At 42.8% G+C, this 70,517-nt stretch overlaps 5 protein-coding genes and 1 long non-coding RNA gene across 15 annotated transcripts in view; 4 read left to right on the plus strand and 2 right to left on the minus strand.

Moving 5' to 3' along the window:
- The first annotated feature begins 9,477 nt into the window (after positions 1-9,477).
- Positions 9,478-12,440, plus strand: cd74b (CD74 molecule, major histocompatibility complex, class II invariant chain b). The gene is given in 7 exon segments (NM_001124441.1): positions 9,478-9,582; positions 10,138-10,307; positions 10,500-10,570; positions 10,669-10,696; positions 10,822-11,031; positions 11,971-12,012; positions 12,162-12,440. Coding segments are annotated over 7 exon segments (606 nt in total). The 5' UTR covers positions 9,478-9,505; the 3' UTR covers positions 12,170-12,440.
- A 6-nt stretch (positions 12,441-12,446) lies between these two features.
- Positions 12,447-18,305, minus strand: LOC110510193 (SLC35A4 upstream open reading frame protein). Of its 9 annotated transcripts, none has more exons than XM_021591566.2 (4): positions 18,281-18,305; positions 16,352-16,429; positions 14,243-14,341; positions 12,447-14,019 (listed from the first exon to the last, which is right to left on the minus strand). In XM_021591566.2, the coding sequence occupies exons 2-4, from the start codon at positions 16,364-16,366 to the stop codon at positions 13,822-13,824; spliced, it is 312 nt and encodes a 103-aa protein (XP_021447241.1). In that variant the 5' UTR covers positions 16,367-16,429; positions 18,281-18,305; the 3' UTR covers positions 12,447-13,821. The 9 variants fall into 9 exon arrangements, with proteins under 9 accessions (XP_021447241.1, XP_036823090.1, XP_021447239.1 ...); XM_036967195.1 differs by lacking the exon at positions 18,281-18,305 and adding an exon at positions 18,189-18,231; XM_021591564.2 differs by lacking the exon at positions 18,281-18,305 and adding an exon at positions 16,864-16,999.
- Positions 18,306-20,215: 1,910 nt separating this feature from the next.
- LOC110510192 (amyloid-beta A4 precursor protein-binding family B member 3) lies at positions 20,216-41,616 on the plus strand. Of its 2 annotated transcripts, XM_036967189.1 has the most exons (13): positions 20,216-20,820; positions 30,859-31,046; positions 31,157-31,230; positions 34,096-34,147; positions 35,694-35,843; positions 36,572-36,699; positions 37,533-37,538; positions 39,310-39,424; positions 39,531-39,618; positions 39,755-39,838; positions 40,586-40,701; positions 40,911-41,090; positions 41,355-41,616. In XM_036967189.1, exons 1-13 carry the CDS (start codon positions 20,772-20,774, stop codon positions 41,580-41,582), a joined length of 1,458 nt encoding a protein of 485 aa, XP_036823084.1. In that variant the 5' UTR covers positions 20,216-20,771; the 3' UTR covers positions 41,583-41,616. The 2 variants fall into 2 exon arrangements, with proteins under 2 accessions (XP_036823084.1, XP_036823085.1); XM_036967190.1 differs by lacking the exon at positions 37,533-37,538 and having other exon boundaries at positions 20,223-20,820.
- Positions 41,617-41,900: 284 nt separating this feature from the next.
- LOC118945320 lies at positions 41,901-44,163 on the plus strand. The gene is made up of 2 exons (XR_005040474.1): positions 41,901-43,650; positions 43,684-44,163. It is a non-coding gene; the product is annotated as an uncharacterized LOC118945320 (long non-coding RNA).
- Positions 44,164-47,691: 3,528 nt separating this feature from the next.
- Positions 47,692-53,514, plus strand: LOC110510189 (steroid receptor RNA activator 1). Its single transcript, XM_021591561.2, has 5 exons — positions 47,692-47,952; positions 48,391-48,519; positions 50,683-50,960; positions 51,198-51,306; positions 51,457-53,514. Exons 1-5 carry the CDS (start codon positions 47,922-47,924, stop codon positions 51,651-51,653), a joined length of 744 nt encoding a protein of 247 aa, XP_021447236.2. The 5' UTR covers positions 47,692-47,921; the 3' UTR covers positions 51,654-53,514.
- A 7,995-nt stretch (positions 53,515-61,509) lies between these two features.
- The window catches only part of LOC110510188 (vascular endothelial growth factor C), a 12,174-nt gene continuing 3,166 nt past the window's right edge, over positions 61,510-70,517 (minus strand). The window contains exons 2-7 of the mRNA XM_036967496.1: positions 68,295-68,511; positions 66,802-66,992; positions 66,447-66,577; positions 65,487-65,590; positions 64,957-65,293; positions 61,510-62,791 (exon numbers count right to left, since the gene is read on the minus strand). Coding sequence (XP_036823391.1) covers positions 62,677-62,791; positions 64,957-65,293; positions 65,487-65,590; positions 66,447-66,577; positions 66,802-66,992; positions 68,295-68,511 — 1,095 coding nt within the window. The 3' untranslated portion in view covers positions 61,510-62,676. The remainder of the gene's footprint in view (positions 62,792-64,956; positions 65,294-65,486; positions 65,591-66,446; positions 66,578-66,801; positions 66,993-68,294; positions 68,512-70,517) is intronic.

Raw genomic sequence — 70,517 nt, forward strand, 5'->3', positions numbered from 1 at the left:
GCGAGCAGGCCTTTCTAATCGACCTGGCCCGGGTATCCTGGAAGGATATTAACCAAATTCCGTCAGTAGAAGATGCCTGGTTATTCTTTAAAAGTGCTTTCCTCACCATCTTAAATAAGCATGTCCCATTCAAAAAAATGTAGAACCAGGAACAGGTATAGCCTGTGGTTCACTCCAGACCTGACTGCCCTTGACCAGCACAAAAACATCCTGGGCGTACTGCATTAGAGTCGAATATCCCCCGTGATATGCAACTTTTCAGGGAAGTTAGGAACCAATATACACAGGCAGTTACGAAAGCAAAGGCTAGCTTTTTCAAACAGAAATTTGCATCCTCCAGCACAAACTCCAAAAGGTTCTGGGACACTGTAAAGTCCATGGAGAATAAGAGCACCTCCTCCCAGCTGCCCACTGCACTGAGGCTAGGAAACACTGTCACCACCGATAAATCCACGATAATTGAGAATTAAGCATTTCAAAAAGCATTTCTCGACAGCTGGCCATGCTTTCCACCCCTACCCTGGTCAACAGCCCTGCACCCCCCACAGCAACTTGCCCGAGCCTCCCCAATTTCTCCTTAACCTAAATCCAGATAGCTGATGTTCTGAAAGATCTGCGATATCATAACCTCCATTGATAAGAGACAATACTGTGCAGCTGTATTCATAGACCTTGCCAAGGCTTTCAACTCTGTCAATCACCACATTCTCATCAGCAGACTCAACAGCCTTGGTTTCTCAAATGACTGCCTCGCCTGGTTTACCAACTACTTCTCAGACAGAGTTCAATGTGTTAAATCGGAGGGCCTGTTGTCCGGACCTCTGGCAGTCTCTATGGGGGTGCCACAGGGTTCAATTCTCGGGCCGACTCTTTTCTCTGTATACATAAATGATGTCGCTCTTGCTGCTGGTGATTCTCTGATCCACCTCTACGCAGACGATACCATTCTGTATACTTCTGGCCCTTCTTTGGACACTGTGTTATCTAACCTCCAGACGAGCTTCAATGCCATGCAACTCTCCTTCTGTGGCCTCCAACTGCGCTTAAATGCAAGTAAAACTAAATGCATGCTCTTCAACCGATCGCTACCAGCACCTGCCCGCCCATCCAGCGTCACTACTCTGGATGGTTCTGACTTAGTATATGTGGACATCTACAAATTCCTAGGTGTCTGGTTACACTGTAAACTCTCCTTCCAGACTCACATTAAGCATCTCCAATCCAAAAACGAAATCTAGAATCGGCTTCCTGTTTCGCAACAAAGCATCCTTCACTCATGCTGCTAAACATACCCTCGTAAAACTGACTATCCTACCGATCCTTGACTCCAACACTCTACTCAGCAAATTGGATGCAGTCTATCACAGTGCCATCCGTTTTGTCACCAAAGCCCCATATACTACCCACCACTGCGACCTGTATGCTCTCGTTGGCTGGCCCTCGCTTCATATTCGTCGCCAAACCCACTGGCTCCAGGTCATCTACAAGTCTTTGCTAAGTAAAGCCCCGCCTTATCTCAGCTCACTGGTCACGATAGCAGCACCCAAAGGTAGAACGCGCTCCAGCAGGTATATTTCACTGGTCACCCCCAAAGCCAGTTCCCCCTTTGGCCGCCTTTCCTTCCAGTTCTCTGCTGCCAATGACTGGAACGAATTGCAAAAATCACTGAAGCTGGAGACTCATATCTCCCTCACTAATGTTAAGCACCAGCTGTCAGAGCAGCTCACAGATCACTGCACCTGTACATAGCCCATCTGTAAATATCCTATCCAACTACTGCATCCCCATACTGTTCTTTTTTTTCTTCTCCTTTGCACCCCAGTATCTCTACTTGCACATTCATCTTCTGCACATCTATCACTCCAGTGTTTAATTGCTAAATTGTAATTATTTTGCCACTATGGCTTATTTATTGCTTTACCTCCCTTATCTTACCTCATTTGCACACACTGTATATATACTTTTTTCTATTGTGTTATTGACTGTATGTTTTGATAATTCCATGTGTAACTTTGTGTTGTTGTCTGTGTCGCACTGCTTTATCTTGACCAGGTCGCAGTTGTAAATGAGAACTTGTTCTCCACTAGCCTACCTGGTTAAATAAAGGTGAAATACAAAAAATCTCAGAGTCCACTGACACACTGTCCTTTTTAATGATTTGTCCAAGGAATTTCACTGTTCTTTGTAGGAAGTGGCATTTATTGGGTGCTAGTTTGAGGTTGTTGGTACTTAGATGGCTAAACACAACTTCAAGTCGCTGCAGAGCCAGTTCCTCGGTGGGTGCAAAGATCACAAGTCATCCAGGTAACAAAGGAGATTTGAGAAATGTAGGACCCCAAATATACTTACCATCATTCTCATGAAAGAGGCCGGGCTGTTACACAGACCTTGTGGCATGTGATTGTACTCATAAAGTCCCTTCGGTGTGGTAAAGGCTGTGTACTTCTAAAAGATTGTTGCATCCTCATCAGCCAAGCATGTAGACACATCGTTCAGCTTCATGTTACATCTTAGAGTGAGATGTTTATTGGAACAGTTTACTACCTTTAAAGGGGCCCAGCCATGTCCTCACATGGGCATAATAACTCTACAAGTATGTTTCTGGGCATGACCTTTGACCTGGTAGGCTCAACTTTTACAGTGCTGCCTGGAGACAATGCCACATTTTTTAGGAAGTTTACCCCAAACTAAGTGTTCAGTCTTGAGAAAAAGAGTCACAGCTTGAGTAAGCTTCATGGTCCCAATCTTGCCATCAAATTCCTGTCCCTTCCATCTTGTGACACTTGTCATCATCTATAGAAACTGCCCACACACTGTTGAGTGAGTCTGGCCATCCATGTTGTTGACTAGCTTCCAGGATCCATCAAGGCCCCTCATGCAATAGATGCTTAATGACATTCGATCCCAGGATAAGATCATCATGCTGTCTAGGAACAACTAGGGTGGGCACTTTACCATCTATCCCATAGATTTTAATCTCCAAATCATAGAAACACTTTGATGAGCCCCCCCCCCCCCCCCCCCCCCCCCCCATAGATCCAGTGTCAAGCATGCCCTTAAGCTGCACTTTCCCATGTACAGACACAGACAGAGCTGTAAAACAAATCTGAAAAAGCCTCAGCCTCTTGTGAACCTAACATAACAATTGTCTCTCCTTCTTTCACATCAGAGCACAACATCTCATTTGTTTTCTCGAGATCATCAAATTCTTTCTTGGGGGCAGACAGTTGAACACCCACATTTCCCCCCTTCACCTGTGGGCGTGTCAGTTGAACAGTTGCTGCTGTGGTGGGTTTCTCTGCTGCTGTATTGGGCGTCTCTCACCGGCAGAATTGGCATAGCGTTACCCCTGTTTTAGACAATTTGACTTCCAATGATCAGGGGAAAAGCACCAGAGGCACAAGTTATCATGTCTAGAGTAAATCACAGTGGAGTGATCTGTTGATCCACAAACCCTGAATTTCCTAAGCCTGAAGGGCATGTGTGAAACCATAACAGGTGGTATGCTCTTCTCTGAGGTATGTTCAAGCAGGTGAATGAGCCTCTTGATTCTTGCACTCTGCACATCTTGTTTGGCGGTGAGAGAAGTGTCACTGCACGCACCCGCATTGGCCCCGCCTTCACATGGAGTTGCCTGGGGTTCATAGATTATCTCCTGTACTTCACTTGCAATCCATTTCTCAGCAGACTTGTATTGGAATACCTCTGCCAGTTTGGGGTCAAGGCAGTGTTACAAACATCATGAAGACATCTGAGTTGGTGCTGTCAGTCTTCTTACCCTGTCTCTTAAGGCCCTCGTCAGCGACATCTACAGCCTTGTTCAATAGAATCCAACACTTCATAACAGCCTCTCCGGGTACAGGTTTAGTATTGTACAACTCAGCTAAAGGCATGCTTGAGTAGGCCAAATTGCTGAAAGTCTGTTTCAGAATGTCAAATACAATCTCTAGCTTCTCTGTAGGATCAACAGTTGTCTGATTGCGTAAATGTATCTTTACCATGTCTCTTTCTTTGCCAGATAATCAACAAATCATCTCATACGATTATTCCCCAACATGACACCCCTTCCTCCTCAAGTATATTCTCATCGGCTCCTCCCATTTATGAATGGAACGTTTGTCTGTACCATCTCCTCTATATGTAGGTTCCTTCACGTCTGATTGCATGATGAACTTCATTTTTACTGAGGTCTACATATCCTGCTGACTCCGAGTGATGATCCCTTATCTTCTCTGTACTTATTGGTGGCTCATGAGTGCTGAACCTACCACTGTATTTTTTTCCCTAATGGAGCTCCATATTTCCCAGGCTGAGTGACCAGCTCAGCTAGACCATCTACAGGGGCATTTTGATTAACACTAGATGAAGGGCTTTCATCAGAACTTTTTTTGGAGCAAAACATGGGGGAACCTACTGCACCTACACGCTCTACAGTGGTTTAATCAGGGTATGATAAAAAAACCTCCACCTCTCGGCAGTGAATTTGGGTTCATCATCACCATTATAAGATGCCATGTCACTAAACCACTGTTATGTTAAAATGTATGTTGGTGAAAACACCTATGTTAGTTAACCATAAACAGCACTCTCAATACATTGTTTTCAGGAAAATGAATAAACAGGAAAGAAAATAGACTGCAGTTCTGCTCTTTGCCACAAGGCGACAGGAGTACCTCAATGATGTAAAGAGTCTCTAGAGCAGCAGCGCCTGGTAATTGAGCTAACGTCGATCAACGATGAATCCAGGTCGCGGCACCAGTGTAACTGCACTGCTGTAACTGCACAGCTGTAGCTCTACGTTGTGTGTGATTGATTGAGATTATAGACGTGGACTTTGGAGATCAGGTTGTTTCAATGAATCAGAATTCTCTCTCTGCATCCAAAATAAAAGACAAAACATTTGTAGAGCATAAAAAATGTTCTACCAATTGTCGCCTCTTTCTACAACATGGACGCACAATACAAAGGACTGGAAACAGTCGAGGAGCAAGGCATCGTTCACACATACAATACCTTAGCTAGCTAGTAACCACATGTTGAATTGAGAATGTTAATATCATCCTACAAAGTACAATTAAAGTCTAAGTCACAAAGTCTAAATATACAACATTATTCATGAACAAAAAAACTGTGTATGACTTTGTGCTTAAAGGAACCTTACTTTTCTGAAGATAACTGAAAAGAAGTGCCTACCTCTCATAGTGCATAAAAATTATTTGAGCACAAGCATGCAGGGCAAAAAGCCACTAAGTTATCACTTTTGCCTTATGGCAAGGTGCGCCATCATGCTGGAAAAGGCATTGTTCGTCACCAAACTGTTCCTGGATGGTTGGGAGATGTGGCAGGGTAGCCTAGTGGTTAGAGCATTGGATTAGTAACCGAAAGGTTGCAAGTTTGAATCCCTGACAAGGTACAAATCTGTCGTTCTGCCCCTGAACAGGCAGTTAACCCACTGTTCCTAGGCCGTTATTGAAAATAAGAATTTGTTCTTAACTGACTTGCCTAGTAAAATTTTAAAAAATCTCAAGAGGATGTGTTGTTAACATTTTTTATTCAGTGCTGTGTTCTTAGGCAAAAGTGTGAGTGAGCCCACTCCCTTGGCTGAGAAGCATGGTATCAGGATGGTTTACTGTTGGGATGACACAGGACTAATGGTAGCACTCACCTTGTCTTCTCCGGACAAGCTTTTTTCCGATGCCCCAAACAATCAGCAGCAGAGGTAACTCTGGGTCTTCCATTCCTGTGGCGGTCCTCGTGAGAGCCTGTTTCGTCATAGCGCTTGATGGTTTTTGTGACTGCACTTAAAGAAACTTTCAAAGTTCTTGAAATGTTCTATATTGACTGACCTTCATGTCCCCCCCTACCTTGTCACAACACAACTGATTGACTCAAATGCATTAAGAAGGAAAGAAATTCCACAAATTAAGTTTTAAGAAGGCACACAATAAAATATTTTGATTTGTTTAACACTTTTTTGGTTACTACATGATTACATATGTGTTATTTCATAGTTTCGATGTCTTCACTATTATTCTACAATGTAGAAAATAGTAAAAGATAAAGAAAAACCCTTGAATGAGTAGGTGTTCTAAAACTTTTGACCGATAGTGTATATATTTTTATTTCCACATAGGTTGGAATAATATTGTGGAAATTATGGTAATCCCCTTTTAGTGTATGAGCTTTTTTTTTTTTTAAAGACTGCCTAAAATCTCATCCTGTTTTGGTGTGATGGGGTTTTGGCCTGACTGGGGACATCACTAGGCGATACATTGGTTAATAGAGCAATGAGTTCCAAACCTCTCTGGCACTAAAGGCTAGTTTTCAGTTTTCCCCTCCCCATCCGGACCACTCCCAGACAGTCCTAGCAAGATTCTTGCTTGAGAAATTGCTCTTTGCTAAGAAGCAAAATAAAGTCAATTGTTGGGGGAAACAGTAAGGTACTTCGTTTTTACCGAGGATGGTTTGATATTGAAATAAAAAACGTCTGGACTGGTCCATTAAGTCTCGCTGAGCCACTGCGTTGTTTTGCCAATGCTTTGTTTTATTCCTGTTCATCCACACTGCCGGAAGTAGATTTTTGTTGGACCACTCAAAACGGGCTTCAATACCACAATCCAACCCTTTTAAATTAAACTAAAAAATGATTTTATAGATAATTATTTGAATGAGAGCAAAATGGAATATTATTAGCTGATAAAGTAGTCAACATTTTGTAGTGACAAATATTTCTGCTTGTACTTCATGCACGTAATCAGTCTGGTAGAACCTGGATGTCTATCGGGAAAGGGGGATACCTAGTCATTTTTGTACAACTGAATGCATTTAACCAAAATGTCTTCTGCATTTAACCCAACCCCTTAACCCCCCCAATGCTCTTAAACACTGTCCTGATGCGCGCAACCCCCCCCCCCCCCCCCCCCCCCCCCATACACATTAGCAGATGTTACTGGAGGTGTTACTAGCTCAGTAGTATCTAACAATTCAAAACAATACACCACATCTAAAAGTAAAAGGATGGAATTAAGAAATATATAAATATTAGGACGAGCAATGTCTGAGTGGCATTGACTAAAATACAGTAGAATACAATACAGTATATACATATGAGATGAGTAAAACAGAATGGAAACATTATTAAAGTGACCAGTGATTTCATGTCTATGTATATAGCGCAGCAGCCTCTAAGGTGCAGGGTTGAGTAACCAGGTGGTAGCTGGCTAGTGATGGCAGTCTGAAGGCCTTGAGCTAGAAGCTGATTTTCAGTCTCTCGGTCCCAGCTTTGATGCGCCTGTACTGACCTTGCCTTCTAGATGGTAGCTGGTGACTAAATAGTGAACAGGCCGTGGCCCGGGTGGTTGATGTCCTTGATGATCTTTTTGGCCTTCCTGTGACATCGGGTGCCTTAGGTGTCCTGGAGGGCAGGCAGTGTGCCCCCTGTGATGCATTGGGCAGACCGGACCACCCTCTGGAGATCCCTGAGGTTGTGGGTGGTGCAGTTGACGTACCAGGCGGTGATACAGTCTGACAGGATGCTCTCAATTGCGCATCTGTAAAAGTTTGTGAGAGTCTTAGGGGCCAAGCCAAATTTCTTCAGCCTCCTGAGGTCGAAGAGGCGCTCTTGCACCTTCTTTACCACACTGTCTGTGTGGGTGGACCATTTCAAATTGTCAGTGATGTGTACGCCAACGAACTTCAAGTATGCACCTTCTCCACTGCGGTCCCGTTGATGTGAATGGGTGCGTGCTCACTCTGCTGTGTCCTGAGGTCCACAATCAGCTCCTTTGTTTTGTTGACTTTGAGGGAGAGGTTATTTTCCTGACACCACTCTGCCAGGGCCCTCACCTCCTCCCTTTAGGCGGTCTCGTCATTGTTGGTAATTAGGCCTACTACTGTCGTGAATCAGCTGTGTAGTGCTAGTGCAAAAAAACTAAACGTGCACCCAGTGGGAGCCCCAGGACAGAGTTTGGGAAACTCTGCGCTAGACTACCTGCCGCCCCTGAGTTTACACAGGCAACCCAATTCTGACTTTTTTCAACAAATGTGTCTTTTGACCAATCACAGATCTTTTACACGTTCCTCTGCCCAGGCATTGCTGATTCATGCCAGATCTTACAACCCCTGGATTTGGTATTTTACATACCGGCTAACAACATCTTATAGCAATCTGTCAGTCGATGAGGCACGCAATCATTAGTTGATGCATGCAACATCTGAGCAGGGGAACGCGACCTTTGTAACTGCTTTGTAATGTAAACTCATTTGGGCTATTACCCTTCATTGGCCACCTTTTTGACCTTTCGTCCAATGTACTAATCATTGGTTCCAAATAATTAAGTGTGGTTCATGTTTTAAAGTAAAATTACTGTAAATTATCTTTGGGAGATTTCTAAACGTGACACTACTAAGGGGAATACCATTGTCAGACAGGTAAATGCCCATTTCTCTGACAAATTCCCCTTATTAGAGAAGAGTCTATTATCCCTGAGGTGCAATTCATTTTGCAGTACATAGTAAAAACAATAGACACATTAAATACAGCAATATGTGCACAACAAATATACCTCTAAACCAGACAAGAATAGTAAATCCATACCCAAACAGTACACATTGAGGGATTGTATTATACTCAAATGTTGGGTCCCATAAACACAAAACCTACTTCACTTTTCTAGGGGCTGGTTTCCAGGACACAGATTAAGGCTAATCCTTAAAAAGCATAGTCAATGGAGATTCTTAATTTAAATCGTTTTTTAGGCCAGCATTAATCTCTCTAGGAATCCTGCCCCAGAAGTTCCAACTAACCATATGATCTCTTTAACAAGAAAAATTGTTTACGGTTTAGTCACAGGTTATCCATTATATTGACCAGATACTTAAGTGGCAGCTCTAACAATGAATTATAGTTAATGAGAGGGAAAATATGCGTGTGGACAGGCACAACTCGGATATAAAGTGTTTTTCTCAACGTGGCTGGGATGTCACGTGTCCTATTTATATCAGTACACTAGTGACAACCTGAACATTACAAAATGTACGTTCGATCAAATAAGGCATACGTAGCAAATAAGCAATTACTTTTTCGTTAATCAAATTCTAAACTCCTATTGGCCTCCAGCAAAAACGACTCGCTTGGTGCGCGAATAAAACAAAAAAAAATGCCACCTGCTGGAGAAGACAGATTTAGGGCCCAGTTATGCTTCGCTTCGGCTCTTCCTCTCTGGTTGAATTGCTGCAGACACCTAAAATATTGTAGTTCCTCTTTGTGTTAAATAAAATACTCCACCAACAACTGCTGATGCTGATCAAGTCAGCCAATCAGAAATCATTTAATGAAACCAAACTGTCCAACCTGAGTTTATTTTATGAGTCAGGGACTTTCCTTGAATTTGACCAACCTCAATTTCCCTTCTCCTCGGACAGGTTATAAACGGTGTCTGTTTTGGGTGAGCCATTTCAGATTGAAACCCCCTTTAAAAGGTTGTAACAGAGAGACTACTATAGGATGTCGGACCCACAGAAACAGCCCCTCATCGGAGCTTCCAGCGAGCAGACCGCAATTAATGTAGGAACTACAGCAGAGTAAGGAATATTACATACATTTTATCTTGTCAATGTCTTTATTATAATTTTCTAACATTTACAGGGTAATTTCAAATAAGTTGTGTTATGTCAAAAAAAATATTCCCAGGGGAAAGGAAACAATGATCAAACTGACAAAAATGTACTTTTTTTTTGCCAAACTAAAAAGCATGATCATCACTACTACGCTGGCCAAACACCTATCTAGATATACAAATTGTTGAGCAGTATTAGTTTTAATCTGTGATTACATAAATTGTGTATATATAAACTGATAGATGTTATCTTTGTTTTAATGTGATTTAGAATCTAGATAAATTCCTGTGTCTGCCCAGCAACGTCATTATTTTTGTTGTGAAAATAATATTACCGTCATAAAGAAGGCATGATTTAGTATGGTCTAGTAATTGATTCAAATCTTTTTTTTTGCCACATACACATTTATATTGATTACTGTAATAGCGGAATTATACGAAAAGTCCCATCCATCAGACTTATAACAAAGCAATAAAGTATCCATCATGTTCTCAATTTCTATATTCTGTCTCCTCACAGAGGGTCCAACAAGAGGGCCTTCAAGATAGCTGGTTTCACCCTCTTGGCCTGCCTGCTCATTGCTGGTCAGGCTCTGACGGCCTACTTCGTCCTGGGCCAGAAGAACGACATTAAAGACCTGCAGGAAGAGAGCAAATCCCTGAAGAACGAGCTGAGTCAAGGGCGCGCTGGTGAGACAATATGCTCTCCTCAGGACCTGGTCCTGTAAAGTTCCAGTGTTAGCTAATGGCTATCAGAGCTACACCCTCTATTTGGAGCCTTTTGAACAGGAAATGAGTGAACTACCACTAAAAAAGATACTGTATCTTATGTAGGCTAAACTTTGTAAATGTATATGAAAGTTTCTCTCTTTCTGTCTACAGCTGCTGTCCCCATGAAGCTGCATGTGCCCATGAACACCAAGCCATTACTGATCGATGAGTCTGTTGATGAGGTCAGTCTTCAGCTATAGAAATGACATGTTAAACCATGATTAGCAGTCTCTTGAATTTGCCTTTATTCTCAGTTCTGTCTTTCGGCTTCCTTTTTCAGGGGACATCTACCCAAGGGCCAAAGGAAGGTATGAAATGTTATTCATTGACATTTCAACTGTCATGCCAGTAAACCCCCCTTTCAAAGCTCCCCCGCCCCCTCTTTATCTCACTTCCTCTCTCATCACGTAACAGGTGTTCTTCATCCACACAGGATCAGGTTCTCCCACGCAGTGTCAGCTGGAGTCAACAGGGTTGAAGCCAGTGAGTATTGAATCCTTCCGACCCCAGTGTGATGAGCAGGGCAACTACCTGCTCCAGCAGTGCTTGAACGACAAACCCCTTTGCTGGTGTGTGGATGCCAGTGGGAAGCAGCTCTCTGGCACCGTAACCAGCGGGCCTGCTAGGTGCGGCGCCACATCCGGTAAGATCCTGTTTGAAGTTGATTATTCATTTTGAAGTTGAATATAGATGGATATTCTTTTTATTTTTTAATTGTATTATTATATTCAGATGTTGGGTCCCATAAACACTAGACCCACTTCACTCATTTCTACTTTAGGGACTAGTTTCCCAGACAAAGATTAAGCCTTATCCTTAAAAACATGCTCAATAGAGAATCTCCATAGGAATAGTTTTTTAAGTCCAGGTGTTATCTTAATCTGTTTCTAAACAAACTGACCCTAGACGTTCCAACTAACCATTTGATTTCTTGAACAAGTGCACTATTTTCGGTTTAGTTGCATCAGAGACAATATATTTTAGTTCCCCTTTGTGTTCAAGAAAATATTCCACTAACAACTGATGATGCTGATCAAGTCAGCCAATCAGAAATACTCAAATGAAACCAAACAATTCCAACCTGAAGTTTCCTTATGAATCAGGAATTTTCCTTGGACCTGACTAGTCTCAGTTTCCCTTTCTTCAGAGAAGATAGATATTGATTTTTTTTGTGAATTAATCCATTGTGGTTAATGCTCTTAGATTATGTATTATTATTATGTATTCATACTATTCATACTAATCCGTTAACTGAAATGTATGTTTGTCATTTTAGGGCACTATTTATTTTATGCAATAATTCGCAGTCTGAAAGCATTCAAAATAGACTGAAAACATCCAAAATACATAATTTATTCAGCTAAAAACAACAGTGCGATGTCAAAACAAGTTTACATTGAGGTTAGATTTTGTTTACCATTACTTAGAACAAAATCAAGATGTCAATATTCTTGTAATGCTTTTTGTATAAAAATGTAATTAGTTACATTTAAGCAAATTATTAATCACAGCAAATACAGCAATTAACTCTCATAATAGTTTGACAGCCCTAATTCACATCCATTTTTACTACCTTTTGCAGCACTCAATCATGTGATGGCCATTCCTGATGTGATGCCGAGTAGTAAGTACCCTTGTGGCATGTAATTTTCCAATAAAATAGGAAGCAATTAATCGTTGACCTTTCTTCAAAGTATCGCCTGACTACATGTGTATGCTGTAAGGAACTATCTGGCTATTCTGTTGGTAATGTACATTTCTCTTTATTTACAGATGAGTAAAAACCAGTGAGCTGTGAGGACCAGTAAAACTGTCCCACTAGACATATCTACATTTAAGCACTTCCTTTCAGATTGCCCCGATTCTGTGGACATTCTAAATAATCCAGCACATGGATTTGGAAACTAACAAGTTCTCGTTTGTTGTATTTTCTTTATTTTGATACAACAAGGCCAGGTGTACTAACTGCTGCTCACTGCTAACCATAAAACTGAGATTAGGCCAACCAAGGTGTAACTGTCATTCTAGCTAATAAAATTAAGTCAAAATAAACGCCACTGAAATGAAACACTTTATTAAAAGGGCTGCCGTATAAATGAAATGTCATACCATTTCAAGTGTACATACCAAAGCAAAAGAAAATGTGCAGCTACATTTTTGTCACAACAAGAACAGACATCACTGACATAGCATACCTCATGTATGGAAAACCAATTATAAATGCTCTGCTATTGGTGATTTCTCATGTCACTGTGAGATGAAACCGATATAGATTTCATGTTAGGGCTGAGAACATTAATAACTGTGAGCATCTCATTCTATTAGGCTCTCCAACATCTGTCAGTCTGGTGACAACGGCAGTGGTTTTCAAATCTCTCCTCTAGCATTTTTTAAAGTTTAGTTTTAGCTCTGAAATGGCACCTATTCAATGGTTTGATGATTAGTTGAACCAGGTGTGCTAGCTGTGGAATATTTAAAATACATGGAACGGCTGGGGGTCCTAGAAGCTAGGAGACTACAACCCACTCTGAGGACAATATCATTAACCTAATAGTGCATGGCTCAAGATTGGGCCTAGTAAACAAGTATTGTGGTAAATCAGAAACTTCTCCCATGTTGTTCGTTCTGGCTGAGAAGGCAGTACTGAACAATAATAGAATTGCAATGCTTGAGCCATATGTCCAGGGTTATATCAGTTGGTATATGGATTTACTTTGCTAAATCACAGGAACTCCTGGCAGGACCACCTGACCGATATGGATGCAAACTGCAGGTCGATAGTTCCCCTGTAGAGGTCACTGTGCACCATTATATAGACTGCATTGTGATGTACTCAGTGTACAGAACTATCAACCAGACACAAAAAAACACTGGTCTACTAGGAACAGGTCAATACAGGATTACAGTGACCTAAAAGTCAGAACATAGGCAGAGAACTTGCTAGGGACAGATCTGTAGATATTAACATAATATTCTCATGGTCATGTTTAACATATGGGTACTACAGTATGTTGTAAATATACTTTGGGTATAACAAGGTTGGATGGTTAATCTACAAGCAAGACCAAATTGAAAGCTGTCCTGAGGCAAAGAAAATCCCCCCCATATAAAAGCACCCACTTCCATCAGTAAAATCCCCATTGCATAAAATAAGAACATTATCTTTCCAGTTAATATATATAAAAAAAAATACATAAGCCCCTGAGTATTGCACACATTGCAAGAGATGATTGTAAAGACGTGATGCATAATTCAAGCAACCATATTGTTTTTTCCTAAATTTCTCCACACAAACAAAACATTATTTTTCTGAATTCAGTACCATTGTGCAATCTAAAACTGAAGGCTGTGGAGTGGAGTAGTTCAATGGATATTTTTTAGGGGGCAGGTTTTTTGGTTCAGTGATCCATCTTCTCCCCCAGAACCAGGGCTGCTATTTGCCGGGTCCTTTTAGAGTGTTGAAAAAGTCTTTCAGGGTTTGCTCGATGTTGGGCACACCAAAATTTTGAGCTGCAAAGATGCCTGTGCAAGTCCCAAGGATCACACCCAAAACCGCAGAGGATCGCAGCCTAGACACAATATATCCTGCCAAGAAGCCCTTAAGGAAAGGAGAGGCCAGCACACTGCCACCCTGGAACAACAAAAAGTCACCCTTGTGTTTGAAACACACAACAAACGGGTATGATGTTCATCTAAGGCCCATCTGACAGTTTGACAAGATGTATGGAAAACGTGTACTCTTGTCTGCACATCTACAGACCTGATCAATAACAACTACAGAAAAGTGAGGGATTGTATGAGGTCATGTTTGCGTGAAAGCAGCCAGAGGCCTGTGTGTGTGTCAGACATCTGACCTGTGGGATCCCAGCCTGTACTTCCTTCTCCACACGCCGCTGAATGTCCTCTAGCTGGTCCTTGAGCTCTGCCAGGTCCTTCAGTGGTCTCAAGGGGTCCCGTTGTAGTACATGTCAAAGGTCAATTACATACATATCAAACAGGATTTCAGTTAATATATGAATCTTCTATAATTAGGCGTGGTTGGTCATATCCTGGGTGGCTACTGATAACTGGGAGAAAAAAAAAATCTACAATGACAATATTAAGAGAAAACAGAATGCAGTAATTCTTAGGACCAAAATGTGAGCCTCAAAACAAGAAAGTAGGGCCAGCCCGCCCGCTCATTAGGCCGCATCGCTGCGGCGCTCCACGAACGTTCCATATATATTTTTTTTTTACATAAATCATGTAGCATATACAGTCTATGGTAGAAATAATGTAGCCTTTTCTGTAGCATACAGGATGGAGATTACATGTATGACAATGTAATGCGACAGACTTTTTTCATCATGCAGGTTTCTCCGATCAAATAGCCTAACCTAAATGGCGACCAATCAAATAAACAAATGCACTGCCATGTTAAACAATGTATCCTAAACATGGGCCTGGTCAAAGTAAAATGGACAATCAGGATACTCACAACTGCTCTCCAGGAGTTACACCCCGTGGGCTAAATTGTCATGATCAGTGGTTTAAAGTTAGTATCCGTATATTTCTGATAAACTGAACATTGAGAATTTGAGAATCTGAATTTCCGCTGTGTAAAAGCATTGATTATTTTTGCAAATAGGCTCAGTTTAACTCCTGATAAAGTTAGCTGGGTTGCTGATATTCCGAATTTAAATAGCAAAATTGATTAGTCACAGAAATCAGGACTAATAAAGCCAATGCAACTGCCTGTTTAACAAACCGTAAGCCTACCACATGGATGGGCATTCATAAAATTCCATTGTAGCCTACACCCGAGTAAGCACCGCCCAACGCCAGAGTCTTTCTTTGGTGCATTCCGGACCGGCCTTGACGTTTATGTTTGGTTCAAATTTTGTTCGGTCTGGACCAATCTTAATTTAGCCGAAACGTAGACTGCACATACAGTTGGTAGCACCTTAATTGTGGTAATGGCTGGAGCAGAGTCGGGAATTGTTTCAAATACATGGTTTCCAGGTGTTTGATGCCATTCCATTTGCTCCATTACAGCCATTATTAGGAGCCGTCCCTCACCTCTGCAGCCTCTTGTGATGGACGTCTATGTTTGGTTCAGATTTGGTCTGGTCTGAATTTGGTCCAAACATAGACGTCTATACAACTTTCATTCAGAACTGAAAATGAATTCACGTCTGTAAAATAACTATTTCAACGTCCAGAAAATACGTATTTTTGCCATTCATTCAAAACCTACATTTAACCTAACTTCGGCGTCTGGAAACCACGTATTGTAATGAAACAGGCAGGGAGCAGGTCTCGAACCCTCGACCTTCTAGCCCGAAGTCAAGCGCGCAGTCGACTATGCCCCAAAAGCATGCTCGAGCGGCAGAGTCGATATCCGCGTTTACAAACCCTGCGTCGTTTCAACGTCATTTTGCTTATTGGGACTAATCTAGTTTGTCTCACCTAGTGCAGCAGAACGGCCAAAATATATTCCATCCAAATCTTCTAATGGTTACTGTCACATTACCTACATTGTAAACTAAATCCATTATTCGGCGATACTAATGCTTGTTAATGTAGTTTACTGTTTTACTTTCTTGATCGACTTTTGATTACTCTAGACTAGTGTACACAGCACAACTTTGACAGCTCATGGGAAATCTACAGGCCATAAATATGGCTTATGAGTATCGTGTTTCTATTCTACATTCTTACAGACATCATACCCAGTATAATAACGGCTGCAGTCGCCCAATGGACTAGTAAATCAGGTTGTTGATACGAATGTAATGTTTAGTTAGCTAACATTAGCTAGCTAGTAGGCTAGCGTGAAAGCTCTTCCGCAAAAGCATAAAGCTAGAAACACCACGGTCACGTTATCTACATTGAACAGACCTGAAGGTAAATAACGTTAATAAACAAATACTACAACTGCGAATAAAAGCTCAGATTTTAACTCCCCAATTTATGGCACTAACCTTGTCGTTCGCCATGTCTTCAAATCAATGCTCCGTCAGTCTGTACCACTGACTTATGACTGGGCTCGATTTTCTTTCCTGCTCGAAGACATTTAGTTATTTATTTTAATTTAACCATTATTTTATCCGTCATAGAGTCCAATGTATATTTTATAAATGAGCCATGAATGACAGAAATTACAAAATGCAAGCAGAAAGAAAACAAGGGCATAAAAAACAAACACATTCATCAAGGTATTCAATAAGCTTTCTGAATTGCCATAGGTCACTAAAACATTCTCTCAGAATGCCGTATTCTGGAAGACGGTAACTCAAATCAGCGCCGACTGTTTTTACTCTGCTTACTTGCTACATCGGTGTTTCATTATCTTTACAATGTGTCAATGTTTTATATTTTGCTAGCTTTATGACATTGAGGCCAGTCCTGTAGCCTATGCACAGGTAACAGGACATATCAGGCGTAAAGTCAGCGTGTTTCATTATTAGTAAAAATCAACCGGTTTGAAACATACTTTTTTTAAACTAGGGCGAATTTGCCTGGCTACCCAACTCCTTGCTCTGGCCTAACGCTAAGCCACGTTCACGGACGTAAATTTCTTCTCAGCAATGAAGTATGTAGCGAACCAGAGATATTAGAGAAAGGAGGAGATAGTAATCCTACAGGCAATGAATGGAGGAACGTGTAACGCCCCACCCAGCAGACCGTTGACCAGTCGCGTTCACGTAGTCATGTTGCGTCACGCAGTTGCTAAACTAATCGTCACGCAATCCGTTCTCAAATGATGCGTTCAAAACAACTGGGAACTCATAAATCTCAGATTTCTGTAATATCTGACTTCAGTGCTTTCAAGACAACTAGGAACGGGGAAAAAAACGAGCTCCAACTTCGAAAAATCTTTTGAACAGTCATCCAACTCGGAATTCCAACCCGGGAACTCAAGCCTCTTTCTCGAGCTCAGACTTTTCAACCCAACCTCATATTTTTCAGAGTTTCCAGTTGTCTTGAAAGCACCAAAAGTCAGGGTATTGGTGCTTTCAAGACAAATGGAAACTGAAAAAAAACAAGGTCAAATCATGACACTGATGATCTTCAGGTTGGAAAGTCAGAGCTCTAGAATGATAAGAGTTTCCGACTTGGAATTCCGAGTTGGATGACCATTCAAAAAGATTTCAGTCAGAGCTAGTTTTTTTTAATAAGTTCCCAGTTGTCTTGAATGCATTGAAGTCGGAAGTATGAGATTTCCAGAGTTCTCAGTTGTTTTGAACGCAGCATATGAGTCTAGAAAACTGCCCTTTTCCCTTGAAATAATGTGTAATGGCACGATTCCAAAGATATGATATTACAGAGAACAAGTTAATTATCTCACATCACGAAATAGAGCCCCACAGTGGAGGTGTCATAGTACCCATAAAACCTAGCAGTCAAACAGGGAAATGGTTCCAATATTTTTTTTTCCATTCAGTTTTCCCATAGGGGATTTTAGAAACACTTAAAATAAGGTCTGTGTTTCATGTAGGCTTACCTCTGCAATTACGTTTTGATAATCATGCAAATCTCTATTGGACAAGGTGACTTATCAATATATTAGTCTCTGTCTGATTCGAAAATGACAATTAGCATCAAAGTAGACATGCAAAACTACAAATCTCACAAGCTCCTGCATGTCACCTCTAGCTGATGCCTTTGCTAACCAGTATTGTGTTAATTGTACAGAATTGCCAATTTATCTAACATCAGATTGTATTTTTTTAATACTAGGCAAGTCTGTGAAGAACACATTCATATTTACAATGACGACCTACTGCCTTGTTCAGGGGCAGAACAACAGATTTTTACCTTGTCAGCTCCGGGATTCGATCCAGCAACCTTTCAGTTACTGGCCCAACACTCTAACCACCCTGCTGCCTGTTTAATCCAGAGATTCTTACCTTTGCCTTGATTTGGCAGTCTTGTTCAGATCATCATGGCATTTGCAGCTATTTATGATTAGCAGCTAATTAGCAATTCATTTGTTGGGGGTAAATAGAGGCAAATATATTGATAAAAGTTACCTTGTCCGGAAGAGATTTACAAGGTTATCAAAATGTCACGCCAGGGTAAGTTTACATGAAATACAGCCCTTATTTTAAGTGTTTCTAAAATCCCCTATTTATTTTACCTTTATTTAACTAGTCAAGTCAGTTAATTAAGAACTTGTGGGAAAATGTTTGGAACCATTTTCCTGTTAGACCGCTAGGTTTTGTGTATTATGACTCATACTGTGGTGCTCTATTCGTGCTAATGTTGGGTTTTTCAGCTAGCGCCCAATAGACTCCAATTGAAGGAGTGCGCTCCTTGTCTAAGAAACGTCCAGAATGCACCGCGCTACCCATTGACGACGCATGGGCAGCGTTCACAATGGAGTTTTCCATCTCCTCAAAAGTATCTCTGAGCGAACATAGAGCAGAGGAAGACTTCAGTTTGTCGTCAGGCAAACTTTGTATCGTCTGCATAGAACGATCGCGCAGCGCGCACTCTCCCCTCATCATGTGCTATTAAGGGGTGCATGCTACGCGCGAGCTGGGAGGTGGTTGCCACGGCAACTCAAGTGGAGGTGAGATTCGGATGACGCAAGCAGACTGGACGATGACGGGCAGTGTGAGCCTTCAAGACGTGGATGCTGATTAAGGTGGACCATAGAAATAATGTAGGATGGAACTGTAGACCATGTGTAGCCAATGGCAGTCAAATGTTTTTCACTTTCCGTATAAGCATGCTCAGTACAATTTAGTTGGCTATATGCAGCTAGGCAGTCTTTTTTGTTGTTGATAATTCATCATTCATCAAATTGTACTGGCCATAGAATGACATCTCTCTGCCTTACGTTGCCCTGCCGAGCCAACCAGCAATTTCTGCTCAGTTGATTTGTGGAGACTGGGATAAGGATCACTTTACTGTCAGATTGATGGCCATCAATTTAATTACACTAAAACATTGCATCTAGGGAAATGAGACGTTTTAGAAAAGCTACAGTAATTCCCTTTAAGGGATGCTGCTTGTAGAACACCTCTGCTCCCAGATTTACATGAGCTATTCCTGTATTCTGTAAAATGTAAATGTTGCTGGCATTGCTATAAAAAAGCGCTCTTAATATTGCCCTCCCAAATATATATTTTTTAAAACAGTAGACCATGACAGATGCGGGTTCTTTGTGTGGGATAGATTTATGTCACTAATCTTCCTGAGACATCCCATTTACACAGAGAGGTGTGTGTATCCCATCTCAAATTGAATTCAATCCTATTACAGCTCCCTCACTACACAGACACTTGATATAGGCTACACCAATCGTATTAACTGTTTGAGAAAGTGTGTTTGTTTTGGTTTCTGTATTGCCCTTTTATTGGTCTCCATATTCCTATAGTATGTATTCTATATTCTAGAAAAGTACGATTTTGTGTCTGTTTGCTGGTGTGCACTTCACCCTTGTCCCTAAAGTACATTTTCTCTGCCTCCTGCCCAGCCGTCCTTAAGGCACAGAGAGAGAGAGAGAGAGAGAGAGCAGAGCCAAGGGACAATCAGAGAGGGAGGGAGAGAGAGAAAAAGCTAGTGTGTGTGAGAGAGGTAAGGGGTGGGGGGAAAGAGGAGGGGGAGTGGCCGAAGCTGCAGGCACCACTGAGCACAATACAGAAAGAGAGAGAGAAACGATAGCACAATACAGAAAGAGAGAGAGAGAAACGATAGGCGGCAGCAGTATAACAAACAGCATCCCTCAAGCACAGATACAGAGATAGAGAGAGATCATCAAGACAGAGAGAGATCATCAAGACAGAGAGAGAGATCATCAAGACAGAGAGAGAGATCATCAAGACAGACAGAGAGAGAGAGAGAGAGAGATCATCAAGACAGACAGAGATAGAAATCATCAAGACAGACACAGAGATCATCAAGACAGAGAGAGAGTTCATCATTACAGAGAGAGATCATAAAGACAGAGAGAGAGAGAGAGAGAGAGAGAGAGATCATCAAAACAGAGAGGGAGATTTTCAAGACAGAGAGATCATCAAGACAGAGAGAAAGAGAGAGATTATCAATACAGACAGGGGGATCTTCAAGACAGAGATAAAGCTCTTCAAGACAGAGAGGGAGAACTTCAAGCCAGAGAGGGAGAACTTCAAGACAGAGAGGGAGATCTTCAAGACAGAGATAAAGCTCTTCAAGACAGAGATCATCAAGACAGAGAGGGAGAAGGGATTATATTTTCATAGCTTTTACTCAGAGTGCTGGCCAGGGCTTGCACATAGAGAGGAGAGAGTGACACAGACGGAGATAGAGAGTGGAGTGAAGATTTTAATCCTCTTGGCATGCGAGTGTGTCCCTGGCTGCTTGGAATGTGTTGCAGCTAACCCGGGGGCCAGGACGGAAGGAACAACTCTCACCATGCTGGGGAAGGATTACATGCTCGCCATCATCATAGTCAATTATGACGGTGAGTAGGCTACACACACACACACACACATACACACACACACACACACACACACACACACACACACTGTCCTGGGCTCCTCCAGACTTTTCTCTCTTAGCCCTCATTCCTCAGAGGAAGTGGAAGAGAAGAGGAGGAGTGAGTTAGTGTTGGTCTGTAGGTTTGAGCTGATTAATTGTCCCACAAACACTGAAGAGTGATTCTTGGCGATACATGTACAGTTTAAGTGATCATGGAAATACAATGTTTATGAAGACTGAGTTAGATGATTGTGGTTTTGTTGAGAGGTCAGGTAGTGAACTATAGTGCCTCTGTTAGACAAAGAACACGTGGATCTATGAATGTTTGGTATTTAGCTTTGTATTAAAGATAATAATGATGATGGTGGGCATTTCACTAGCAGTGATGCATCATATATGTATCAGTGATGCACGTTGCTTCTGAGAAGTTTCATATATCACATTGGTACTAGCTGGTCTCGCTTAAAGCATTGGACCATAAGTCTCTCTCTCTCTCTCTCTCTCTCTCTCTCTCTCTCTCTCTCTCTGTCTCTCTCTCTCTCTCTGTCTCTCTCTCTCTCTCTCTCTCTCTCTGTCTCTCTCTCTCTCTCTCTCTGTCTCTCTCTATCTCTCTCTCTGTCTCTCTCTCTCTCTGTCTCTCTCTCTCTGTCTCTCTCTCTGTCTCTCTCTCTCTCTCTCTCGACAATTCACAGTTTTCCCTTGCAATAGCAAACGTCTGTCTAGTGAGTCCAGTCTGCAACTTGGTCCTTGAGGGCCTACCTACACGAATTCACAGGATGGCTGCTTAAAATTCTGTGCATCCGTATGTTTGCCGCTGATCTTCATGTCATTCTTGGATTTTGTGGTATTAAAATATATCATGCCATGATTTTGAAATATGTTTGGAAGATTGTTTAGGTGAGTTTAGTCTCATTTTCTGTCCAACTTAGTGTCCCTCACCCTCCCCACAAACAGTAAACAAATACCAGCCCAGAGATGTTATTTATAGAGGACAGGATGTGTTGTTCACCTGGGTGACTGTGTGGGTTGCCATGTGACTTGGTGTTGTCTTGGTAACTGTTGCCCTCCTGGTGTAAGGAGCGGCTGTCAGCTAGTATATTATTGGGAGTATTGGACAGGACAGTAGCCAGGTAGCACAGTGTTTTGTTGTAAGCACAAAGGAGAGTGGAGTCAATGGAGAGAATAATCAGTTTGATGACTAAAACATCGATATTACATTTAATGATTTATTATACGGTATGTAGTTATTGTAGTAATGATGAATTAAATGTCAAATCCAAAACATATTGGTGAGCAACAGCATTGTTAATATCCTATTAGTAGCCTATAGAAGGCTTGTCCCTCTGTTGTTAAACCTTTTTTGTTATGAACTTTTCCCTCATTCATAAGAAAAAACACCACCGGTTCCTAAAATAAAGCATCCGTCTTAAAATAACTCTCTTTGAAAGAGAGAGAGGGAGAGCGCGAGAAGGCGTCATACTTATGCTGGGCACGATAAACAGGGGCACGCTGTGTCAATACTAGGACAGTTTGTTAAAAAATAGTCTCTGCAATGGTAGCCTAATGTTAGTGTAGTATACACATCGTTCCTGCTGTTGTTCTGTGTAACGAAGGGTTTTGGTGATGGATTATTTAACTGGCAAATCCAATGTAAAAACTTGGTATATTGTCGAGTCAAGGATATACACTTTATATGATAGAGAGTTTGGGTGTGTGTTCGTATATGTGTGTGTGTGACTGTGTGTTGGAGGGGGTTAGGGTGTGGAATGGAGTAGATAGAACCCTCTGGAATATAAAACTGGTCCCAGTTTGTGCTTTAACCAAAGTCATCTGATTGTCATTGTCACGCCATGTATGGGTTGGGTTGGTCCCTGATTCAGTGCTGAATCCCAGATTGATGTTGTGATTCAGTCTGACCCATAATCCCTCTGGCAGAGAGAGCCTAGCTCTGACCTTGCACAGACACACAGCTGGGATTACTCTCTATCTCTCTCTCTCTCCTCCAGATGTACCTCTTTCTCTCTCGCTTTCTCTCTCTCTCGCTGTCTCTCTCTCTCTCTCTCTCTCTCTCTCCAGATGTACCTCTTTCTCTCTCGCTTTCTCTCTCTCTCTCCCGCTGTCTCTCTCTCTCTCTCTCTCCTCCAGATGTACCTCTGTCTCTCACTCTGCAGTTTATCATATTACTGTTATTTATAGTCTCCGCTTAATTGCAATTTCTTGTCTCTAGTCTACAGCAGGGTGCTTTCTTACATTGTTACAGTATAAACATATTCTGTTATTTTGATCTAATTTTAAGCATTGCTCTCAGTTGAGACAGCTGAGGGGAGGACGCCTCATAATCATTTCTGGAATGGAGTCAATGGAATGGTATCAACTACATCAGAGATGTGGTTTTCATGTGTTTGATACCACTCCATTGACTCCATTTCATCCATTATTATGAGCCATCCTCCCCTCAACAGCCTCCACTGCTCTCGTTTATAAACCGCATTACCCCTCAATATTCCATTTGTTAAGCTGTCCCAGTCCGTAATTCCCCATTCGGTTGTGTAAGGGGTAGTTCTGGGCAGAGAGAAAGATGAGAGCTACCCGACTGCAATCACTGCTTAATTACAGCTGTTTACAGCCTTGTGGGGAGCTCAGTCTTCATTGGTCATTTGGGAGTTATTTGGTAACAGGCTCAGTCCAAACGTGTGTTGAGAGACTCCAGTGTGTATCTGCATCTAGATTAGATAGGCCATGATTTATTTTGGTCACTGGTGTCATCAGTGACAATGACAAGGGGGGGAGGACCGTACTGTACTCCTCCTCCATAAAGCCACTGCATCCTTACATCCACTAGTCTCAAAGGAGACTTGAGGTATTTGAATGAGGTCCACGAGTAAATAAAGCCTGCCAAAATTGATGAAGCAAGATACTTGGGAACACTTCTCAAGTCCAGGCTGGCATCCATTACTGCACAGTAGGAAAGGCAATGTTGACAAAGCTGTGGTTGACGGCGCATAGCGGACTAGCTAGTTTCTGCCGGTACCGGGAATATCAGTCACATTCATCCTCATGCATCAATCTAATGTACATGTACAGCTCACACAACAATATCACGTGAAGCCTCTCTACCCCGTTTAGCTTATTCGATTAGCTGATTTAGAGAAGTAGTTGCTATAGGAACTGATCACGCATTGCAGACTCACTCTCTGGGATTCATCAATAATTCACTAACATCGTCTCTCTGTCTCTCTCTGTCTCCGTCTATGTCTCTCTCTCTCTCTCTCCCTCCCTCTGTCTCCCGAAAGTTCACACTTTCCTTAGTGTGCATTCTGCTCTCTACTCCCAACACTAGAGGAAGAAATGCAAGTTTAGCTTCCCTTCTGTGTGATTGGAACATTAACCACCCTATCACCTTCCAGGACAGAGGCCTCAGTTCTACAATAGGAGGTCGTAATGGAGGCTTCACTGACATCAGATAATTCAATATTTCGGTAGAACAAATGCCATGATATATAGAGAAGATTATAAACTAGGTGAAAATAGCATGATAAGGGCATTACTTTAGAGATCACCATTTGAAATGGCCAGGTATTACTCTCCTGTATCATTAGTGTTGAGAGAATACACCAATACTTCATGGACTTCATGAACTCCACTATTCAATAGAAAGCCCTCTGAGTAAGAAAAGCCATTACAGATACATGCAAATAGTAAACAATGGTTATTTTGTGTACTGTTTCAACATCGAAAAAAAAGCTTAATCAATCCTATTCACTTACCATGGGAATTAAATGCACAGCACATTGAATCTGTTATTGTGAATCATTTTACAGTGGAGACTGGTTGAGAGCAGGGTACTGGGTGGAGGCCGGCTAGTGGTGACTGTTTAACAGTCTGATTGCCTGGAGATAGAAGTTGTTTCTCAGAACAGAGTCTCCCATAGAGATGGAGCCATTGGAATAGAGTCTCTCGTAGTCTCCCATAGAGATGGAGCCATTGGAATAGAGTCTCTCATGGTCTCCCATAGAGATGGAGCCATTGGAACAGTCTCTCATAGTCTCCCATAGAGATGGAGCCATTGGAACAGTCTCTCATAGTCTCCCATAGAAATGGAGTCATTGGAACAGTCTCTCATAGTCTCCCATAGAGATGGAGCCATTGGAACAGTCTCTCATAGTCTCCCATAGAGATGGAGCCATTGGAACAGTCTCTCATAGTCTCCCATAGAAATGGAGCCATTGGAACAGTCTCTCATAGTATCCCATAGAGATGGAGCCATTGGAACAGTCTCTCATAGTCTCCCATAGAGATGGAGCCATTGGAACAGTCTCTCATAGTCTCCCATAGAGATGGAACTCAGAACAGTCTCGCATAGTCTCCCATAGAGATGGAGCCATTGGAACAGCCTCTCATAGTCTCCCATAGAGATGGAACTCAGAACAGTCTCGCATAGTCTCCCATAGAGACCAAAAAAGCTGGACACTCACTCTGTACAAAAGTCAGTCAGAGAGGTATGATGATGCTATCTAGGAGAGAATTGGTGCCATTATCTTGGTGAATGAGGTCAGTTGCATGGAAGATGACGATTCACTGTTTTGGATTGAGGTATTGTAATATGAGGATTATCTATCATCAGCCCTGGTGTCAGGTTATATAATACCAAATACCTTGGCATAAGATACAAATTCAGCGTAGCAGTAAGTGCTCATTTTAGCAGTAAGAACCCAGCGTAGCATTAAGAACCCAGCGTAGCAGTAAGAATCCAGCGTAGCAGTAAGAACCCAGCGTAGCATTAAGAACCCAGCGTAGCATTAAGAACCCAGCGTAGCAGTAAGAATCCAGCGTAGCAGTAAGAATCCAGCGTAGCAGTAAGAATCCAGCGTAGCAGTAAGAACTCAGCGTAGCAGTAAGAATCCAGCGTAGCAGTAAGAACCCAGCGTAGCAGTAAGAATCCAGCGTAGCAGTAAGAATCCAGCGTAGCAGTAAGAACTCAGCGTAGCAGTAAGAACTCAGCGTAGCAGTAAGAATCCAGCGTAGCAGTAAGAACCCAGCGTAGCATTAAGAACCCAGCGTAGCAGTAAGAATCCAGCGTAGCAGTAAGAATCCAGCGTAGCACTAAGAACTCAGCGTAGCAGTAAGAACTCAGCGTAGCAGTAAGAATCCAGCGTAGCAGTAAGAATCCAGCGTAGCAGTAAGAACTCAGCGTAGCAGTAAGAACTCAGCGTAGCAGTAAGAATCCAGCGTAGCAGTAAGAACTCAGCGTAGCAGTAAGAACCCAGCGTAGCAGTAAGAACTCAGCGTAGCAGTAAGAACTCAGCGTAGCAGTAAGAACTCAGCGTAGCAGTAAGAACTCAGCGTAGCAGTAAGAACTCAGCGTAGCAGTAAGAACTCAGCGTAGCAGTAAGAACCTAGCGTAGCAGTAAGAATCCAGCGTAGCAGTAAGAACCCAGTTTAGCAGTAAGTGCTCATTTTAGCAGTAAGAACCCAGCGTAGCAGTAAGAACCCAGTTTAGCAGTAAGAACTCAGCGTAGCAGTAAGAACTCAGCGTAGCAGTAAGAACTCAGCGTAGCAGTAAGAACCCAGCGTAGCAGTAAGAATCCAGCGTAGCAGTAAGAACTCAGCATAGCAGTAAGAATCCAGCGTAGCAGTAAGAACCCAGTTTAGCAGTAAGTGCTCATTTTAGCAGTAAGAACCCAGCGTAGCAGTAAGAACCCAGTTTAGCAGTAAGTGCTCATTTTAGCAGTAAGAACCCAGCGTAGCAGTAAGAACCCAGCGTAGCAGTAAGAACTCAGCGTAGCAGTAAGAACCCAGCGTAGCAGTAAGAACCCAGCGTAGCAGTAAGAACTCAGCGTAGCAGTAAGAATCCAGCGTAGCAGTAAGAATCCAGCGTAGCAGTAAGAACTCAGCGTAGCAGTAAGAACTCAGCGTAGCAGTAAGTGCTCATTTTAGCAGTAAGAACCCAGCGTAGCAGTAAGAATCTGCCTCCCACCTGTGCATCAGGGATTAGGACTAGGCTACATCACACAGATTGAGGATTAGGACTAGGCTACATCACACAGACTCAGGATTAGGACTAGGTTACATCACACAGACTGAGGATTAGGACTAGAATACATCACACAGACTGAGGATTAGGACTAGGCTACATCACACAGACTCAGGATTAGGACTAGGCTACATCACACAGACTCAGGATTAGGACTAGAATACATCACACAGACTGAGGATTAGGACTAGGCTACATCACACAGACTGAGGATTAGGACTAGGCTACATCACACAGATTGAGGATTAGGACTAGGCTACATCACACAGACTCAGGATTAGGACTAGGCTACATCACACAGACTCAGGATTAGGACTAGGTTACATCACACAGACTGAGGATTAGGACTAGAATACATCACACAGACTGAGGATTAGGACTAGGCTACATCACACAGACTCAGGATTAGGACTAGGCTACATCACACAGACTCAGGATTAGGACTAGGCTACATCACACAGACTCAGGATTAGGACTAGGCTACATCACACAGACTCAGGATTAGGACTACGCTACATCACACAGACTCAGGATTAGGACTAGGCTACATCACACACTCATGTTTAGGACTAGGCTACATCACACAGACTCAGGATTAGGACTAGGCTACATCACACAGACTCAGGATTAGGACTAGGCTACATCACACAGACTCAGGATTAGGAATAGGCTACATCACACACTCATGTTTAGGACTAGGCTACATCACACACTAATGATTTGGACTAGGCTCTACATCACACAGACTCAGGATTAGGACTAGGCTACATCACACAGACTCAGGATTAGGACTAGGCTCTACATCACACAGACTCAGGATTAGGACTAGGCTACATCACACAGACTCAGGATTAGGACTAGGCTCTACATCACACAGAGCCATTGTTCTGATCTCAAGAAGCAGAATTGTGAGGCAAGGCTATATACAACCTCAGGCATTGTGTTATACAGTAATGGTTGGTGACAAGTATACTTGGTACATAGTAAAACTACTGGATTGTAATGTACAATTATATTTTAAAGCAGAAAATTATTTTAGAACTGTCATGCACTACTATGTCTCACTGATGCTAGTTCTTAGAATCCCTCCCTGTATGACTCATTGGTAATAACAGAAGGCAGGCTAAGATGGGAGAACTCTGTGGGAGAAGACTGACTAAGATGGGAGAACTCTGTGGGAGAAGGCAGACTACATTAGGATAACTATGTGGGAGAAGTATGGCTAAAATGGGAGAACACTGGGAGAAGGCAGACTACATTAAGAAAACTCTGTCGGAGAAGGCAGGCGAAGATGGGAGAATTCTGTGGGAGAAGGCAGGCTAAAATGGGATAATTCTGTGGGAGAAGGCAGACTAAGATGGGATAATTCAGTGGGAGAAGGCAGGCTAAGATGGGAGAACTCTGTGGGAGAAGGCAGGCTACATTAGGAGAACTCTGTGGGAGAAGGCAGGCTAAGATGGGAGAACTCTGTGGGAAAAAGCAGGCTAAAATGGGAGAATTCTGTGGGAGAAGGCAGGCTAAGATGGGAGAATTCTGTGGGAGAAGGCAGACTAAGATGGGAGAACTCTGTGGGAGATGGCAGGCTAAAATGGGAGAATTATGTGGGAGAAGGCAGGCTAAGATGGGAGCATTATGTGGGAGAAGGCAGGCTACATTAGGAGAACTCTGTGGGAGAAGGCAGGCTAAGATGGGAGAACTCTGTGGGAGAAGGCAGGCTAAGATGGGAGAATTCTGTGGGAGAAGGCAGACTAAGATGGGAGCATTATGTGGGAGAAGGCAGGCTACATTAGGAGAACTCTGTGGGAGAAGGCAGGCTAAGATGGGAGAACTCTGTGGGAAAAAGCAGGCTAAGATGGGAGAATTCTGTGGGAGAAGGCAGACTAAGATGGGAGAACTCTGTGGGAGATGGCAGGCTAAAATGGGAGAATTATGTGGGAGAAGGCAGGCTAAGATGGGAGCATTATGTGGGAGAAGGCAGGCTACATTAGGAGAACTCTGTGGGAGAAGGCAGGCTAAGATGGGAGAACTCTGTGGGAGAAGGCAGGCTAAGATGGGAGAACTCTGTGGGAGAAGGCAGTCTAAGATGGGAGAACTCTGTGTGATAAGGCAGGCTAAAATAGGAGAACTCTGCGGGAGAAGGCAGGCTAAGGTGGGAGAATTACAATTATGCACACAGCGTCATCATCCCCCGAAGATGCTGCACTGACTGACCCATCAATCAGCCTGTGAAATGTGCTGAATAGTGGTGTCATCCAGAGTCTGGTCCAGTCCTTAGCCCCATGCCCAGGAGGCCCGCCTGCCTACCTGCCTGCCTAAAAAAAAACTATAAAGCCTGGAGAGTTCTGCCTCCCATCTTTCTCTAACACTGTTGTCTCATTGATTTTCTCTCCCTGTAACAGGGTTCAGCTGATCTGTTCCTGGGTCTAATCTTCTCATGCTGTCCATCCCAGGGATGTGTGGTGTTGTTTTTCATTGTCAGACACAAGGGTGACCAGGGTTAAACAGCGAGATGAGTAGGGATGAGATGTACAAGGAATAAAATCATGTAAAATTAGCAATAAATGACAGACCAGACTTAAAGAAAAACTGGCATAAATGGTTTTTGCATGTTTGATTTAGCCTCTATTTGATTTAGCCTCTGTTTGATTTAGCCTCTGTTTGATTTAGCCTCTATTTGATTTAGCCTCTGTTTGATTTAGCCTCTGTTTGATTTAGCCTCTATTTGATTTAGCCTCTGTTTGATTTAGCCTCTGTTTGATTTAGCACCTATTTGATTTAGCCTCTGTTTGATTTAGCCTCTGTTTAATTTAGCCTCTGTTTGATTTAGCCTCTGTTTGATTTAGCACCTATTTGATTTAGTCTCTGTTTGATTTAGCCTCTGTTTAATTTAGCCTCTGTTTGATTTAGCCTCTGTTTGATTTAGCACCTATTTCATTTAGCCTCTGTTTGATTTAGCCTCTGTTTGATTTAGCCTGTGTTTGATTTAGCCTCTCTTTGATTTAGTCTCTATTTGGTTTAGACTCTATTTGGTTTAGCCTCTATTTGGTTTAGCCCCTCTTTCTCTCTCGTTCCGTGATAACAGCGAGAAAACGGTGGCATGCTGCTGAGAGAGAAACACCCATGCCCAGGCAATCCTGTCCCAAATGACACCCTATTCCCTATGTAGTTCCTGGTCAAAAGTAGTGCACTACATAGGGAATAGTGTTCCATTTAGGATGCTGTCCTCGTGTCACTTCTGACCCACTTCTTGTGTTCTATCTCTTTTTTTGTTGTTGTTCACCACTCCATTCACCCAGCTCTCCTTCGAGCTAAGCACATTGAGTTAATGGCAGAATTAGTCCAAACTATATTGAAGTGTCCAAAGAAATCACTCTTCGTCTGCTGAGCATAAGGTATTTTTCTCTCCCATCACGTCTGTTAATTGAGTCTTTATGTCTCTACTCCTCTCTGCACATTTTAAATAATTGATCTCCTGATTTACATATTCATTTGCCCTTCCAAACACAAATCTGTCCCATCGCATATTCAGTGTTAAGGAAAAACAAAGGAGCCGAGCCTCAGACACTAGTTTTGCCAGCCAGCCCTGTGTGATGCAGAGGGACTGTTCTGAATTCTACTCTGGTAATTGGTAGATTTATCATGTGGCCAGAGGATCTCACACGCCCTGCTGTGCTCTCCTCTGCCGGTCACGTGTAGCAGGGCCGTGAGAGCAAGGCCAGCCGTGGAGCTTACATAGGCTTTAGATTGGGTGAGGCTAATGCTAGATGCCGATGGGATGCAGCCCGCTGTGTACGAGAGACCTCAAAGAGCTATGTTTATGCTAGAGCCAGCCGCCATTATGAACATAATGAAATATTGACCTGACACTACTGTTACATTTTGACACCAAAATGCACTGTAATATTGGCCATGAGTGCTTCTTCATGAAGATTACTTACTGTCACCTGTCATCATTGTGCTTCCTTCCTGTTCTGTGTTCTTCAGACAATATTTGGAATGACCCAAGCCTTGATTTGGATTCTGACCTACCGTCAGGGTGGCGCACCATCCGGGACAGCACTGGCACCTATTACTGGCACGTGGCCACTGGCGCCACCCAATGGCAGCACCCGTCCTACAGCACTGAGGAGGACCCGAACTCCATCAATGGCATCACTGCCGCGGACATCAAGGTTAGGGCTTCAACTTCTAAATAAAGTTCAGTCTCACCGTTTGACTTTCTGTCCTTTATTCTGAATGTGGTGCCATCACCTCTAATAATGTCTCTTGTCCTCTTTTCCAGAGCCTGGAGGCTGGGGGCAGACGTGAATCAAGGGCAAGGCTGACACAGAGCCCATTGGCCTCCATAAATGACAGGTAGTCTTTCAAAATACTCTGCAGACCCAAACCAACACTCATTCACCTGCGCAAGCCCTGTAGCCTTGTTACTGGGTTATGCTATCCACGATGGAGTAATGACTACATTTCAGTTGTGTGATGAAGGTTATTCTACAAGGTGACTGGGTTGACTACATTTCAGTTGTGTGATGAAGGTTCTTCTACAAGGTGACTGGGTTGACTACATTTCAGTTGTGTGATGAAGGTTAATCTACAAGGTGACTGGGTTGACTACATTTCAGTTGTGTGATGGTTATTCTACAAGGTGACTGGGTTGACTACATTTCAGTTGTGTGATGAAGGTTATTCTACAAGGTGACTGGGTTGACTACATTTCAGTTGTGTGATGAAGGTTATTCTACAAGGTGACTGGGTTGACTACATTTCAGTTGTGTGATGAAGGTTATTCTACAAGGTGACTGGGTTGACTACATTTCAGTTGTGTGATGAAGGTTCTTCTACAAGGTGACTGGGTTGACTACATTTCAGTTGTGTGATGAAGGTTATTCTACAAGGTGACTGGGTTGACTACATTTCAGTTGTGTGATGAAGGTTCTTCTACAAGGTGACTGGGTTGACTACATTTCAGTTGTGTGATGAAGGTTCTTCTACAAGGTGACTGGGTTGACTACATTTCAGTTGTGTGATGAAGGTTATTCTACAAGGTGACTGGGTTGACTACATTTCAGTTGTGTGATGAAGGTTATTCTACAAGGTGACTGGGTTGACTACATTTCAGTTGTGTGATGAAGGTTATTCTACAAGGTGACTGGGTTGACCACATTTCAGTTGTGTGATGAAGGTTATTCTACAAGGTTACTGGGTTGACTACATTTCAGTTGTGTGATGAAGGTTATTCTACAAGGTGACTGGGTTGACTACATTTCAGTTGTGTGATGAAGGTTATTCTACAAGGTGACTGGGTTGACTACATTTCAGTTGTGTGATGAAGGTTCTTCTACAAGGTGACTGGGTTGACTACATTTCAGTTGTGTGATGAAGGTTATTCTACAAGGTGACTGGGTTGACTACATTTCAGTTGTGTGATGAAGGTTCTTCTACAAGGTGACTGGGTTGACTACATTTCAGTTGTGTGATGAAGGTTCTTCTACAAGGTGACTGGGAAGACTACATTTCAGTTGTGTGATGGTTATTCTACAAGGTGACTGGGTTGACTACATTTCAGTTGTGTGATGAAGGTTCTTCTACAAGGTGACTGGGAAGACTACATTTCAGTTGTGTGATGAAGGTTATTCTACAAGGTGACTGGGTTGATGATGTAATCAAATGAGAGGGTTAGTGTTTTGGATATATTCTCTCTCTCTCTCTCTCTTAATCTGTTCGATGGCTCGTGCTGGCTTCACTGGCCTGGAAATGTGGCAGATCACATATCCCTATGCCTCCTGGAATACTTCCCCCACTATTCCATTCACTGTGTTCTGATCTGAGGCCTGCCATATTTGTCCCCAGACTGATAAAGTCAGGAATAGATAAGTCCTCTGAGATTCAGGCCCTAGTTCAGCACCACACTACATCATATCATTATTACAGTTCAGACATTGTACCATCTGAATACATACAAGCGATTAGGGAAAATACTGTTTGATGTAGTTCCTGAGGATGAGTGTTAACCATCTGTGGCACGTCTGTGTTAGGTTTCTTTAGCGTAGACCGTTTGGCTGACAAAGATCAAAAATGCTGCATGCGCATCGATGTGACCAGAAGCCGTGCTTTGTTATGATTCTGAGTGGTCATATCGCTAGCGACCATGAAAGGAGCAGCCTTGTGGGGAATCGTAGGTGGCTCGTTTCAGCTTGCGTATTTTATTGATATCATGTTTTGAGGTGTTTTGACTGATGTCATGTCTATGGCTAAGATTCGCTAGCTATCTGTAACGATGTATTTGAGAGACAACAAGTGCTCATTGTGCAAATGTATTTGTGTTTTCAATAAACATTGGAGACTAAATCTAGTTTTCACATTGTCAACATTCTAAGCTAACCCCGTCTGTTTTGCCGCTTCGTTTTTGTTGCTAAACAACCAACCCGTCCATACAGCAAGGTCAAACCTGTTAGGTCAAATGCATCTTAGATCACCTTGATGGTTGTTCATAGGTTCTTTAATATTATGTATAGCTACCTTGCCTTTATCATTAAGGGTAAAAGCACTTAACAATTCAATTATCTGAAGTTATTTTATTTTAGCAGCCCCTTGAGGGACCCTGTGTTAATGAGCCAACCAATAAACACAGTCCCTGCTGCAGTGATTATGTGTTGAATCAGGATGCATTTGACACAGGGGAGCTTAATGTTCTGTATGGACAGAGATTGTGGAGAATAGTGAAACTCAGTTCACTGAGTGTACCATCAAGAAATGCATAGGTCTAATAATGGACACGCTCTGCTTCATCAAAGAGTTTAATGGAAAGAGAGGGAGAGTCTTGGGCCCCTGGTTGCAGGAATAGTAGCCCCTTGGGATTGTCTCCAGTCAGCTGTATCAGGGAGGTAAATGTCTAACAACTCCACCTCTGAGTCAGCCGGTGTGAGGGGGATCAGAACAGCTCTCTGTTTATTTTTTATCATCCATGACCCACTCAACAGCTGTTTTTCCCCATCAAGAGCAGACAGGCAGGCAGCGTCAAACTGAAAGGAAAGGCTTTACTTTCAAAGTCAAACACAAACAAACAGATGAACAAAGAACTAGATTATAACATCGTGTAATACGCCATACCAAACAGCATCTTACAGGGCAGCAGGGAGGGATGCAGAAAAGGCAACAGAGTAATTTGTGCTGTCGTGGTGGTAATCCTTCATGTCATTTGATTGTTCTGCTAATCTCCCACAGGGTCTCCTGGCAGGACGATTATTTCTGCACCAACATTGATCCTGACTCCAAGGTAGAGTGGGCTTTGATGTTGTCCAAACCATAGAAATACAGTAGAATCCTTAGAACGGGCCATTCATTTGAGACAAGCCTGTTCTATAGATTACATTTCTATGGTCCAAATCCCTCTTCTTCTGCACTCACCAAAACAGCAGGTTCTGACCAATAACATCCATACCCAAGACCAATTTCAGGGGGGTAAACACTTCTGTGCTCCTCCAGAGAATACTCATCTATTTTAGCTGATTTTTAACTCTTAACACTATTTTCTATCATTTATTATTCAAGGGTTAAAAGTGACCACATTTATAATGTTAGCTTTGATCAATATATTTTTGTTGTTGTTCAGGCTAGGCAGCTCTTAGAGGAATTCATATACCATGTCCACTAAAAATACTTGATTCAGGCAAGGAGCAGTGTTGATGGACTGTAGATACAGTGAACACATTATATAGAGGCATCATGTTGATGGACTGTAGATACATTAAATACATTATATAGAGGCATCATGTTGATGGACTGTAGATACATTAAATACATTATATAGAGGCATCATGTTGATGGACTGTAGATACATTAAATACATTATATAGAGGCATCATGTTGATGGACTGTAGATACAGTGAACACATTATATAGAGGCATCATGTTGATATACTGTAGATACATTAAATACATTATATAGAGGCATCATGTTGATGGACTGTAGATACATTAAATACATTATATAGAGGCATCATGTTGATGGACTGTAGATACTGAACACGCTGTACATCATTATCTAATCTGAATAATGTTGATATACTGTAGATACTGAACACGCTGTACATTATTATCTAGTCTGAATAGTCTCTGCTTATTCCCTTCTCTCTGCCTCCTCCCCACCTCTACCCCCACTCCTCTCCCTCCTGGGTCTGTTGGCATGGTATGGTGTGGTTCTGTTCATATGGTGTGCTGTGGTTGTGTTGGCATGGTGTGGTGTGGTATGGTTTTGCTGGTATGTTGTGGTTGTGCTGGCATGGTGTGGTTGTGTTGGCATGGTGTGGTTGTGCTGGCATGGTGTGATTGTGTTGGCATGGTGTGGTTGTGCTGGCATGGTGTGGTTGTGTTGGCATGGTGTGGTTGTGCTGGCATGGTGTGGTTGTGCTGGCATGGTGTGGTTGTGTTGGCATGGTGTGCTGTGGTTGTGCTGGCATGGTGTGATTATGTTGGCATGGTGTGGTTGTGCTGGCATGGTTTGTTTGTGCTGGCATGGTGTGGTTGTGCTGGCATGGTGTGGTTGTGTTGGCATGGTGTGGTGTGGTTGTGCTGGCATGGTGTGGTTGTGCTGGCCTGGTGTGATTGTGTTGGCATGGTGTGGTGTGGTTGTGCTGGCATGGTGTGGTTGTGCTGGCATGGTGTGGTTGTGTTGGCGTGGTGTGGTTGTGTTTGCATGGTGTGGTTGTGCTGGCATGGTGTGGTTGTGCTGGCATGGTGTGATTGTGTTGACATGGTGTGGCGTGGTTGTGCTGACATGGTGTGGTGTGGTTGTGCTGGCATGGTGTGGTTGTGTTGGTCAGTGTTTTGCAGTGCGCTCCCTGGGCTGGGTGGAGATTCCAGAGGAGGAGCTGATCCCGGGGAAGAGCAGTTTGGCTGTCAATAACTGCATCCAGCAGCTGTCCAGCAGCAAGGCAGAGGGCCGCGATGACACACTGGGCGCCTGGGGAGAGGTGAGAAAGGCGACATGAGGGGGGGAGAGAGTCTTCTCTGTCCTCCCTTTCCTCTCTGTCCTCCCGATCCTCCCTGTGTTCTCTGTCCTCTCTGTCCTCCCTTTCCTCTCTGTCCTCCGTTTCCTCTCTGTCCTCCCTTTCCTCTCTGTCCTCCCTGTCCTCTCTGTCTTCTCTGTCCTCCCTGTCTTCTCTGTCCTCCCTGTCCTCTCTCTTCTCTGTCCTCCCTGTCCTCTCTGTCCTCCCTGTCCTCTCTGTCCTCTCTGTCCTCCCTTTCCTCCCTGTCTTCTCTGTCCTCCCTGTCCTCTCTGTCCTCCCTTTCCTCTCTGTCCTCCCTATCCTTTCTGTCCTCTCTGTCCTCCCTTTCCTCTCTGTCCTCTCTGTCTTCTCTGTCCTCCCTTTCCTCTCTGTCCCTCCTGTCCTCCCTTTCCTCTCTGTCCTCTCTGTCCTCTCTGTCCTCCCTTTCCTCTCTGTCCTCCCGGTCCTCCCTGTCTTCTCTGTCCTCTCTGTCCTCCCTTTCCTCTCTGTCCTCCATTTCCTCTCTGTCCTCCCTTTCCTCTCTGTCCTCCCTGTCCTCTCTGTCTTCTCTGTCCTCCCTGTCTTCTCTGTCCTCCCTGTCCTCTCTCTTCTCTGTCCTCCCTGTCCTCTCTGTTCTCCCTGTCCTCTCTGTCCTCTCTGTTCTCCCTGTCTTCTCTCATCTCTCCCTGTCCTCTCTCCCTGTCCTCTCCCAGGGCCAGGACATGATGATGGTTCTGAAGAAGGATACCCTCAGCCTGATGGACCCAGTGGACCGCAGCCTTCTCCACTGCCAGCCTATCACTGACATCCGCGTGTGGGGCGTGGGCTGCAACAATGGCAGGTGGGCCAACCTGGGAAACGTATTGGGGAAATACTCCCCAGTCCTCTCACCTTCTCTTTTTGTTATGGTCAGTGTTGATACCTGAAGTTACATGTTGAAATACGGTACAATATTGTGAACCAACTAAGCACAATGGTCTTGGGTTGATGGTCAGCGAAGACTGTTTAAAGTTTTTGTTATTGTTTATACTTGATGACATGGAAATATTCCATTGAAGAAAGTAAATAATTTATAAATGAGTGTTTTTATATGGGCTACACAGCCTTGGGTTTGGTTGGTAATTCAGCGTAGCAGACATGTCAGGTCTATTGTAGTACACTGGGAGTTGAGTGCATCTGAGGGCAGTTATATTTGGCTCTGTTCTTGCTGGAGAAAATTCATGCATTGACCTATTGGCAGTGTCAGTGGTACTACGTCTCAGATGCCGGCTGAGTAGAACAGACTAGCCCTGAGGAAGAGACATGCAAGGGTAGAGAATTAGAATTAGTTATTTTTTTGTATTTTTTATTTAACCTTTATTTAACTAAGCAAGTCAGTTAAGAACAAATTCATATTTACAATGACGGCCTACCCCGGCCAAACCCGGACGACGCTGGGCCAATTGTGCGCCGCCCTATGGGACTCCCAATCACGGCCGGATGTGATACAGCCTGGACACAGAAGGACTGAAACTAGTGAAAATAAGTCAGTACAGCAGTGCCCAATTGTTACTGACAGTAGGCTATATTGTATGAGGATCGTAGTTATGAAGCAATACAACCGTTTTGTCTCCTAGTTAAGGTAGTTGTAATAATGAACTTTCTTTCTTTTTTAAATGCCACTCATGAAAACAGAGACAGGTAATCACTCTTTTCTTGGTCAACTAATTTTCTGTTGACATCCCATGTGTGACTTTGCCAGCTTGCGTCAGGGTCTCAAGAAGAAAAGCTCAGTGCTCCAGTAAGGTCCGGCGTACTTTCTATAGTCCTGCTCTGTATTATTGCCTCATCAATAATGTAACATGCGTCTGCCGACATGTTTCTCATGCACGTTCAAAGAAACACGTCTATTTCTTTCTCCATTTCTATCGACCGTTATGTCTTATGCAGTGTATGTACCAAGCAGTTCTGTCCTTGTCTCAGAACAAATGCCCACCCAGCCTTATTTCAGACTGTTGTCTTGCACTATTCCCAATTGAATACTGCTGATGATTGAGCTATAATGTGAGAATCATAATGGACTATCTTCCTGGGGTCAATTCTGCTCAAACTCCATAATGATTGCATTCCTCTGAGAGCTGAATGGAGGATGCATCAATGTGTATATTCATGTAACAGACTTTTCTACAACAGTTGGATGGGCCTTTGTGAAGATAAATGGACAAGGAGAGCTTGATGGGTCATGTCCAAATGATCAGCCCCCCCCCCCCGTGCCTTAGCCAAGTCTCCTTGCTTTCTGCTGTGCCAACCAGGGTCGAGCTGCAAGGTCGCATCTGCCACTGTGACAAATGATCTTCATTTACACCTGGCTTCACTGTATTACACCCCAACAAAATTAATGGATTATTGTCATAAAACAACTCCCGTTCCACTGTGGATGGAATACAGAATATTGTACACACACACACACACACACACACACACACACACACACACACACACACACACACACACACACACACACAAACATCTTACCGTTTGTTGACACACCGCTGATGCCAAAGGGAAGCTCATCTGTTATTGCCTCTGACTCCAGTGTTTTCCTCAATATTTGAGTTCCTTTCCCAGGCATCAGCACATTCTGGTGTGCCAGAGCAGTGGCCTACATAACAGCACTGTTGCTCCTGATCGTTTTAAGTGGGGAAACCCACTGAGGATGTTACAGGGACAATAGAGAGAATTACACCTCGGCAACACTCACCGAGCCATTTCCCATTTAGCAGCTGCACATTGGACACAGAACAGTTCTTCATTTACTAACTATGTGTCAGAGTGTTTACAGTACAATGTCAGTTGGGTGCTTTTGCTCTGATATGTGATTACAGGACCATGTCCCTTTCTGATATGAGAACTTGGTGACAGAGCAATACATTCCCTGTCCATGTTGCTTAACGTGCTGAGAATAATGTCTGTCCATATGGATCCCTGGTATTTATAGACCTCTGATATCTGACACTGCCTGGTCCTGTCAGCTCCTGAGGGACGATGCCTGAGGTCACCCCCCCCCCCCCCCCCCCCCCCCCCCCAATCTCTTCTAAAATATGAGCCAGAGTAACTGATAGTATCAATGTTAAAAATAGTCTGTGTTGTCTGTCTTCAGTGCTCAGTTGCTTAGTAGTTGTTTGATGATTGTGCGCTTGATCAAACAAACTGATGATACTGGCTGGTGCACCGTTAGCTTTAGTTCAGTGTGCTAACGCAGTGATGTAGGACTAGTGCAGAAGATGTGTATTCAATATGGCTTTCAATTCCTTTCCATTCTCTAGTCATACTAATGGAATTATATTGTTATACATACAGTACCAGATTGCCAGGTGAAGCAGGAAGTCAGCTATCCCCTCCACAATCCAGACCTATAGATAGTGCCTCTACTCTGTGTTAATCTATGCTGTTGTATTCTGATCCTTTCCAGAGACTTTGCCTTCGTGGCCAGTGACAAAGACACCTGTATGCTGAAGTGCCACGTGTTTCGCTGTAAAGCCCCAGCAAAAACCATTGCCACGGCTTTGCACAAAATGTGCTCAAAGGTAACCACAAAGTGAAGCATAGGAGGTGGTTTAACACCCCTTTAGTCCACCGTAGTAGTTTAGGTTCATTCTAGAGTGAATGCTGTGTCTGTGTGTATGTGTCCAGATCATGGCAGAGAAGACCACAAGAAGCCCATCTATGGCCCGCTCCCTCACCATGGCGACCATCTCCCCTGAGGACCTGCCGCGCCAAGGTACTGTAGGTCACAGAGACCTTCAGTTACAGTCTGTAGGCGTTTTCTCAATGGAGCAATGTCCAGTTTATACAAGTTATCAACTCCATAAGATGGTAAATCATGTGACTTTTTGATTCTTATGTTTTTACTGCAGTGGACTTCGTGGATGCAATGAGGCAGAGGGTGCAGAAGTTTGAGGTGCAGTACATCGGAAACCTGCCCGTCTCCAGGGCGATGGGTACTGTATTCTAATCTAGTCTATTATTAAACTGGCAAAATACCATCACATTTTTCATCTGTTTATTTATTAAACTAGCTCAAAGAAGAAAGACAATCTTCTCCTTCCTATAACAACCTTGAGACTCAACAGAGGAACACAAGATCTGTGATGTCTCATCAACAGATATGGAGGATTAGACAGCAGCCAAGACTCACAGGCATGTTTGAAATTGGGTTTGGATCATTTAAGAGACAGAGGACATCGTCTCATTATTATCAGCAAATGCGCCGAGTCACGTTGTGATTGTGAAGCTAGCGCTCAGGGTCACTCTGTCAGTTGGCAGTCCCTAGGCGAGGCGCTGTATTCACTACAGCCTCCAAAACGGTAGCATCCATCAAGGTGCCCTGCCTGCCTGCTGTTAGCTGGACCAGCTGACTGACCAACATAGAGCTTGTCCCAGATGCTTTATGTCTGAGGTATTATACTCCACTGAGGTGTTCTTAATAGTGATGATAAGCCATTTGTCCTCATTTGAGATCACACACCTTTGCTATGTTTTAACAATCACTGGAAGTTAGGCAAGGAAATCAGTTTGGTACAGCGAAAAAGTCCTTGAAACTCTGAGCATGTTCTCTCACAACAGAAAAGAGCAGAGAATACCACTAGAAGCCCATCTATGGTTTTGCCTCGCTTTTGGAGGTCACTGTGGCTGTGTTGTTGCTGAAGCCGCTGTATTAAGGTCCTCTATGTGGGATCCTCTGGTAGGTATGGAGGTGCTGAACCGGGCCATAGAGAGCATCATGAACACCTCAGACAGTAACGATTGGGAGCCCATCGTCATCCACATCTCTGACAGTGTCCTGTCACTCTGGAAAGGAGAGGTGAGGAGGAGAAATCAGGAAACCTGTAAACACTGGTGATCAGACCAACCAATGAAATTACTACATTTCTCTGGCTACCTGTTGTTTCTCTCTCTCACTTTTTAAAAAACCTTTATCTCTCTCTCTATTTCCCTCTCTCTCTCACTTTCTCTTTCTCTCTCTCTCCCTCTCTCTGTCTTTCTCTACCTTCTCTATGATTTCTGTTTCAGGATGGAGATGATCCATTTTGGGAATGTCAAGTGCGTTTGCTGACTTTTCTGGGTGTGGGGCATGATACACACACCTTTGCAGTGATAGTGGACGGCGGGACACAGCGGTTTGAGTGTCATGTTTTCTGGTGTGAGCCAGACGCAGGGATCATCTCTGAGGCTGTGCAGGCTGCGTGCATGGTGAGTCACTTAGTTAGGGGTCCCCCTGAAGGATGAAACACAGTGATGGAGAACCAGTGGACAAAATGGCTTCTGTAGACAAGCTGGCATGATAAATACTTGAATTTATACATGCTATCATGGCTGAATGATTAATATTTTAAAGGGAATTGGCAGAGAATGGTAGAGAATGTCATGGAGTCATGACTCATTTACGGTATCTTTCTAACATGAAGAGGGACATTATGGTCACCGCTTAACATGACTCCATTGTGTCCCCTGCAGGTCCAGTACCAGAAGTGCTTGGTAGCCCAGACTCCACCACCCAGGTCCAAAATGTGGCGGGCGGGTTCCAAGGTGAAGCGGGCCAACTCCATGGACGGCTTCAGTTTTCCAGCTCCCCGTCACCAAGGACTGTCCCCGCCCAAGGCTGGCTCCTCCACCACCAAAAAGGGCATGCTGGCGTTTTTTGAGACTTTCAGAAATAAACAGTCAGCCGTTTCCACACCATAGCAACCAGAGAGGGTGGGAGGGGATGGATGGAGGGAGGGAGGGAGGGAGGGAGGGAGGGAGGGAGGGAGGAATGAAGGGAGGGAGCAAGCAATGGGGGGAGCGAGGGAGGGAGGGAGGGAGTAAGAGACAGAAGGGGAGTTGAGTTGAGTAAAGGGGGGTAGGGAGGAAGGGAGGGGGGAAGGGAGGGAAGGAAGGGGAGTTAAGTTGAGTAAAGGGGGGTAGGGAGGGAGGGTAGGGAGGGAGGGAAGGAAGGGAGGGGGGAAGGAAGGAAGGGAGGGGGGAAGGAAGGGAAGGGAAGGAAGGAAGGAAGGAAGGAAGGAAGGAAGGAAGGAAGGAAGGAAGGAAGGAAGGAAGGAAGGAAGGGGAGTAAAGGGAGGGAGCGAAGGGGGTAGGGAGGGAGTTAGTTGAGTAAAGGGTTGCATATCAGATTTAGGGGAATAGTAGAATGAGTAGTTAGAGGGAGGACAATACAGATGTAACCAGTCATTTGAATGTGAAGTTTGAAGGCTAGCTGAGTTTCTATTTTACCAGGCAGGGATGGCCATTATCTTAAACAAAACAAACTGGCAGCATTTCTGCTTCTACTGTGTTTTTGTGAGTATACAACATATCTTATTTAGGCTGGTTTGTGGTACAGTAACATGGAGGTGCTGTACTCTCACATTCCATACCTTGTTTAAGTCACTAGGATCTAAAGTTGTACTTTTATGACAAACTACAAACAAATACACAACAATAACCCCTTGCTTCTAAGTGAAACATACAGTATCAAAAAAATATGGTGCAATAATGGACAACTCTTTAATATAGTTTTCTGGTATTGAACATCAGCTAAATGTAACAGTGACTTGATTCTTGTACAATTAATGTAGTTAGAAAGGTTATATTAACTACATATACTGTTCTTTCTAATAAATGTAAAGTGATCTTTAACTTCAAATATATACATCACAGTGTGTCAACCTTATAGCTTTATAGTCCTTCTGGCAGTTGACAACAAAAAGTCCTCTAATGTGAGATTAGTCGTCATAAAGATGGGACATAAGATATCACACTATATATTCCTCCATTATTGTAATTAGACATCATGACAAAATTGAGAATTAGACCGTTGAACATCCTAGGCCCCAGTTTGTCAACAGAGAATGAAGACCAACCGGATCCGGGCTTTGGTCCAACTCTCTATTTTGATGCAACATACTCAGACAGAATCCCTTTAGCTAAAAGTGGTGCCAGTCCTACAGTGGCCTTCCCATTAAAGAGAAAGAGTTTCAGTTCTGAAAAAAAGTTTGTGTTAGGACATACAACACAAAAAGCTTTGAAAGTGTTAAAAAAAGGCTTAGATTTTTTTTTTTTTATGGGGAGAGTGTTATTTCAATCCAACAGTTTGCTTGAAACCCCTTAAAGCTTTACAGAAGCACTGCATGCTTTCGGACATGCTTGGGAATGAAATGCTTTGCTCAGGTACTTTCCATGCTATTGGCGATTAAAAAAAATATATATATATATTGGCTCTCACAAGTAAAAGTGAAAACACTTAGAAATAAGGTCAATGACAAAACTCTAAATGCAGCCAGTCACCACCACTGAAAGCTTGTTCCTAATGGAGGTCATACAAAACAGCATTTTCACGAGAGGAAACACCAACAAAAAGAACACAGAATTTATATCACTGTTGTGATTCACCCCAAAATAAAAACTTATTTGCACTTCATTGAATGAAATATGTTAGGGGTTATCAACAGTTTGCGGGGTGAAAGGCACTTGGTTTAATGCATGCTGATTTTCTAAGTAATTTGCAATAGTAGGCCCACATTATGCTGTGAAACACTTGGACACAAAAATAATGGCACTTCAGAGAGGTCATGCTATATGTTACTGATATGCAACTGCACCTTGCTCATTCTAAATATGTATTATATAACAAAACAACTCAGGTCTCCTTATTAAGGATCATGTCAAAGTTGGGAAAGGCAGAGCTTTGGCATATAAGAACATGAATGGAGAAGTGATATCCTTATTATCCAGGAGAATTAGTTAGGGGCATTGGTTAGAGGTAGTGTCATAGGTCATGTAGCATTGGTTAGAGTTAATGTCATAGGTCATGTAGCATTGGTTAGAGTTAATGTCATAGGTCATGTAGCATTGGTTAGAGGTAATGTCATAGGTCATGTAGCATTGGTTAGAGGTAATGTCATAGGTCATGTAGCATTGGTTAGAGGTAATGTAATAGGTCATGTAGCATTGGTTAGAGTTAATGTCATAGGTCATGTAGCATTGGTTAGAGGTAATGTCATAGGTCATGTAGCATTGGTTAGAGTTAATGTCATAGGTCATGTAGCATGCGTTAGAGGTAATGTCATAGGTCATGTACCACCTTGAGAAAATGTTGTTTTTGTAAATAAACTAGTAAATAAATATGTCTCTCTCTATATATTTGCAGTACTTTAGCACAGAAGAAAATAGGATGTCATGTAAATGCTATTTTTTTTAATTGTGATTATTTCGCACAGTTGTATCTAACTAGGTCCACATTGTGGTGGTCTATGCTGGGATAATAAATTGCTCGTAAATCCTGTTATTTTCTGTTTCCTGTGTGTGACATTAATCAAAGTTTAACTTCAACTCCTCTTACATGATTACATATGTGTTATTTCATAGTTTTGATGTCTTCAATATTATTCTACAATGTAGAAAATAGTAAAAATAAAGAAAAACCCTTGAATGAGTAGGGGTGTCCAAACTTTTGACTGGTACTGTATATTTTTAGACTGCAAATTGACCGCAAGAAGCCCAAACAGCTATAATATTAGACTAAAACTTTGATTACATTTGGGGAAATTGCACTGCGTAGGGTGCTGTCTTTTTGGACGTTAAAAAGGGTTAAAACGGGTGCTCATTCAAAATCCCACGACACTTATTGTAAGAGTAGGGGTGTTCATCCCAGTGTCATGGCTAAATTCACAACCTGGCCACATTCCATCATGGCCACCTAATAATCCTCCTCATTCCTATTTGGCATATAGTGCATTCAGAAGGTATTCAGACCCCTTGACTTTTTCCACATGTTGTTACGTTACAGCCTTTATTATTAAATTGATAAAATATTGCTTTTATTCATCAATCTACACACAATACCCCATATTGAAAAATCAAAAACAGTTTTTAGATTTTTTTTGCAAATTATTATTTATTTTTTTAACCAGAAATACCTTATTGACTTAAGTATTCAGACCCTTTGCTATGACACTCGAAATTGAGCTCAGGTGCATCCTGTTTCTGTTGATCATCCTTGAGATGTTTCTACAACTTGACTGGAGTCCACCTGTGGTAAATTCAATTTAATGGACATGATTTGGAAAGGCACACACCTGTCAATATAAGGTCCCACAGTTGACAGTGCATGTCAGAGCAAAAACGAATCCAGGAGATGCAAGGATTTGTCCGTAGAGCTCCGAGACAGGATTGTGTCGAGGCACAAATCTGGGGAAGGGTACCAAAAAATTGCCAAACTGAGCAATTGGTGAGAAGGGCCTTGGTCAGGGATGTGACCAATAACCTGATGGTCACTCTGAAAGATCTCCAGAGTTCCTCTGTGGAGATGGGAGAGGCTTCCAGAAGGACAACCATTTCTGCAGCACTCCACCAATCAGGCCTTCATGGTAGAGTGGCCAGACGGAAGCCATTCCTCAGTAAACAGCCCGCATGACAGCCCGCTTGGAGTTTGCCAAAAGGCACCTAAAGGACTCTCAGACCATGAGAAACAAGATTTCTCTGGCCTGAATGCCAAGTGTCACATCTGGTGGAAACATGGCACCATCCTTTTGGTGAAGCATGGTGGTGGCAGCATCATGCTATGGGGATGTGTTTCGGCAGCAGGGACTGGGAGACTAGTCAGAAATGAGGGAAAGATGAATGGAGCAATGTACAGAGAGATCCTTGATGAAAACCTGCTCCAGAACGCTCAGGACCTCAGACTAGGCGAAGGTTCACCTTCCAACAGGACAACGACCCTAAGCACACAGCCAAGACAATGCAGGAGTGGCTTCGGGACAAGTCTCTGAATGTCCTTGAGTGGCCCAGCCAGAGCCTGGACTCGAACCCGATTGAACATCTCTGGAGAGGCGCTCCCCATCCATCCTGACAGAGCTTGAGAGGATCTGCAGAGAGGAATGGGAGAAACTCCCCAAATACAGGTGTGCCAAGCTTGTATGTATATGTATACATATATATATGTATTTTTTTATATAAATGTGCATAAATGTCTAAAAAACATTTTTTCTTTGTCATTATGGGGTATTGTGTGTAGATTGATGAGGAGATTTAAAAAATAAAAAATAAACACTTTAGAATAACACAATGTGGGAAAAGTCAAGGGGTGTGAATACTTTCCGAATGCACTCTATATCAGTCTTCACCTCTCCACCTGACGGCTGATGTGTGGTGAGCGTTCTGACACAAAAAGGGTTGCCGTGCATCACTGAGGTGGATGCTACATATTGATGGCGAATGAGGTGAATTTTTCTCTGCTATATAAAGCACTTTGAGTACCTCAGTTGGTAGAAAAGAGCTATATAAATCCAATCAATATATTATTTGTATACGATCACATACACTGCCATTCAAAAGTTTGGGGTCACTTAGAAATGTCCTTGTTTTTGTAAAGAAAAGCATTTTTTTGTCCATTAAAATAACATCAAATTGATCATAAATACAGTCTAGACAAAAATGACTATTGTAGCTGGAAACGCCTGATTTTTAATAGAATAGGCGTAGGCGTACAGAAGCCCATTATCAGCAACCATCACTCCTGTGTTCCAATGGCACGTTGTGTTAGCTAATCCAAGTTTATAATTTTAAAAGGCTAATTGATCATTAGAAAACCCTTTTGCAATTATGTTAGCACAGCTGAAAACTGTTGTTCTGATTTAAAGAAGCAATGAAACTGTCCTTCGTTAGACTAGTTGAGTATCTGGAGCATCAGCATTTGTGGGTTTGATTACAGGCTCAAAATGGCCAGAAACAATGTCCTTTCTTCTGAAACTCGTCAGTCTATTCTTATTCTGAGAAATGAAGGCGAGAAATTGCCAAGAAACTGAACCTCTCGTACACCGCTGTGCACCAAATACATTAGTGTCTAGTTTGAGAAACCGACGCCTCACAAGTCCTCAACTGGCAGCTTTATTAAATAGTACCAGAAAAACACCAGTCTCGTGAAGAGGCGTCTCCGGGATGCTGGCCTTCTAGGCAGCGCTACTCTCCAGTGTCTATGTTCTTCTGCCCATCTTAATCTTTTATTTTTATTGGCCAGTCTGAGATATGGCTTTTTCTTTGCAACTCTGCCTAGAAGGCCAGCATTCCGGAGTCGCTTCTTCAATGTTGATGTTGAGACTAGGGATTTGCGGGTAGTATTTCATGAAGCTGCCATTTGAGGACTTGTGAGGTGTCTGTTTCTCAAACTAGACACTAATGTACTTGTCCTCTTGCTCAGTTGTGCACCGGGGCCTCCCACTCCTCTTTCTATCCTGGTTAGAGACAGTTTGCGCTGTTCTGTGAAAGGAGTAGTACACAGCGTTGTACGAGATCTTCAGTTTCTTGGCAATTTTTCGTATTTCTGATAAATTTGATGTTAATTCAATTTCTAATCGTCCCCAAACTTTTGAACGGTAGTGTGTCTTTCTATTATGCGTGGGAATAGTTGGGGACAGATTTCTGAAATTAAAACATCTTGGAGCTGATTTCCTGGTGTTTTTACAGTCTTACGTCAACAATGAAAATATCTCCCCCACTCAAAAAATCTCTGAAAACTTGGACAAAATTCAAACCGCTGACCACTAGTTGCTGAAAGTCTTCCCACCATCAAATATTGTAGCGTGAGGAAATCTAATTATGGGTTGGGCCGAATTATTCTAATTTTCTCAATAAATGTTTCTGTTCCCAAAACTAGAATATGTTACAAACACAGTGCATTACGTTTTATAGACTTGACGTTTTGCCAAAGTTGTAAAAAAAATTGCGTTGTTTAGATGGAGTGCAAGGTGGAATTGAGTTTGTGTACACGCGCACTTCACATAAGAGGCGTTCCCTAACGGAAATATGCAAATAAATGATACAACGCACCAATAGCCGTTGCCAAAATCATTGCTTGTTCTGCTCACTATGCTTCATTTGCTCCCACTGTAACACACACAGACACAGATTAACTACCTTGGGTTAGTTATAAATATGTTGTATTATGTTCGACTCACCAACCGGATATGAGTTATGTCAATGTTTAACATCCTGTCCACGTGTCCGGGAAAACGAGTGGAGAGTTTATTTTATTTTGTGAAATAAGCAATGGAGGCTGAGGACCTTTACATCAAACCAGGTATTTTCTGTCCAATTGAATGCTTCTACTGTGTTAATTTATCTAGAATATGTAATTACATACATGTTGGTGGTATTAGTTTACTGCAACTCTACTATGGTGAGAACTTAGTTTGAAGACATACTAGCAGAAGCAAGCTAGTTTGATAGTGTGTTAGCTAGCTAGCTAACAAAGTTATGACTTTTTGAATATGCTTTTGCCTTTACTTAATTTACTTAATGCTCTTCACCTTAGTTGTCTCCCCAGTGCTTTATGGCATCTAGTTTGAGTATGACTACTGGTCCGTCACATTATGTTGGTGACGATTATAAGCAGTTTTGATCACGTGTATGACTGAATGTGTACTACAAGCTAACTGGTTAATAGTTTTTTTCATCCATCTCTTATCATCTTCTGATTGGTCTTTTGAAATAAAACTCACTGGCTTTATTACCCAAGGTAACCAGGAGCGGGGCTGGAATGACCCTCCACAGTTTTCCTACGGTTTGCAGACAGCAGCACAAGGTGCACCCAAGAGGACCCCTCTCAACAAGAGAGTGCCCCCACCTCAACTCACTGGATCCCCCAGTACGTTCTCTAGACTGTCGGAAAGAAATGTATATATTCACACCGTGAACATGTTTAGAAATCCATTAATCTTTGGGAGTATCTTGGTACTTTTATGTCTACTCAGGGGCTGTGTGATTGTCTTTCTGATGTCTGGACTTTCCCTAGAATGTCAGAGGAGATGATGAATCATCCTGGTTCTATTTATCCACAGTAGTGGTGCGGGGTCCTCTGTTTGTTCACCTGGCCGCAATTGCCAGCAACCCATCCGCAACCGACCGACTGACTATATGTGATAAAGTGAAAATCCCAACCCTAACTCTAGAATAGGCGCTATAGGCTACAGTCAGACTGCAGAACAATTTTTTGACATGGGGTGCAGGATTCTGTTTTGCCTGATTTAGATACGTTTCTGGTTATAATTTCAGACATTTTGGTAGCTATTTGTTAGTCCATTTTTCTATAATTAGATGCATGTAGCTCCTCTTTTGTCATATGTTGCCCAAGAAGATTAATTAAACCCTTGCTCAACAGAATAATGTAATAGATCGATAGAATGAATGCTTCGATCTAGTTGACATTGGTAAAATTCTGTCATCTTTCACGGAGCAAAGATGTTTAGGGACTGGGTAGAAAATACAATAAAGCAAAAACAAACAGGAAAGATTTTCTGTTCAAAATGTCCAAATGACATCAGTTTGACTGGTTGTAAGGAAAAAGAAAGCTGAAAACCACCCAATGTGTTTCTGATAAGATTTCAAAATATTGCATGTTTTATGTGGTTGAAATGCTATCAGCTATTATTATACTTTGATGATGAAGACAGCACCTCTACAGTTCGTATCTCTGAGCATTGCATTCTCTCAAGATGCAGAAATAAATCATATTTCTTCACTCTTGTTCCCAAGTCCAAATTTTGCCTACATTTGGTGTATAATTTTACACCAATAAATGCATAATTCTGCAGGAGTTATCATTAAGGCTGTAGCCCTACTCACATGGGACTAGTATTACTACAGAACGTTGGTTATGTATTTATTTCCCAGAATGTCTGTTATTTCAGAGGATGAGTCGGATGGGATACGTTTTTTTTGCTCTCTAAATCTACTTTTTTTTTTTTTTTTCACGACAGTTGACAGAAGACTGGAAGTTTTTTTTTTCTAGTTGTGATGCTATTTGAACAAGTCCAGGCAGTAACAGGCTACACTGATAACTCAAGCTTGGTTTCTAAACCATACCAAACCATCATTGGTATAGTGTCGCCATAATATTTGAATTGAGGAAGTGTGATCGTAGTCATTATGATATTTTAGGCTATGGAGGAGAAAGTGAACTTGTTCCAAACGTTTAGCTCAGTTGTATGCTGCTTTGCCATCTATTAACAGCAAGGGTAGCATCGTTGTTTTATGATGCATTCGGCGACGTTCAATTCATTTCGAACAAAACGCATAGGGGCGACAGGGTAGCCTAGTGGTTAGGGTGTTGGACTAGTAACCGGAAGGTTGCAAGTTCAAATCCCCAAGCTGACAAGGTACAAATCTGTCGTTCTGCCCCTGAACTGGCAGTTAACCCACTGTTCCTAGTCCGTCATTGAAAATAAGAATTTGTTCTTAACTGACTTGCCTAGTTAAATAAAGGTAAAAGAAAGAAAGAAAAGCATTCCCTGTGAAAGTTGATACATGTAGGCCCTTCATATGACTATGCGCGGCACTTCGTTCAATTTATCCAATCAGTTATTGTTTTCTTGCTTAAACTGTGAGCAACACCTGTAAAACCCAGACATTTCTCTTAAAACACAGGGATGTCGATTCACACAGGACTAGTATTATCAGGTCTTTGGAGTTTGCCAAAAAACAGATGATTATTCTGGTTAGTCAATGTACAAATGTAATTTTCCATTTAACCCATCTAAACAGTAGGCTACAGTTTCCTTGACATGCCATAGGCCTATTTGAAGTCCCGTCTTGTAACTGTCAAATTTGTATAGTGCCTCACAATCATCACACATAACAGCCGTCACTACTATCATCCGCTTTCCTCCCTTCACCAAATCTTTCCCAAACATTACTTTTCTGTCCCTCCCTTCTCTTTATTTTCAACTCTCCTTTCGCAACTTTTGTCTTATTGAATTAAACCTCAGATATAACTGTGGCTTGAGTCACACCGCGCATCACTAATCCACAGGTCCGGTCCCAGGAACTTCTCCAACCTCAACAGTTCCAATGACTCCTCCTACCAACCCACTGGCCCCTCCTCCATGTAGTATGAACACGCCCCCTCGGCCATGTCAGGTTGCAGCCCCTCCTGTTGGTGGGGTGATGATGATGGCCACATCTCCACCACCTTGCCATGTGGTAGCGCACACAGAGTCTGCCAGTGACCAATCAGAAAGTGAGCCAGATGTCGACGACGTAGTTACTCTTCTCAACTGGGCACTGACAGCTTGTCGACACACAGTCAAAGTAAGAAGGATTTCTCTATCTCTAGAATTCCCAGCCACAGTTGACACACCATTTACAAATAGCATTGTGTATGTAGTTCTGTCATTTCTGTTAACCCAAAACTAAAATCGAGTGTAATTTTTGTCTGATGTCATCTGGCCATGAGAAATTTGTAGCTCTGTTATTGTGTACAGGGTGAAATGACACTCACTGCTTTACCAACCAAAATGCTGAATGTTTGACATGTGCCCCTTGCAGAAACAGGTGTGTGACGATGTGGCAAAGCGCTTGAAGCTCTTTGAGGACATGTGGAGGTCTGGGAAGTTGTCACTTCCTGTTAGACGAAGAATGAATGGACTGGTGCAAGGTAGGAGAACCTGTTCACTTTGATAGATGTCATGTTTCTGCTGAGGAAATATACATGGGTCAATAAACAGCTCACCCATTTAAATGAAAGAAATTATTTGAAATGAGCCAAAACGCATCTGTGCTGCTCCTGTCTTTATGCTCCTGTCAGAGTTGAAGAGCTGGAACTGGGACGCTGCTGATGAAGTCCATCGGGCTCTGATGGTTGACCATGTTAACGAGGTCAGTCAGTGGATGGTGGGGGTCAAACGTCTCATCGCTGAAACGCGCAACTTGAACTCAGATCTTCTGCACAGACAGGAGGTAGACCGGAGTCTAGACACCAGCAGCACCGCTAACTCTAACTAGATCAATAATTACACTTGTGGAACTTTTTTATTAGGTTGTGGCATCCTGAGGCCTCTCGGTCGTCCTTATGAAAACCGTTGAAATTCTTAACTTTTAGTCTAACTCTTGTCTTTTGATTTTGCAAATATTTTGACATGGGTTTCCTGTAGTTATGCAATATGCATATATTTTTTTTTTAATTATTTTTTAACATTCTATGAATTGCATTTGATCGCAGTGTCGATTGCTATTACCGAGATCCACCCATTCAGACAGTACAAAGAGAGCTTTTATCAAAACAATTTTTATGACGACACTGTTTACGTTTGGTAGTCTTTCCTTGTCGTGTCTTGTTTGATTTACGGTGCTTATATCAAAGATGGCAGTAATACCATGTTTATTTTGGCCATTCTCTGGTGTATAGTCTCCCTTGGACAGCCTTGTAAAAAATTATTTTTCTGGAGCTGGGACTAAGATCACTTTATTCACCCAATTGTACACGGTACTATGTATTATTCCTGATGCATGAGAAAGCTTAACACTTGACAGTTTTCAATGACCTCTCATCCCCCTGTGTGCTGTACATAATCATAAGAGCAAAAACTACAATAACAATGTAAAAGCCATCATCTGCTTATGTTGGCAGTGGCATTGCACTTTAAGATGGACCATACATGAGAAGACAAAATAAATCAGATTTGTGGTGAAAGTAATCCCTGTTTTGTTTTTATACATTTAGTTATGTATCAGGTAAGTTAATGAATTTGATCGCAGACTGCTGTTTCTGTCTGTTCTGTAGTTAGACAATGAGGATGTTCCAGCTTTTCATACGGGTTGGTCTTCCTCCATAGAGACAGATGCCAGGAGAAGCCACAAACTCTCACCAATAGGTGGCGTTTTAGGCCTATTTATCACTGGTGACCGTGTTGAATGGAGCTAGGATTTCTAGAGAAACTTGGGCACTTTATGAGATGGGTGGAAACAAGATTTTCAGTTTTCATTTTATAGACATGAGGTGTGGCTTCTTTTTGACCATGTGAGAACTGTGATGACGACAACAACAACGTTGTTTATTGTTGCTAAGTGAGAGTAATTAATGTGAACTCATTACGAATAATGTCATACATCTGAAAATTGCCCCAGTCGACATATGAAAGATTTGGCGCATGTTTGTGAAAAGAATATGTTGGAGTAAGGTCTGAATGTTTTAATCAAGTGGTAATGGAGCTTAAAGGAGGAGAGATTGCTGATTCAGATCTCCTGTGCTTTATTGGAGAGAGTGCGATTACATGTTGGCATGGTCGAGGTTTTGTTCAGTACAATCTGTGTTTACTGATTCCCAATACTGTATCTCTGTGGTACTGAATAACCTGATGCCTGGGTTGGGACTAATACTGTATCTCTCTGTGGTACTGAATAACCTGATGCCTGGTTTGGGACTAATACTGTATCTATGTGGTACTGAAGAACCTGATGTCTGGGTTGGGACTAATACTGTATCTCTCTGTGGTACTGAAGAACCTGATGCCTGGTTTGGGGTTAATACATTATCTCTGTGGTCTTGAAGCAGGGATCGTGTTAACGCATGATTCTGCTAAAATACAGAAAAAATATCAGCGTTTTGTAAATGCAGATACTAAAAATAAAAAATCTTATTGTAAATTCTGATAGGCTACAAATTATGAATGTAATAGGGCTAATTTTGTGCTTCGGTTGCACTTCTCCACTCGGATGAAATATCTTTGCTCTCCTCATTGGATCACTAGTGATGGGCATTCCGAATCTTTTCTGTGAACCAGCTCATTTGGGTCCGTTCACTTAAAAAAAAAAAATGTTTTTTTAAAAGTTGGCTTATTTGGTTCAAAATCCTTACAAAATGACTTAGAACCATGATTTGCAGAACCACCTAGAACCCATCTCCAATACAAATGCCCCAAAAGTAGGCTCCCATTGTGTCCGACGAAATCCATTTTTACCTGGGCAAATTATTAGATCACCTGCTTTCTTTACCGCGTTGTAAAACTGAGCGTGAACCAGAATGTATGCTCTCTCCCCACTAATTATTGTTTCTGCAGTGCGGCTTCACCCTCTTAGAGAATCATTTTGTAACGTGTCTGCAGATAGTCGTTGTTTTCATCTTTAAAAAGCAGTAGTAGCAATATGCAAATCAGGGAGCCAAATGAACGATTCTTTCACCGATGCGTTTCGGTTCCTGACGTTCACCATAAAGATCTGTTCAAAAAGAGCCGTTATTTCGCGAACGACCCATCAGGCAGCATTTTGACTGATGTGTAGGCTACTTTTCTACCGTGCGTTCCTCCTGGGTAGCTTTTCTCCTGTAGCAAATTAAAATGCAAGATTCAACCATCTTCAACCTTTATGAAATGTAGCTAGCTACATTCTTCTTCTTTTTTTTTATGGTAAACATTTTGAAATATGATGGCCAAGCATCGATTTAGAAAAACATATCTTGCTTTTAACATTGTAAGCGAATTTACTTGTGTGGTTGCCAGCCAAATAGCGTTGCACTTCTGTTGTCATTGATGAAAAGATTTTCTGCCAAATATGTTGCACTAATGTATTTATTTTGTGTGAAGAAAAGGTATAGTTGCACTCCCCTACCTGCTCCCCCTCTTCCCCTCCTGCTCCCACCCCCCAATGGACATTTATCATTGTTACAGGTGTAAATATGTACACCTCAACACAGACAACTCCTCTTCCCCCTCAGGAGACTGAAAAGATTTGGCATGCACCCTAAGATCCTGAAAAAGCACCATCAAGAGTGGCTGCATCACTGCTTGGTATGGCAACGGCTTGGCATCTGACCACAAGGTGATACAGAGGGTAGTGCGTACGGCGCAACACTGGGGCCGAACTCCCTGCCATCTAGGACCTCTATATCAGGCGGTGTCAGAGGAAGGCCCTAAAAATTGTCAAAGTCTCCAGCCACCCAAGTCAAAGACTGTTCTCTCTGCTGCCACACGGCAAGTGGTACCGGAGTCAGGGACCAAAAGGCACCTGAAAAGTTTCCGACCTCAAGACTGCTGAACAGTTGATCAAATGGCCACCCGGACAATTTACATTGACCCCCTTTATTATTTATTAAATAATAACTGTTTGTTATTGTGTTATTTCCTTTTTTTAAATTGAGTAAATATTTGTCTTTTTAACTTTGCGTTGTTGGGAATGGACTCGTAAGTAAGCATTTCACTGTAAAGTCTACACCTGTTGTATTCAATGCATGTGACCAATGCATTTTATTTTATTTTGATCTATTATAATTCATATTGTATTTTTTTTTATTATTGCTTCAATCACTTCGCTTTTTGACCTGCACTGTTGGAGCTCGGAGTTTAAGGATTTCACTGTATCCTGCTATTAAATCTGCGACCCTGTTCGTGTGATGACTAAACTCATCTAGTCTAATAAACAATGGTGTCTGGTGTACTGTAGTAAACTCTGTTGTAGGCTAATCATGGAAGGTTGGACATACAACAGCCCTGGCAGCCACTGTCGTCACAAGGCCTTGTGTCAAAACCACTCCCCTGTCATTATTTCTTTGGTGAGAACATTGACATAAAAAGTATTGGGAAGCAAACTTAAATTTAATGAAAGAAATGTGCATTTATAGTGTTGATTTCAACACCTACTGCATAGTCAGTGCAAGCAGCCACGCTGTGGAGGTTGAGAAATGATCTTGTGTTATTACCCACACCATGCCAGGGCATCAGCACTCCTTAAATCCTGAGTGGCTGTTGTATCGGATGTTTTCTCATCCAAGCAATGGTGTATTGAATTGTGAAATGCCTTTCATGGATTAGTTCTTACAATACCTGATTCATCTCCAGATTACTGGTAGGTGGTTGTTTTCATTCCACAAAGTCAACATTCCAAAATCCTGGTCAAAGTGAAAGCATTAACATTATCTGACGCAGTTACACCTATAAAAACAGTTTCATGTTAGAGTTAACTGATGCTATTTCTTTGTATCTTGCCCAGATCTTAGTTTCCCCGTTAGCTCCTGAGAAAAGGCTCATCTTTTTTGTTTGTTCAACAACAGTTATTTTTGTTAAATTTGTTTATCAACCATTTTGTTTGCACCGTTACTTGTAGAGGAAGGTCCAGTAGGTCATACAGTGCATTCTGAAAGTATTCAGACCCCTTGAATTTCCCCACATTTGTTATGTTACAGCCTTATTCGCAAAAAATCCTGAGCAATCTACACACAATACCCCATAATGACAACACAATACCCCATAATAACAAAGCGAAAACACCCCTTTTTAGAAAGGTTTTATAATTTATAAAAAATGTAAAACATTATTCAGACCCTTTTGCTATGAGACTCAAATTTGAGCTCCGGTGCCATCCTGTTTCCATTGATGTTTCTACAACTTGATTGGAGTCCACTTGTGAAAATTCAATGGATTGGACATGATTTGGAAAGGCACACACCTGTATATATAAGGTCCCACTGTTGACAGTGCATGTCAGAGCAAAAACCAAGCCATGAGATTGAGGGAATTGTCTGTAGAGCGCCAAGACAAGATTGTGATCTGGGGAAGGGTACCAAAACATTTGAAGGTCTTCAAGAACACAGTCATTCTTAAATGGAAGAAGTTTGGAGCCACCAAAATTATTCCTAGAGCTGGCTGCTCTGCCAAACTGAGAAATCGGGAGAAGGGTCTTGGTCAGGGAGGTGACCAAGAACCCAATGGTCACACTGGCAGAGCTCCTGAGTTCCTCTGTGAAGAAACTTCCAGATGGACAACCATCTCTGCAGCATTCCACCAATCAGGCCTTAATGGTAGAGTGGCCAGACGGAGGCTACTCCTCAGTAAAAGGCACATGACAGCCTGCTTGGAGTTTGCCAAAAGGCACCTAAAGACTCTCAGACCATGAGAAGCAAGATTCTCTGGTCTGAAGAAACCAAGACCAAACTCTTTCGCCTGAATGCCAAGCGTCACGTCTGGAGGAAACCTGGCACCATCTCTATGGTGAATTATGGTGGTGGCAGCATCATGCTGTGGGGATGTTTTTTAGCGGCAGAGACTGGGAGACTAGTCAGGATCGAGGGAAAGATGAACGGAGCAAAGTACAGAAGTCCTTAATGAAAACCTGCTCAGGACCTTAGACTAGGTCAAAGGTTCACCTTCCAACAGGACAATGACCCTAAGCACGCAGCCAAGCCAATGCAGGAGTGGCTTCGGGACAAGTCTCTGAATTCCCTTGAGTGGCACAGCCAGAGCCTGGACTTGAACCCAATCAAACATCTCTGGAGAGACCTGAAAATAACTGTGCTGCAACGCTACCCATGCAACCTGACAGAGCTTGAGAGGTTCTGCAGAGAGGAATGGGAGAAACTCCCCAAATACAGATGTGCCAAGCTTGTAGCGTCATACCCAAGAAGACTCGAGGCTGTAATCGCTGCCAAAGGTGCTTCAACAAAGTACTGAGTAAAGGGTCTGAGCACTTACACTACCGTTCAAACGTTTGCGGTCACTTAGAAATGTCCTTGTTTTTGACAGAAAAGCATTAATGTCCATTAAAATAACATCAAATTGATCAGAAATACAGTCAACGTCAACAGTGAAGAGGTGACTCTGGGATGTGGGCTTCTAGGCAGAGTTCCTCTGTCCGCTGTCTGTGTTCTTTTGCCCATCTTAATCTTTTCTTTTTATTGGCCAGTCTAAATATGGCTTTTTCTTTGCAACTCTGCCTAGAAGGCCAGCATCAATGAGTCACTTCTTTACTGTTGATGTTGAGACTGGTGTTTTGCGGGTAATATTTAAGGAAGCTGCCAGTTAAGGACTTGTCTGTTTCTCAAACTAGACACTCTAATGTACTTGTCCTCTTACTTTTCACCAGGGCCTCCCACTCCTTTCTATTCTGGTTAGAGCCAGTTTGGTCTGTTCTGTGAAGGGAGTAGTACACAGCAGTGTACGAGATCTACAGTTTCTTGGCAATTTCTTGCATGGAATAGCCTTCATTTCTCAGAACAAGAATAGACTGATGCGTTTCAGAAGAAAGTACTTTGTTTCTGGACATTTTGAGCCTGTAATCAAACCCACAAATGCTGATGCTCCAGATACTCAACTAGTCTAAAGAAGGACAGTTTTATTGCTTCTTTAAATCAGACAACAGTTTTCAGCTGTGCTAACATAATTGCAAAAGGGTTTTCTAATGATCAATTAGACTTTTTAAAATGATCAAGTTGAATTAGCTAACACAACGTGCCATTGGAACACAGGAGTGATGGTTGCTGATAATGGGCCTCTGTACGCCTATGTAGATATTCCATTAAAAATCTGCCGTTTCCAGCTACAATAGTCATTTACAACATTAACAATGTCTATACTGTATTTCTGATCAATTTGATGTTATTTTAATGGACAAAAAATTAGCTTTTCTTTGAAAAAGGACATTTCTAAGTGACCCCAAACTTTTGAATGACAGTGTATGTAAATGTGATATTTTAGTTAAAAATGTTTGTCATTATGGGGTATTGTGTGTAGGTTGATGAGGGGAAAAACTATTTTATCAAGTTTAGAATAAGGCTATAACCTAACAAAATGTAGAAAAAGTCAAAGGGTCTGAATACTTTCGAAGGCGCGTCATTCATAACACAGCTACAGTGCCTTGCGAAAGTATTCGGCCCCCTTGAACTTTGCGACCTTTTGCCACATTTCAGGCTTCAAACATAAAGATATAAAACTGTATTTGTGAAGAATCAACAACAAGTGGGACACAATCATGAAGTGGAACAACATTTATTGGATATTTAAAACTTTTTTAACAAATCAAAAACTGAAAAATTGGGCGTGCAAAATTATTCAGCCCCTTTACTTTCAGTGCAGCAAACTCTCTCCAGAAGTTCAGTGAGGATCTCTGAATGATCCAATGTTGACCTAAATGACTAATGATGATAAATACAATCCACCTGTGTGTAATCAAGTCTCCGTATAAATGCACCTGCACTGTGATAGTCTCAGAGGTCCGTTAAAAGCGCAGATAGCATCATGAAGAACAAGGAACTGTTGTGAAGAAGTTTAAAGCCGGATTTGGATACAAAAGGATTTCCCAAGCTTTAAACATCCCAAGGAGCACTGTGCAAGTGAAAATATTGAAATGTAAGGAGTATCAGACCACTGCAAATCTACCAAGACCTGGCCGTCCCTCTAAACTTTCAGCTCATACAAGGAGAAGTCTGATCAGAGATGCAGCCAAGAGGCCCATGATCACTCTGGATGAACTGCAGAGATCTACAGCTGAGGTGGGAGATTCTGTCCATAGGACAACAATCAGTTGTATATTGAACAAATCTGGCCTTTATGGAAGAGTGGCAAGAAGAAAGCCATTTCTTAAAGATATCCATAAAAATTGTAGTTTAAAGTTTGCCACAAGCCACCTGGGAGACACACCAAACATGTGGAAGAAGGTGCTCTGGTCAGATGAAACCAAAATTGAACTTTTTGGCAACAATGCAAAACGTTATGTTTGGCGTAAAAGCTACACAGCTGAACACACCATCCCCACTGTCAAACATGGTGGTGGCAGCATCATGGTTTGGGCCTGCTTTTCTTCAGCAGGGACAGGGAAGATGGTTAAAATTGATGGGAAGATGGATGGAGCCAAATACAGGACCATTCTGGAAGAAAACCTGATGGAGTCTGCAAAAGACCTGAGACTGGGACGGAGATTTGTCTTCCAACAAGACAATGATCCAAAACATAAAGCAAAATCTACAATGGAATGGTTCAAAAATAAACATATCCAGGTGTTAGAATGGCCAAGTCAAAGTCCAGACCTGAATCCAATCGAGAATCTGTGGAAAGAACTGAAAACTGCTGTTCACAAATGCTCTCCATCCAACCTCACTGAGCTCGAGCTGTTTTGCAAGGAGGAATGGGGAAAAAATTTCAGTCTCTCGATGTGCAAAACTGATAGAGACATACCCCAAGCGACTTACAGCTGTAATCGCAGCAAAAGGTGGCGCTACAAAGTATTAACTTAAGGGGGCTGAATAATTTTGCACGCCCAATTTTTCAGTTTTTGATTTGTTAAAAAAGTTTGAAATATCCAATAAATGTCGTTCCACTTCATGATTGTGTCCCACTTGTTGTTGATTCTTCTTAAAAAAATACAGTTTTATATCTTTATGTTTGAAGCCTGAAATGTGGCAAAAGGTCGCAAAGTTCAAGGGGGCCGAATACTTTCGCAAGGCACTGTATGTTTTGAACAGGTGATGCAGGAAAAGAAATTGACAGGATATCCATACTTATATTTGGTTGTATATGTGAAGATACTGTGAGACTGAGTTGTCCATGCTGTTGCCGCTGTAAAGAACTAACACCCAATTACAGTATTCCTGCTGGGTTGTTAACCTCCCTCTCTCCAGATGAGGGGCAAAGCAAGTCAATCATTTTCTCCTGCTGTGGTGGTGATTGCTGAGACCATAGGCACTCATACACCCCTAGCAGCAGGCACTCATACACCCCTAGCAGCATTCATACACCCCTAGCAGCACTCATACATCCCTAGCAGCATTCATACACCCCTAGCAGCATTCATACACCCCTAGAAGCACTCATACATCCCTAGCAGCATTCATACACCCCTAGCAGCAGTCATACACCCCTAGCAGCACTCATACATCCCTAGCAGCACTCATACACCCCTAGCAGCACTCATACACCCCTAGCAGCATTCATACACCCCTAGCAGCACTCATACATCCCTAGCAGCATTCATACACCCCTAGCAGCATTCATACACCCCTAGAAGCACTCATACATCCCTAGCAGCATTCATACACCCCTAGCAGCAGTCATACACCCCTAGCAGCACTCATACATCCCTAGCAGCACTCATACACCCCTAGCAGCACTCATACACCCCTAGCAGCAGGCACTCATACACCCATAGCAGCACTCATACACCCATAGCAGCACTTATACACCCATAGTAGCACTCATACACCCCTAGCAATAGGCACTCATATGCCCCTAGCAGCACTCATACACCCCTAGCAGCGATAGCCACTCATACGCCCCTAGCGATAGGCACTCACACGCCCCTAGCAATAGGCACTCATACGCCCCTAGCAGCAGGCACTCATACGCCCCTAGCAGCAGGCACTCAAACGCCCCTAGCGATAGGCACTCATACACCCCTAGCAGCACGCATACACCCCTAGCAATAGGCACTCATACATCCCTAGCAGCACTCATACACCCCTAGCAGCACTCATACATCCCTAGCAGCACTAATACACTTACAACAGTTGTATTGCTACCTCTCCATTTGAATGTAGACAGCTGGTTTCAATCTTATACTGCCACTCTGTACTTCTCTCTGTCAGTTATTTTTTTTACAGAGGTGAGAACTAGTAAATTAACTTGTCCAGCGTCTCATAATGTGTGCCAAATCTACAGGTTGCTGCAATGAGTTGTTTATTCAGAATAATTCATGATGGTTATTAAGACTTCACAGGGCAGATTCAGACTTGACTGTCCTGGCCACAGGCATAACATAGTATGTTTTCCATAATTTATACCAGGAAGATTTAGGAAGAGCATCAATGAGAGCTGTGTGTCTTCCCATTCCTTCCTCTCAATCATAGTAACTGTTGATTGAAAGTAAGAGTTGTTGCTCCAGGTTTAGGAACAACACAAAGCTGGAAGAGACTCTTCACAGGGCAGATTCAGACTTGACTATTCTGGCCATAGGCATTACATGGTATCTTTTCCACAATTTATACTAACAGGATTTAGGAAGAGCATCAAAGAGAACTGTGTGTCTTCCCATTCCTCCCCTTCAATCATAGTAACTGAGAAAAATACATTTCATGAGATTAATTGACACTTTAATTGACACTTTGAGACGGTGGTGTAGCCTTGAAATTGAGATTCACAATATTGAACTTTGTAAAAACAAAAAAAGTGACCTTTCCGCTAACAAAACATATATCATCCTTGACCATAAGTCAACCGTCTAAAGTACTGTCTCTACTCTGTAGGCCTACTTATAAACCAAACTAACTACTGCAACTATCACAGAGTTTAGCTATGCAGTCCTGTTTCTGTACAGAGGGCTGCGCTGGTTTAGAGTACCAACTGTGGATGGCAGTTTCTAAAGACACAAGCCAGACGGGAATTAGATCTCTCTGCAATTAACCTCGAGATAGTGTTTATTGTTCCAAACACATACGGCTGGTATGAGGAATTTGAGACAAAGGTCTTGGATCCATTTTCACTGCAGGAGTGTGTGTTTTTCGATGCCTTTGTTTTGTGATTGGAGACATCACATCACACTCTCCATGGTGCCAGTCTGGTCTGGTTCCCATAGTCTGTTGCCAAACTTCTTGTCACAAAACTCTTATCAAACACACACCGTACACATTTACCAAAGCCAATCAAGTTTGTATTTTATTTTATCAATAGCGTGTATTTTAAATACAATACAAATAGGATATGACATTAAAAACACACTTTTCATTCACAGCCACCACTGACTACAGTCACACGTTTTGTACAATACAGTATATGCATGGGCTTTATATTTCAGTCTTTTGTCTTCCTTCTCATGTCAGGGCGTTTCTTCCCAGTTACGTCATCGTCATCTCGGAGAGCTGCAGGGTCACTTGCAATAAATATCAATGTCAGATAATTGAAAATTATTTCATTTTATGGAATGAATATTTTTTTTCTCATTTGAACAGCCACACATAATGAATCTGAGGCAATGTCAATAATGTCCATGATTCAGACCATGACCTGCAGTATCTAGACGACTGCATCGTTGTGTGCTTCATTGTATGTTCCCTGGTCTGACGATGGAGAGCCTCGCAGCCTATCAGGAGAATTCATTAAATAAACATTCCCCTATTCTAGCCTCCATCTACCGGCTCTACATTGCAAACACACCGCCTCGTTTCCACCATACAGTTACAGTACATTGACCCTAGAGTTTGGCACCAGTGCTGGTAACACCGGTGCTGGTAACACCGGTACTGGTAACACCGGTGCTGGTAACGCCAGCTTTGTCAGTTCCACTCCCCTGACCTCATGTGGTTGGGTATGCACTGGCAGACGTAGTGGCTGTAGTAGAAGCCTGTTGGACAGCTGTTGTGTGGCTTTCTGCAGGGCAGCCGGTAACAGCTTGGTGTAGGGGAAGAGAAACAGACAGAACTGTTGGTTTTACGCAATGTAATGTAGTTTCAATATAACTGTGGGCTGCGTGCATGACCCTGCGTGTGTAGGCTACTTATGCGTGTGCGTGTAATCTGGGACCAATCCCCATAGCCTTAATGATTCTTTCCAGTGTTAAAAAAAAATCTCTTGCTGGAGAGGGGAATTCTGTGCTTACTGGAAAATCTTGTTTCTCCATTCCAAAGAAATGTGTCAGGTGCCTTGCCTCAGCTTCATGTTAAGGGATGGAAGCAGGATATGAATTCTCACGCTAGAGTTGTACTTCTTATGTAATTCTTGTTACTATCGGGAAGTGTTTATAATATTTCTGTAGTTATGGTTACGTTTAACAGATGTGTAGAACTGTGAACTACGTTCCACTGAAATGTGTATTGCTCATTATACCCATTCAGTATTTAACATTATACCATACAGTATTTGACATTATAATAGCATACAGAGTATTTAACATGATAACATTCAGTATTTAAGATTATAACGGGGATGGTTCGAGCCCTCACTGCTGATTGGCTGAAAGACGTGGTATATCAGACCATGTGGGTATGACAAAAAAAAATACTTTTTGCTGTTCTAATTACATTGGTAACCAGTTTATAATAGCGTTGCGTCGTGCCTAAGAACAGCCCTTAGCCGTGGTATATTGGCGATATACCACACCACCGCAGGTCTTATTGCTTAATTATACCATACAGTATTTAACATCATACCATTCAGTATTTAAAGCTGCAATATGTAACTTTCTGGGCAACCTGACCAAATTTACAAAGAAATGTGAGTTATAGATCTGTAATTCTTATTGAAAGCAAGTCTAAGAAGCAGTAGATCTGTTCTATGTGCTCTATTTCTATGCATCCCATTATTAAGTTGAGTTTTTGTGTCTTTTACTTTCGGTTTTGTACACCAGCTTCAAATAGCTGAAAATACTATATTTTTGTTTTTTCAAAATACACTGTCCTTGGTTGCAACACTCACTACGAGTTCCAAACTGCCTCTGGAAGCAATATCAGCACAAGAACTGTCCGTCGGGAGCTTCATGAAATGGGTTTCCATGGCCGAGCAGCTGCAGACAAGCCTAAGATCACCATGTGCAATGCTAAGTGTTGGCTGGAATGGTGTAAAGCTCGCCGGCATTGGACTCTGGAGCAGTGGAAGCGCATTCTCTGGAGTGATGAATCACGCTGCACCATCTGGCAGATGCCAGGAGAACGCTCTCTGCCCGAATGCATAGTGTCAACTGTAAAGTTTGGTGGAAGAGGAATAATGGTCTGTGGCTGTTTTTCATGGTTCAGGCTAGGCCCCTTAATTCCAGTGAAGGGATATCTTAACGCTACAGCATAAAAGGACATTCTTGACGATTCTGTGCTTCCAACTTTGTGACAACAGTTTGGGGAAGACCCTTTCCTGTTTCAGCATTACAATGCAATGTGAACGAGGTGAGGTCCATACAGAAATTATTTGTTTAGATCGGTGTGGAAGAACTTGACTGGCCTGCACAGAGCCCTGACCTCAACACCATCGAACACCTTTGGAATGAATTAGAATGCCAACCTCGAGCCAGGCCTAATCACTCAACATCAGAGCCCTGACCTCACTAATTCTCCTGTGGCTGAATGGAAGTCCCCGCAGCAATGTTCCTACATCTAGTGGAAAGCCTTCCCAGAAGAGTGGAGGCTGTTATGGCTGCAATGTTCCAACATCTAGTGGAAAGTCTTCCCAGAAAAGTGGAGGCTGTAATAGCAGCAAACTAACCCCATATTAATGCCCATGATTTTGGAATGAGATATTCGACGAGCAGGTGTCCATATACTATTAGTCCAGGTCGCAATTGTAAATGAGAACTTGTTCTCAACTAGCCTACCTGGTTAAATAAAGGTGAAATAAAATAAAAAAATAAAACAGCGGTTTAGATGTTGTGTTTTGCTCTTTTCAAATAAAAATAACTGTACCTATAACAGTAATAGCTTTTTGTTCCCACGCTGTCCGATCCAACTTAGGTCACTGTGACAGCATCATAGTTCTGGGAATAGTACTCGGGGGGGGGGGGGTTCTATAAAGGTCTATGGGGACATCCTGCATCATATGAAATGTATTCTGTGTTAGATTCTATTTCTTACCTGCAGTTGTGTGCGTTGAACCTCTTGCCCTCTAGCAGGCAGGTCTGAGGGCTATCCCTGCACTGGCACAGGCACGTCTCTGGGTTGAGAGGCTGGCTACGGGGGCACTCTGCCCGGCACACACAGCCACACAGCTCTGGGTCCCAGCGTTGGTTGGGAGGGCAGGTCCCCGGGGCGGGCTGGTCCTCACAGAGACACTCACAGGACACCTGGTCTAGACGCCAGCCCAGCCCACAGCTGGCCTCTGTCAGACCGTTCTCACACACACACTCACAGCTGTCCTCGTCCAGGATTTTGTTGGGGCCACACAGCGCCAGCAAGGCCGACTCCAGGGGTTCTGCACCAGATGGTGGAGAGGAGAGATGCTATTGAGTGTCCCTTATTGACAGACGTCATGTGGTTTAGTACATGTCACTTCAATGTATATCGTCCTAATTTGCCAACTCTCTGACCTATGAGGTATCTCTGGGTGTTGGCGAACAGAAACGACTGTACTGGGGTTGTATGGGTATGGAGTTAGTTTAACTTACCCAGCTCTCTCTCGGAGAAGAAGCTTGTGTCCATGGGAACACACAGGCAGCTGGTGGGGTCCCAGACCAGTCCTGTACTGCAGGGAACATCTGGCGGAGAACACCTGCAGAGGCAAGCAGGGACACACAGGCCAGGATCAGATCAGAGGTCTTTTCTTGGCTTAGGGGGACTGCTTGGCTACTCTCACAAAGCATTCCTGTGAAGGGGCTGGACACCATGGGCGGCATGTGGCTCCTCCCTGTGAGAGGGAACTGAATCTGGCTCTCCTCCCTGCTGGCCTTGGCCTGGCAGACAGCCTACACACAGCAGTCGAGAGCAGTTAGGCTGGACACAGGGAGAGGAGAGTAGGGGGAAACATGGCCTCTTCCACATGGCTTCAGTTCAAAGGCAAATGCACACTCAAAGCACTTTTGACCAAATATCTGATGATCTAGCTCATTCCCTTGCATCGTCACACCCTTGTTGTTGTCCACATCTGATAGGATCAGATGGAATGTTTCAGTATCCTTGTCTAAAGTCAGACAGCTATATTGTTACATTGTACCTTCTCACATTTTTTTTTCATTTTTTTTCATTTAGCAGACGCTCTTATCCAGAGCAACTTACAGGAGCATAGAGAGTTAAGTGCCTTGCTCAAGGGCATATGGACAGAATTTTCACCTAGTTTGCTTGGGGATTCGAACCAGCGACCTTTTGGTTACTGGCCCAAAGCACTTAGCCGCTAGGCTACCTACCTAAAAGATGTTGTTCAACATGAACCAAACGGTATTGCTATTGAAAACGCTATTGCTATTGAAAACGGTATTGCTATTGAAAACGCTATTGCTATTGAAAACGGTATTGCTATTGAAAACGGTATTGCTTAATAATAATTGTGTGTGTGTGTGTCCACATTGTATCTCGATCGGCAGGGGCAGATGTTGCGTCTTGAAGGTGACTACTCCCCACTACTCACTCACACGGTGAGGTGGGCTGCAGCAGCCCTCCTGATGACGGAGTGCTGGGGCCTCTTGGACAGACACTCACAGGATGTGTGGTTGACGAACGCCACCATCACCACAGAGTGTTCACGGTGAGTCATCTCCAGCAGCTGAGTCCACAGGAGAAACAACACTGTGTCAATGACTGGCGTTCAGATTTGGGCTCTACCTTATATCCTTTCTTACTGTATACTATGAAACGACAACTCACATATGTTGAAACATGTTAATAGACTGTCCTTACTAATGTTATTACAGTTTAAGAGCAACTTTACTTGAGTGTCAGCATTGTTGAACATTTTGAATGATATCTAGTTTGTCCTCTGTTGCTCACCGTCTTGTTGCTGTAAGTATGGCTGGTGTTGGTGCAGTACAGACCCTCGTGGGTACAGCAGCCCCCACAGCGGTGCACAGACACACAGCGAGGCATGTAGAAGTGACGGGTGCTCTCTGGGTACTCTTTAGACACCTCCAGACACACCTCCCGAGGACTGCACATGGTACGCTGGATCTCCTCCAGAATAACTGGGGATGAATGGAGGAACATCAATAGACAGGTTATCAGGGATGAATGGAGGAACAGCAACAGACAGGTTATCAGGGATGAATGGAGGAACAGCAACAGACAGGTTATCAGGGATGAATGGAGGAACAGCAACAGACAGGTTATCAGGGATGAATGGAGGAACAGCAACAGACAGGTTATCAGGGATGAATGGAGGAACAGCAACAGACAGGTTATCAGGGATGAATGGAGGAACATTAACAGACAGATTATCAGGGATGAATGGAGGAACAGCAACAGAGGTTATCAGGGATATAAAGAATATCCTGAGTGATATGGAATACAATAGAACATCCGGAACATTCTGTTCTTGACCATCTTAAGTCACCCTGCTAATAATGCTGCTGCATTAGGATTAGGTTATGTTGCTTGGTTGGTTGCAACATCCAACGACATTGTACCCACACCTAGTTAGATTTTTGTAATGGTTAATTTCCTTTTGGAAAGCCCATTCCAATAATCACAGAGCCACACTGCCACAAACTAAGCCACATTATGAGAGATGTCATTTGATGAAGGATTGAATTCAACAAATCATTTCCTTTTTAGTGCAATCTCTGTTGTCAGATGACCACCATAATTATGTGCAATTTGTCTCGGTAACTAATTCAATATGGCCTCCTTCTGACTGGCACTGGTCGTGGTCAATTTTCCAGCATGAGTGGTTTCTTTAGAAACGCTTTAGTCACTAGGTCTGATTGATTTCTTTAGAAGAGTTCTAGTCACTGGATCTGATTGGTTTCTTTGAATTGTTTCTGGGGTCATTTCATAGAGGTTGGGGATGATCAATGAAAGGCAATGGAGCAAGTTCAACTGTTGTGTCATGTGCCATTTCTACCACTTTCTCTCAATAGCATCTGGAGGGAACTGAGGTCAGGTCAGGTCACCTCATGTCATTGTCGCTTACGTGGTAGTGGTCACCTCAGCTCTCCAGTAGGACCTACATCTTCTGGGATGAGCTCCTGTGATCAGGAAGCAGACACAGCTAGTCTATGCTGACAGCCTGAATCTCTGCTTTAAACTGGAGCACTCAGTCTCTAATGAGTGGGGAAGGGGGGGGGGGGAGTGAGGGGCCTCTTTAACTGTTAGGAAAATGAACAAAGTCCTTTCTTTCTCCTTTTAACAAAGACACCCATTTGTGGGTTTGGGGAAAGAGAAATGGGGTTATCACACAAAATTCTGCACCCTGTGGGATGGGAAGACAACTTTCTTTCTCTATCGGTGTAGGCTGTTATTAGGGCCAATTAACTGAAGAGCCTTACCGTCAAAGGTGCCGTCGTCAGACTTGTACAGTGCCCCCTCCCTGGGCTTGCCCCAGGCCCAGACGTCGTCTTCAGCATGGAGAGGAGTGGAGGTGCGCTGGGTTTTCCTACGTAGGCAATTCTGCACCAGACTGTACTCTGGGTACAACAGCTCCACCAGCTCGTCCACATTAGACACTGTGTCTAAATCACTGAGTCCCTCCCCAACCAGCGGGGCCTATCGACGAACAAAATGAACAGATTTATATATTTGATCTAACAAAATTCAATCAAAATCAATTCAGTTGATTATGCACTGCAATATACTATGTACACATTTATTGAGTGTCTCAACAGAGTTTATTGAGTATCTCAACAGAGTTTATTGAGTATCTCAACAGAGTTTATTGAGTGTCTCAACAGAGTTTATTGAGTGTCTCAACAGAGTTTATTGAGTGTCTCAACAGAGTTTGAGTGTCTCAACAGAGTTTATTGAGTGTCTCAACAGAGTTTATTACACCTAATACACTGCTCAAAAAAATAAAGGGAACACTAAAATAACACATCCTAGATCTGAATGAATGAAATATTCTTATTAAATACTTTTTTATTTGAATAGTTGAATGTGCTGACAACAAAATCACACAAAAATTATCAATGGAAATCAAATTGATCATCCCATGGAGGTCTGGATTTGGAGTCACACTCCAAATTAAAGTGGAAAACCACACTACAGGCTGATCCAACTTTGATGTAATGTCCTTAAAACAAGTCAAAATGAGGCTCAGTAGTGTGTGGCCTCCACGTGCCTGTATTACCTCCCTACAACGCCTGGGCATGCTCCTGATGAGGTGGCGGATGGTCTCCTGAGGGATCTCCTCCCAGACCTGGACTAAAGCATCCGCCAACTCCTGGACAGTCTGTGGTGCAACGTGGGGTTGGTGGATGGAGCGAGACATGATGTCCCAGATGTGCTCAATTGGATTCAGGTCTGGGGAACGGGCGGGCCAGTCCATAGCATCAATGCCTTCCTCTTGCAGGAACTGCTGACACACTCCAGCCACATGAGGTCTAGCATTGTCTTGCATTAGGAGGAACCCAGGGCCAACCGCACCAGCATATGGTCTCACAAGGGGTCTGAGGATCTCATCTCGGTACCTAATGGCAGTCAGGCTACCTCTGGTGAGCACATGGAAATGCCACCCCACACCATGACTGACCCACCGCCAAACCGGTGATGCTGGGGGATGTTGCAGGCAGCAAAACGTTCTCCATGGCGTCTCCAGACTGTCACGTCTGTCACATGCTCAGTGTGAACCTGCTTTCATCTGTGAAGAGCACAGGGCGCCAGTGGCGAATTTGCCAATCTTGGTGTTCTCTGGCAAATGCCAAACGTCCTGCACGGTGTTGGGCTGTAAGCACAACCCCCACCTGTGGACGTCGGGCCCTCATACCACCCTCATGGAGTCTGTTTCTGACCGTTTGAGCAGACACATGCACATTTGTGTTCTGCTATAGGTTATTTGGCAGGGCTCTGGCAGTGCCCTCCTACGGCCTCCTCCACGTCTCCTGATGTACTGGCCTGTCTCCTGGTAGCGCCTCCATGCTCTGGACACTACGCTGACAGACACAGCAAACCTTCTTGCCACAACTCGCATTGATGTACCATCCTGGATGAGCTGCACTACCTGAGACACTTGTGTGGGTTGTAGACTCCGTCTCATGCTACCACTAGAGTGAAAGCATCGCCAGCATTCAAAAGTGACCAAAACATCAGCCAGGAAGCATAGGAACTGAGAAGTGGTCTGTGGTCCCCACCTGCAGAACCACTCCTTTATTGGGGGTGTCTTGCTAATTGCCTATAATTTCCACCTGTTGTCGATTCCATTTGCACAACAGCATGTGACATTTATTGTCAATCAGTGTTGCTTCCTAAGTGGACAGTTTGATTTCACTGAAGTGTGATTGACAGCTTCATTTAATAGTACCCGCAAAACACCAGTCTCAACGTCAACAGTGATGCTAGTTTTCTAGGCAGAGTTGCAAAGAAAAAAGCCATATTTCAGACTGGCCAATAATAAGAAAATATTAAGATGAGCAAAAGAACACAGACACTGGACAGAGGAACTCTTCCTAGAAGGCCAGCATCCCGGAGTCGTCTCTTCACTGTTGACGTTGAGACTGGTGTTTTGCGTGTACTATTAAATGAAGCTGCCAGTTGAGGACTTGTGAGGCGTCGGTTTC

This window comes from Oncorhynchus mykiss, chromosome Y, assembly GCF_013265735.2.
Source record: "Oncorhynchus mykiss isolate Arlee chromosome Y, USDA_OmykA_1.1, whole genome shotgun sequence".
NCBI classification, from domain to species: domain Eukaryota; kingdom Metazoa; phylum Chordata; class Actinopteri; order Salmoniformes; family Salmonidae; genus Oncorhynchus; species Oncorhynchus mykiss.

What these genes read in the sequence shown, in the direction of transcription:
- LOC110510189 (XM_021591561.2), top strand. Translation starts at nt 47,922, where the DNA reads ATGGAGGCTGAGGACCTTTACATCAAACCAG. An exon ending in CTTGTCGACACACAGTCAAA is followed by an intron (nt 50,961 to 51,197) that starts GTAAGAAGGATT and finishes TGCCCCTTGCAG; the next exon opens with AAACAGGTGTGTGACGATGT. An exon ending in AATGAATGGACTGGTGCAAG is followed by an intron (nt 51,307 to 51,456) that starts GTAGGAGAACCT and finishes TGCTCCTGTCAG; the next exon opens with AGTTGAAGAGCTGGAACTGG.
- LOC110510192 (XM_036967189.1), top strand. Translation starts at nt 20,772, where the DNA reads ATGCTGGGGAAGGATTACATGCTCGCCATCATCATAGTCAATTATGAC. An exon ending in CACTGGGCGCCTGGGGAGAG is followed by an intron (nt 35,844 to 36,571) that starts GTGAGAAAGGCG and finishes GTCCTCTCCCAG; the next exon opens with GGCCAGGACATGATGATGGT. An exon ending in TGCACAAAATGTGCTCAAAG is followed by an intron (nt 39,425 to 39,530) that starts GTAACCACAAAG and finishes GTATGTGTCCAG; the next exon opens with ATCATGGCAGAGAAGACCAC.
- LOC110510193 (XM_036967191.1), bottom strand. Translation starts at nt 15,517, where the DNA reads ATGTTTGGACCAAATTCAGACCAGACCAAATCTGAACCAAACATAGAC. An exon ending in GTAACTCCTGGAGAGCAGTT is followed by an intron (nt 14,331 to 14,865) that starts GTGAGTATCCTG and finishes GGACCCCTTGAG; the next exon opens with ACCACTGAAGGACCTGGCAG. An exon ending in TACAGGCTGGGATCCCACAG is followed by an intron (nt 14,020 to 14,242) that starts GTCAGATGTCTG and finishes TTGTTGTTCCAG; the next exon opens with GGTGGCAGTGTGCTGGCCTC.